The 60,948-nt window shown below is 40.3% G+C and overlaps 7 protein-coding genes across 15 annotated transcripts in view; 2 read left to right on the top strand and 5 right to left on the bottom strand.

Moving 5' to 3' along the window:
• Positions 1–2,719: 2,719 nt before the first annotated feature.
• LOC115752598 lies at positions 2,720–6,197 on the bottom strand. Of its 3 annotated transcripts, none has more exons than XM_030690895.2 (5): positions 6,076–6,197; positions 4,777–5,467; positions 4,123–4,356; positions 3,744–3,835; positions 2,720–3,657 (listed from the first exon to the last, which is right to left on the bottom strand). In XM_030690895.2, the coding sequence occupies exons 2-5, from the start codon at positions 5,422–5,424 to the stop codon at positions 3,030–3,032; spliced, it is 1,602 nt and encodes a 533-aa protein (XP_030546755.1). In that variant the 5' UTR covers positions 5,425–5,467; positions 6,076–6,197; the 3' UTR covers positions 2,720–3,029. The 3 variants fall into 3 exon arrangements, with proteins under 3 accessions (XP_030546755.1, XP_030546898.1, XP_030546979.1); XM_030691038.2 differs by having other exon boundaries at positions 6,022–6,116; XM_030691119.2 differs by lacking the exon at positions 6,076–6,197 and adding an exon at positions 5,872–6,000.
• A 1,083-nt stretch (positions 6,198–7,280) lies between these two features.
• Positions 7,281–17,723, bottom strand: LOC115752113. Of its 2 annotated transcripts, none has more exons than XM_030690199.2 (11): positions 17,321–17,723; positions 16,684–16,818; positions 16,420–16,602; positions 16,217–16,316; positions 16,092–16,122; positions 15,248–15,287; positions 13,668–13,820; positions 10,124–12,296; positions 8,628–9,972; positions 8,087–8,170; positions 7,281–7,768 (listed from the first exon to the last, which is right to left on the bottom strand). In XM_030690199.2, the coding sequence occupies exons 2-11, from the start codon at positions 16,740–16,742 to the stop codon at positions 7,704–7,706; spliced, it is 4,233 nt and encodes a 1,410-aa protein (XP_030546059.1). In that variant the 5' UTR covers positions 16,743–16,818; positions 17,321–17,723; the 3' UTR covers positions 7,281–7,703. The 2 variants fall into 2 exon arrangements, with proteins under 2 accessions (XP_030546059.1, XP_030546135.1); XM_030690275.2 differs by having other exon boundaries at positions 17,386–17,723.
• A 9,119-nt stretch (positions 17,724–26,842) lies between these two features.
• Positions 26,843–28,818, bottom strand: LOC115737982 (allene oxide cyclase, chloroplastic-like). Its single transcript, XM_030670451.2, has 3 exons — positions 28,352–28,818; positions 27,970–28,091; positions 26,843–27,459 (listed from the first exon to the last, which is right to left on the bottom strand). The coding sequence occupies exons 1-3, from the start codon at positions 28,590–28,592 to the stop codon at positions 27,058–27,060; spliced, it is 765 nt and encodes a 254-aa protein (XP_030526311.1). The 5' UTR covers positions 28,593–28,818; the 3' UTR covers positions 26,843–27,057.
• Positions 28,819–36,207: 7,389 nt separating this feature from the next.
• On the top strand, positions 36,208–40,176 carry LOC115737527. Of its 3 annotated transcripts, none has more exons than XM_048274985.1 (5): positions 36,208–36,548; positions 36,765–36,809; positions 36,919–37,224; positions 37,340–37,518; positions 38,798–38,821. In XM_048274985.1, the coding sequence occupies exons 1-5, from the start codon at positions 36,311–36,313 to the stop codon at positions 38,804–38,806; spliced, it is 777 nt and encodes a 258-aa protein (XP_048130942.1). In that variant the 5' UTR covers positions 36,208–36,310; the 3' UTR covers positions 38,807–38,821. The 3 variants fall into 3 exon arrangements, with proteins under 3 accessions (XP_048130942.1, XP_030525750.1, XP_030525590.1); XM_030669890.2 differs by lacking the exon at positions 38,798–38,821 and adding an exon at positions 39,717–40,176 and having other exon boundaries at positions 36,212–36,548; positions 37,340–37,526; XM_030669730.2 differs by lacking the exon at positions 38,798–38,821 and adding an exon at positions 39,708–40,174 and having other exon boundaries at positions 36,212–36,548.
• Positions 40,177–42,167: 1,991 nt separating this feature from the next.
• Positions 42,168–45,473, top strand: LOC115737821 (thylakoid membrane protein slr0575). 2 transcript variants are annotated; one of them, XM_048273562.1, is made up of 9 exons: positions 42,168–42,572; positions 42,646–42,692; positions 42,814–42,916; positions 43,502–43,588; positions 44,140–44,223; positions 44,410–44,463; positions 44,640–44,720; positions 44,953–44,998; positions 45,076–45,473. In XM_048273562.1, the coding sequence occupies exons 1-9, from the start codon at positions 42,282–42,284 to the stop codon at positions 45,186–45,188; spliced, it is 906 nt and encodes a 301-aa protein (XP_048129519.1). In that variant the 5' UTR covers positions 42,168–42,281; the 3' UTR covers positions 45,189–45,473. The 2 variants fall into 2 exon arrangements, with proteins under 2 accessions (XP_048129519.1, XP_030526075.1); XM_030670215.2 differs by having other exon boundaries at positions 42,171–42,572; positions 45,121–45,473.
• Positions 45,474–51,507: 6,034 nt separating this feature from the next.
• LOC115737696 (14-3-3-like protein GF14 psi) lies at positions 51,508–54,442 on the bottom strand. 3 transcript variants are annotated; one of them, XM_030670017.2, is made up of 5 exons: positions 53,786–53,934; positions 52,865–53,378; positions 52,617–52,739; positions 52,070–52,186; positions 51,508–51,762 (listed from the first exon to the last, which is right to left on the bottom strand). In XM_030670017.2, the coding sequence occupies exons 1-5, from the start codon at positions 53,917–53,919 to the stop codon at positions 51,700–51,702; spliced, it is 951 nt and encodes a 316-aa protein (XP_030525877.1). In that variant the 5' UTR covers positions 53,920–53,934; the 3' UTR covers positions 51,508–51,699. The 3 variants fall into 3 exon arrangements, with proteins under 3 accessions (XP_030525877.1, XP_048129518.1, XP_048129517.1); XM_048273561.1 differs by lacking the exon at positions 53,786–53,934 and adding an exon at positions 54,283–54,442 and having other exon boundaries at positions 51,732–51,991; positions 52,034–52,186; XM_048273560.1 differs by having other exon boundaries at positions 51,732–51,991; positions 52,034–52,186.
• A 1,697-nt stretch (positions 54,443–56,139) lies between these two features.
• The window catches only part of LOC115737449 (T-complex protein 1 subunit zeta 1), a 7,489-nt gene continuing 2,680 nt past the window's right edge, over positions 56,140–60,948 (bottom strand). The window contains exons 7-15 of the mRNA XM_030669605.2: positions 60,212–60,318; positions 59,331–59,445; positions 59,116–59,202; positions 57,952–58,156; positions 57,721–57,815; positions 57,185–57,253; positions 56,924–57,031; positions 56,710–56,828; positions 56,140–56,402 (exon numbers count right to left, since the gene is read on the bottom strand). Of these exons, the coding sequence (XP_030525465.1) occupies positions 56,327–56,402; positions 56,710–56,828; positions 56,924–57,031; positions 57,185–57,253; positions 57,721–57,815; positions 57,952–58,156; positions 59,116–59,202; positions 59,331–59,445; positions 60,212–60,318 (981 nt within the window). The 3' untranslated portion in view covers positions 56,140–56,326. The remainder of the gene's footprint in view (positions 56,403–56,709; positions 56,829–56,923; positions 57,032–57,184; positions 57,254–57,720; positions 57,816–57,951; positions 58,157–59,115; positions 59,203–59,330; positions 59,446–60,211; positions 60,319–60,948) is intronic.

Here is a 60,948-nt window from a genome sequence, read left to right as displayed (position 1 = left end):
GATCGCCGAGCATGGCGGCCAACTGGAGGAAGAAGAAAATAAAATAAAATAATAAATAAAATAATACTAAAATACTAAAATATTATTAAAAATTGATCGAGTCAACACCGGTCGTGTCATATAAGCAATTTTTGGTCAAAATTGATCGAGAGGGCTAAATTGGTACAATTGCAATAGGTTTAGGATTTTTTAAATAATTTTTCCACTCTTAAGTCGACTACTATTTACCCGATTGTTTCTTGATTACCACTTTATTGTTACTTCATAAGTATTGATAATTTGCATAGTTGAAAATAAAGTGGATGCATTGGTGTACCCACGAATTGTATCCTACCCGCTCGAAGTGGGGTTTTTTTCCAAAATAATTTTTTTAAACTAAATATTTACAAAATTATTTTTTAAAAATAAGTATTTACTGATTTGGGTCTCGCTCGGCGGGTGGATTGTCGAGCGAGGCCCGCTCGGCGGTGGGGCTGCCGAGCAAGGTGGAAATCCGGCCCGATTCCTTTTTTTTTTTTGTATTTTTTTAATTATTGATACTTAGAATATTTATTTTATTTATAATTTTTTTCTTGTGAAGCTTATATTTATAACATTATTAACAATAATTAATATAAATATTTATTAAGATATATAATTAATAAATAATGTTGTGATATAATGTAATATAGCCGCGGGAATATGTTGGAAACCGCAGTAATAGATAGATGGGAAACCGCAGCAAAAGAGTTAAAAACCGCATGGAAAGATTAAAAACAGCAACGAAAGAGTGGAAACGAGTAAAGAAATGGCAAAACTTTGGAAGAGCATATCTCATCGCTCGGGCGTCCGTTTGAGACGAATTTTTTTTTTATTTCACGTAATTTTTCGAGACGAATCCATTCCAAACCGCCATAGGCGGTTTGGCCCGACTTTTCCCCCAAAAAACTCCGTTTTCCTTCTCAATTTTGCATTTTCTCCCTCCAGTGCCACTTCTCTATATCGAATGAACCCCCTTTCCCTCTCTCCTCTTTCCATAGCGATGAGATATGCTCTTCCAAAGTTTTGCCCTTTCTTTACTCGTTTCCACTCTTTCGCTACGGTTTTTAATCTTTCCATGCGGTTTTTAACTCTTTTCTTTGCGGTTTCCGAAAATACTAAAAAACTAGGAAAACCCATCTAGATGATCTCGAATCGCAAAAATCCATCGTTCATCACCGCCAACGGCGGTGAATATTGATTAGGACGCCATTTAGCTTCAACCGACCAAATTTGAGCCCGATCCGATGTCGTCGACCCGATCCGCCGGTTCTTGACACATCACCATTTCGCCTTCCGATTGAATTTCTGTCTATCCAATAGATGAATATATCATGAAAATCTCATTTTTTTTTCATTTATCTTACTAATTTTATTTTATGAATATTTTAAATTAATTACATAATTACAACATTATTTATTAATTATAGATCTTAATAAATTTTTACATTAATTATTGCTAATTATGTTATAAAGATAAGCTTCACAAGAAAAAAATTATAAATAAAATAAATATAAACATGTTAAAAAAATACGAAATAAACTAAATATTATAAATATAAATAATTAAAACACTTAAAAAAACGAAATTAAAAAAAAAAAAGAAGAAAATGCCCCGCTCAGCGGCCACTGCCGAAAGCAAGTAGGTCGCTCGGTAGCCCAATTGCCGAGCAGCCCAGGCCGGGCCCACCAGGGTTTGCTCGGCAGTTGGGCTGCCGAGCAAGGCCCAAATCAATAAATACTTATTTTTAAAAAATAATTTTATAAATATTTATTTTAAAAAAATTAAATTGGAAAAAAACCCCTCGAAGTGAGACTCTCAAAACTGTCAGCTCCTCTTTTGCCACTTCATGCTATTGGTCGATTCCGATTTTGGATCCTCGACTCGCCAATATTGGGATTGAACGTGTCAAACTTGCACAAGATCCTTCCTATGTCACCGTGGCGCAAGCCAATCATTGCATGAGAAGTATCATCTCTTAGAAAGAAGAATTACCAATTCGTGAAATTTTATACATAGTGATTGACTTGTGTGGATAGAAACTTGGTGCTTCAAAAGCACCTAAAAGTTTCTCGGTTTCGGGTAGTTCAGCATGCCAATGGCTTTTAGCTTTTTTCCATGGACAACCTGATCAGGGTCATGACCTCATTCCCTAAGCGAAGGCACACAGATCAACCACTCAACCACCCACAAAACTATTTTTGCAGAGTTTTCACTGTGGATTCCATGTCAGCTTATCAGCTCCAAGCTGTAATCACCTGCAGACACCTAATTAACATTGTCAACTAATGGATTTGTACTACATCTATTCACATGCATCCCACATTACCTTAGAGAAACTAAAAGAACACGAAAATCAAAACTTTGTTCTTCCTTTTTCTTCAATGTTGAGCTATAAAGTGTACTTGGTATAGCTGGTTTGCACGCACTTTCTGCTGGTATTTAAAGGTCAAAACTTGGGTGCACAAGAGTATGTCCTTGATCTGCAAAAATGAGAAGGCAAAATGAGGAGAGGGTTATTGCCATGCTGGAGAAGCAGGGCACATGCTGAGATTGATCATATCTTTGAATTGATGATCCGAACATAAAATCACGCATGTGCCCTGGTTCTCCAGCTTGGTTTCTTTTCCTATCTTGACTCCAGCAAAATGATGATAACATTGAGCAAATGGTGGAAATGTATCAGGTGAGTAACATTACTTTTTAGCAAGCCGTTTCATTATAGGATGTTATGAGTTTATAATACCCATGAGAACATGTTCAGCCAAGATTTCGTCTGCTCATATGAGAGAGCAACCAGGAAAATGTCTGCTGGAATATCTGACCCTTCAAACATATACATTCAAGAATTGGAAAATAATTTTACGAACATCAGATGGAGTCAGCAGAATCACCAATAACATTGGTTGGATTCTCGGAGTATCAAGCAATGCCACATTGGATGTCATAACTTATCCATAAACAGAAGCAGGCAAACAAGCTATGAAAACATCATCCAGTTTGCCTGATTTCAACTACGGTCAGATCGGGTCTCTAGAGCTGTCGCAGCTGACTCGACATGTACGAGCAGAGAAGAGTACACCTTCTGCTTTAGTCTATCAACAGTCTCCAATTGAAGTCCGCTGTTTTGAGAATGTAATTTGCCTCTGAATCTATCCAACCATTCGCTTGCTTGCTTCAGCTGTGATAACGTGACAGCGATATGGTTATTGTTCGGCTCAGTCCGTCGTCCCAAAGCATCCTTGCCTTTTTTTTCAGGGGCACTGGCACGAAATCCAGTGTCCAACACTAGTTCCAGGAATTTTAAGAACCAACATTCTGTTTCCTGTAAGAGGGTATGTCTCATCTCTTTAATCTGTCTAGCACCATCCCCTTTAGCCCATTCCAGTTTCTCAGTCACAGTTATCTCAAGATTAGGCTTAGAGGACTTTAATATACCTCTTCCGGGAGTTGTGACTCCACGGTTGTTAGGCTTCTCGATGTTTGTAGTGGGAGAATGAGAAGATAACGGAAGCACCGTATTTCGTAGCAGTGTCGATTGGTTTAATTGGTCGATTAGCTGATAGAGTGTGAAAAACTTGGTAAGCGAACCGTGGGGGTCCTCTGCAGCAGTAGACGAGGAGAGATCCCCAAACATGCTGGGCACACACAAAAAGGGTCTTACGACTTTAATAATGAACATGCAGCAACATACAGAAAGTATTTCCGTAATGACAACAATTACCTGAGGCACTTAATCAAAGTGCCAGCTGCTGATGCCTCTTTTTGAGCTTCTGCTGCTACTAAAGAAGCAACATTCCTCCTTTTAAGTATTCCCTAATGAAATGAGAATGAACTATCAGGAAAAATAATGCAAGTTCGCAGATACTTTGCATTTTACCGTTTTTCAAAAAACTCATAACAAAAGCATGCTTCTGTTGGTAAGTGCTCTACTTGGAATTGGTACTCATGCAGAAGGTGAACAGTTTCTTTTAAGCGCGTCAAAACAGACAAAAGCCACGATGAGTTCAATTGTCAGACATCCCTGGGCTGGATAATTGCATTGGTTAAAATTGCTCAAAACAATAGTGAAATCCAGCATGTGGAGGAGGAAAAAGGAGTACCTTTCCAGATTTCAAAAGGATGGGAGGGAGGGAGGCCCACGTCATTGACTCGGCGGAGTTAATCCTTTCTTTATTGACAGGAGGCAGATTAGCGTGCATGTTCTCCTGCTTGCTTATAGCACGTTTAGGCATGCTCTTCAGAGGTGCAGCAGCATCCCTCATGTTGGGTATAGGAGCATCAGGCTTCAATCCAAGGACTTCAGGACGACTTGTAGGAGGAGTAGATGTACGTGTCTGCAATGCTAGCATCATTAAACAGTTCATTTCCTCAGTTTTCAAAATCATGGCATCAGAAGACAGTTAGAAGGAATAGCGACTCCGATAAAGGACCTATAGCTTCCCCAGGTGGCGGATTCAGTTGTGTGTCACCCGTGCTCTCACGTTTCTGATATAAACTCCTAGAATACTTCCTAGTACACCTATGTGGATACCTAGAATCTGAAGTTTCAGGCCAAATTGGACTAATTCCAAATCCCCTAAACAGGACATACTTATGATGCAAGTTCATCAAGGGCATTCCATTAGTTTTGTGAGAACACACCTTTGTTTACCAGTAGCATATTAAGAGCTCTGAAGATCATGTTGTACCATCACAAATGCCTTCGAAATTGTATAAGACCAATAGATTGGACTCATTAGATTCCATATACAAACCTGGCCTTTAAGCTCTTGCTGTTTGTATCTTGCTGAGCCAGCCCTTTTGCCACATCCACCGTTCTCACTTTCATTTGTCTTCCCTCCATTTGAATCGGATTCACCAACTTTGTGGGACACTAAGACACCCTGCATATACCTTGATGCAACGACCACCTTGTCTTCTTTGATAACAAACTTCTGTTTCAAGCTTTCATCTTTCTCTTTTGCTTCTGTTTGCTCATTCAATTTGGTGCTACTAATGGCTTCACCTTGCGCTGGACTAGGCCCTTTGGATGGCTCTAATATTTGCATCAAGTCTTTGGGATTTCCCACGAAGGGATTCCTCCCAGGAACCGGTCTTACCCCAACCAGGATAGGCACAGGCGTGCCTGCTTCGACTCGATCAACATAAAAGAACTGGCCTAGTTGTAACTTATTGTTCAGAATGAGTTCATTGTCTTCCTTTGATAGCGAGACATACGTGGAGTGAGAGGAATCAGATACTTTCACAAAGAACCCTTGGTTAGGCCACAGTTCTGATCCGCTTAAGGCCGGCACAATGCTGATGACTTGTAGGAGGACAGATCGATATTCTCCACAAACTTTGACCTTGGAGTTTATGCTCTGAAGGAGCTTTAGAAGCACTCCTGGTGTAAGGGATGCCATTTATCTAACTTATCTTTTGTTCCCCAGAAATAGAGTAGATCTCCTGCAGAGGTAGGTTCAGTCAAGATCAGAACAAGTCTAGCTTTGCATAGCTCGCTAGCTAATACACACCAGCACATGCAGACATGCAAATGGGACAGTTTAACAAGCACATTAACCAGCCAGACATTAGCAATCTTTTGGTTTCTGTTAGCAAGAAGACAACCAAAATTTGAGCTTAAAGATGGTTATATTTCTGTAGAAATCATTTGAGGTAATTCATTTAAGAAAGAACTTAGCAAAACTTTATCCAGAGTCCAATAACTGAAAGATTACTGACCATTTGGACTCCGATAACTGCTCAAAAAAACATCACCACAAAGAACGCATGCGCGTGCACACATAATACCCCAAACATATTCGTATGTCAAAACAGGACACCATGCACCGCATTTGACATGGAAATACCATAGGAGCATGAAGCTTATCTATTCCATAATTGACAATGCTAAAAGCAGAGGCATCGAATTTTCAGGAGACCAGCCACATCAGCACAAATCGGCACATACGGAAAGGTTACATAATTTTCTATTCTCCGAAAAAAAATGCAGTAAGTACCAGAATGCTGAACATTGGAAGTGAATATAGCCTAAAAGAGTGCGGACAAAGAACCTGAGTGTAATACAGGAGACAAGTTCAAGAGGAACCCAGAATGTAAGTCCACACAGAGAAGAAGAAACAGAAGAGGTCTCCCTGGTCGTGGTGGCCATTGATGACCCGAGAATCCCTCTAACTTCGCATGCCAGGCACGTAATGCACCAACCACTCTTGGCTTAGAAGCCAAGAGAAAATAATGCTGCTTTAAAAAATAATAATAAAGAAAGGAAAGGGGGAGACACAAAAAAGAAGAAAATTTTATTAGCTCGAAAGGATCTTTATTTTAGCCCCAAATGTCAACTATTCTCCTCTCATTTAAGCTAAGTTTAATGCTACTTACACCCTACATTTGAAAGATAATTTGGTCTGGTTGGTGTTGTGGTCACATATCTCTTTTACGAAAGGTGAGGACATTCCAACTTCCTTTTCTCACAGTCCACCGTCAATAAACGTTGAAATGAAAAGTTAAGGCAATTCTCAAATTGAAAATATGAGTTTGTATTGATACGTCCTTCATTCTACTCATTCTTCTTTTCCATTTTCGCCGGAATCCCTTGAAGTTTAGTTGGCTAAATGGGAAATTATTGAGACGTCTCCTTTTCAAATTCTGATGGTTTAAATATCACTCAAAGTCTAAATCCCTAACTTACAGTTGTAGAAGCCACGCTATTTACTGTGGGCAAAAACATGGGTTCTGCCCTGTAGGAAACATAAAATTTGGTATAACTTTAAATAAAAAGCTGTGATGGTTTTCATATATAATCCGGGAATTGGTCAAATTATTTGACTTTAGCTTTTGACCATCAACCACTCGACTATTGAAGGTTGTCACGTATCACACTAAATAAAACGTAGATATCAAGACCATAATATGACAAAGAACTATATCAATTAGGTACACCATCTAAAGAAGAGAAACTGTAGTGATTGGTTGTCTCCACTAGTCAACCACTGATTATCGAGCGGTTCTGATTAACGTCACTGAACCCATTCCATAGAACTCAACGACCACCTAGTAGTTGGAAAAACTACCCTTTAACCACTTCTTCGCAATCATCTATAAACGTGGATATCATGTCGCGTCGCCTTTTCAAAGTTTGGCAAAACTATGCTAACCAACTCCAAACAGAATCAAATCCGTACTATCAGAGAATCGAGTAGGAGACTGCAAGAAAGAACGAAACCAAATGATGCAGAGCAGAAATGGTAGAAACGAGAAGTCGAAAAAAGAGAAACAATCCTCATCTTTTATAAGCTGTTACTCCGCGGAACCATCTATCTCAGTACAATGTCGACGACTTTGAGAGTCCCATCTGATGTACATCACACAAAGCTACGAATATAAGGGGCAAAAGGAAAGCCCCTGGACTACCAAAATCATGAAGAAGTTGCGCCAAAACACGAACTTGTGTCTGAGACAAATATACAACATATTTCAACATGTGATGTGACTACCTAAACAACTGACTAAATCTCGAGTGTCCTCGCACATTCACAAAGATGTACATGACTCAAATTGTAACGAATACACAGTAGACTATATCATGCCAATATCAAGCATCTGTATCTGAGTCTGACAGCAGCCTCTCCAGCGGACCCCTCGACAATTTCAACCATGCCCTTGGGCTACAAACTACAGATGATCACCTAGGTTTCGTGTCACTTCCCTTGCTCCGGAATGTTGAAAGGGAGAAAAATGATCTGGGGGCTGCAAATTTCCCAACTCATATGTCAACAAACCATGGAAATAAAAGCAGTGGGGCTATTGACGCATGAAAATTGGGGGCACAATTGAGGATACTCATAAATCTGTTGAGAATCAATTTGAGGAGCACTTGAGCTAATCTAATTGTACAAGAGTTAGTCCCCTTAGACAGGACAAAGTGGGATCATCCCACACAACAAGGGGTCAAAACAACTTCGACAGGACAAAGATATCTTAGGACAGGCAAATAGTATACAAAGGTTGTGAATATAATCTTAAGTGAAAGAAAAGGAAAGTCTCGCTGTCAGTGGAAAAAGTCACCTTTCAAAGAGCTTCCTGAGATATGATCGTCCCTCAGTTTAAAGTTTGCAGGAGGAGCTGGTATAGAGCTACGTAAGGCTTCAACTGCAAGAAAAGAGAGATATTCCATCAACTTGAGAACCCGCATGAAGCTTGCTCCCTTTCTGAAGCACTAAAGCAAGTTCTTACATAGATGAAATTTACAACCCACAGCAGTCAGGAATGATAAAACAATCCTGGTAACTTTGCTTTGGGATGACATGATAAGGGGTAAATCAGGATATCAAAACTCTTCCTGGGATAATTACGAGGTCATTTGACAGAAAATCTGATATATTTGGTAAGATAATCAACAAAAGCACAGAACATCATTCACCTCCTCTCCTCACAGATCTATCCATTATGCAAATGAGTGGACAAGTCAATCAAACATTCAGCAGCAACACCAGAGATGCCAAATGGAATACAAATTTGGAAATGACGATTAGACTTCATTACAAGCTAACAGTTTAAGAGCTCTACCATCAGGCGGCAGGTTATGTCACCCTCCATGAAAACTTACCCTGTTCATTTAACTCGCTCTCATTAAAGCTGTCATCAGATGGATGACTCTGGGGAAATCCCATTCTTGACTTCCTCAAATCTTCTGATGACTTATTAGCAGGATCTCTTCCATCTTCAGTATCATCATCTCCCTCTGAGGTCGTGGCAGATATCCAATCCACCAGACTATCAGTCCCCCGATTTTTTCTGCCAAAATTCAACAGCCGTTTGAAGCCTTTCGTCACATCTTTGCGAGACTGAGTATAGGAAGAATTAGCAACAAGAAAGGGTTTCTGCGCACTCCCCCATTTCTTTCTCATCCTCGCAGCATCAACCTCCGCCTGGCCCAGAGAATGGGAGTTCCATGATGCAGGGCTTCCAGGAGAATCCATGGAAGCATCAATATCTGAAGTCTCGTGTGGATAGGAAAACAAATTTTGAACGTGTGAATTCCATGAGACGGGGCTTTCACAGGGTGAATCTTTTAGAGAACCTGTTGGATGGAATTTTGATGGCACAGAGGCAGCAAATTCACTAATAGAAGCAGGGTGCTCAACTTGGGAAATAGATCTCAATGAATCATCATTTTCAGACCCAGATTTCACTGAATCATCCGAGTCCTGGCTCAACCTCGAATTTCCATTGGCAAATTCTTGGACTGCTACAATGTCAAGATCATCATCATCTTCCCCTTTTGGCATGTCTACCAAATCATCAGCCACAAAATCAGAGTCATCAAAATCGTGATCATTCGTCAAGTTTTCAGATGTCATTGGAGCCTTTCTTGCACTGCTAGATCCTACACCAGGACCAACTCCATTACCCTTTCCATGGAAAAACTTTGAATTACTATTCTTTGAGAATTTGTCTTGAACACTATGATCCATCTGTCCTTGATCAAATTCCAGTGAAGCCAAATTAGCCACATCACCATGCGAAGCAGACATGTCCTTAAACTCTACAGGACCAACGGAACTTTTCCTTAAAAACTCAGATTGCTGAGTTTTCTCTTCCTTGACAAGAGGCAAATCCTCGCCATTACTCTTGCTTCGAGCATAGCTTCTCACTTGTGAACGATTTGGAACTTTGCTGATGCCGGAGGAGGGCTTAGTGTTTTCTTTCCTGAAATCAGAGAAGCTGGGGACGGACTGTGCAAGAGGGTTTTCTAACGGTGCCCTCCGTCTCCCGGAAAAAGAGTTGGAAGCTCTGGCTGAAGATCTTGAACCTGGTGCTACTGAATTGCGAGGAGTCGACGAAGACAAGTTACGGTTAGGAAAAGGCTTCTTCATCTGGTTGCTTCTAGAAACACCATCATCTGGATATGCCTCAAGTTCCTCCTCTTCGCTTTGAACAAGATCAGTTTGCTGACATCAGAAATAAAACTTCACTGAAGTTAGTTCCTCAAAATTTATTTACTGCCAAATTTCTTGGTTTCAAGTTCAATATAGCAGAATCCGTAATACCTTACCTACCAATAATTTTAGGGGGTTTTCAAAAACTCATTCACATAAGTACCTGCTCCTTCACATTTGACAGCATATTGAATGATCTCTGCTTCTCAGTACGTTGACGAGTATTGGAGAGTGATTGACGTCTCTCTGCTGAACCAGAAAACTTAGCCTTCATTTCAGCTCTACTTCGCTCAAGGCTATCATGCATGGCTTTCAGTTTTGCTTCCTTCTCTGCCCTCTTAGATCCCCACTCTTCCCTCAACTTTGCATCTCTTTTCTGCATGTACTTTTCATAGAACTTTCCTCTAGAATCATCAGAGAAACTAAGGTCAGAAAAATTCCTCTTGAGAGTATCGGCATCCTGATTACCCAACATCTTCATAGACGGAGGAGTATGGAAGTCCGTCACATTATCTGAATTCCCACTTAAGTCAATCGCTAAGTTCTTCTCAGGCAGTTTAACAGGAGCTACCCCTTGGACTGCCGATTTCTTATGCTGCAACGCCACTGGTTCTATCTGGGAATCAGCAGGTTTACTCCTTCGAGCGGAACTGGACTGATCCATGGGAAGGCGAAGCTTGTGTTCTGCATAGAACTTTTCCAACTCATTAGCCTTCATCTTAAGCTCGTCATTGAGTTCCTGGTTTCCCTTAGATTGCCGTACCCTCTGAACTTGCTCCGTTGGGTTTGATGAAGGCATAGCCGACGTCTCTTGACCCTCAAGAGCCTTTGAACTGGGGAAAGGTAATTTACTATTCACATATGAGGAGTCGCCCGCATCCTTCTTTCCCTGAGTCCTCTTAATTTGTTCAGAAACAGCTGTAACTGGCTTTTGAAACTTCCGTTTTGGGATATGAGATTCTTCCGCCATGGTTTGCAGCTTCACAGGTGACACCAAGTCCGTAGCTGCTTCTTCATATTCCCCAGTAAGGGATCTCCACTTTGGTTGTGTTACTAATTGATCCCCACTGATTCCTTTTTCTTGCGTTTCTCTAGCTTTAAGTCCTATACTGCCTTCAATTTGCCCAGAAAAAGATCGAGAATGTCCATGGAAACCCCTAGGACGGGATTTAACCTGTGGTGGATCTTTCATGGCAGGATCATCAATACCATTCCCACTTCTACTTTTGGATGTCACATCCCCAACCCTGCTTAGGGAACCTCCAGTTTTAGTCTTGGGAGCAGCCAGATTTTTCATCCCAGCTCCTTCCTTTTTATATGCAGAGCCCATCAGTTGCACCTCAGCATCCACCAATTCTATGTTTCTACCACCTTCACCTCCTGATAAGGAGTTATCCTTTTCTTCTGCACCCTCCTGACTGATTACCCCTATCTGCTGTACCCTACCAGTAAAGGGCCTAGTTTGGATCACTGAACTTGCTAGATCCTTCCAACTGGTGCGTCCACCATCTGTCTCATCTTCTTTCCCTGATAAGCATACATGGCTCTGCAGTTCAGTATGCTCTTTCTGTCCAGTATCTCCAAATTTACCCAAGTCACTCTTACTATCACTTTGAAAAGAACCAGTGCTATCAGCCAAAACCTTTTGGTCTATATCCTCAGACAAAACAGGAAAAACAGTATGTTTTTCCTGAGAAATGGAAGTTGAGGAGGGCGTACACAAAGGGCTTTCGCCATTGTTCTCTCTCTTGTCAGCACTCAAGTCAATACTCATATCACTTGCGCCACTCCATCTCCTCAACACAGCCTTCTCAACTGCTGCAGGTGCCAACGAAACATCAGAGGAGAGCCTTCTCAGCTCGATAGACTTGCTCACAGAAGGTTTACTACCACTGCTGCTGTTAGAATTCTCCTTCTGTTTGCTTTCAAAGAGATTTATGCGGTCCTGAACACTGAGCCGCCTACCTGGTTGACTTATCTGGATTGTTGGTGATTCTTCATCTTTTTTCTCTCTCGCTTCCGCGTCCTTCTCATTGGAATTATCATTTCGCACAGGAAATGTAGTGAAGGACTTGGTTTGTTGACTAGTGGAGGCTTTTGATTGGTCTGACTGCTTTCCCACAGTTTGGACAGCACATGGCTCTTGGTCACTCGAGTGTCTGTTTGAATGCACTAACAGGGGCCGAGAGGGTGCAGTTTGATCTTCTGTGGGATCATCAAGGGACATGTCAGATTCACATGAAGATCTAATTCCTCTCTCAGCAGCGCCTGACTTCCACAAGGGGAGCAGGTCTGGTCTTCTTTGGCACAGTGACAGGAATTTGGAGCAAGCTTCACTACACAAGTCAAACATAGTTCATATTCAAAACACTTGAAAGGAATCAGAACTATGAACATACTAGTAGAAGTATGCTGTCTAACAAATTATAACAGAAAAGTCACTAAGTGGAAAAAAGAGTGAAGTTAAGGGCTGTTCTTGTAAAAGTAAACATTCAATCACTTTACAAGACCTTCCATAGAATGTGGTACGCCAACTTACTAAAACTATTATAACCCCCACGTTATATCAGCGATCACAACTGGGTATCTGCTTGTGATTCTAAACTAGGATGATGGTAGTTCTTTCTGCCCTGGACTTCTGTTCATATAAAAAATCAAGCAAGTATAAACTTTGGAGACAATAGGACAAATTAGAGAATTTGTATCGGTTAACCAAATTGAGTAACATGCAATCTGCAGGAAGTGGATGAACATGACAGTGAGAAAAGCGTCCATTGACCCAGCAGACACCAGCATCAGAGGACAGTACAGCCATCCAAGGCCTCTATCCTCACTTGGAGAAAGGTTTTCCGAAGGACAATGGAACACATCGGAGTCTCAAAATTTCTGCCTTGGCAAAGATGAAAGGTGCTTTCTTTCCTAAGAAATAAATAAACAAATACAGCTGAAGAGATGAACTCTTGACCCCATCAAGCGGGAATTCCCACTCCATCAAACAGATAATCCTTCTAGTGGAATTTTCGATATCAGAAACCCTTGACGTAATGGGAGCCACACATAACTTGCAGTCGTTACATGATACTTCAGCTTAATATTGTTTATGCATTTGCAGATAGAATCTGTGAGGCCACTGAATGTGAATCAATTGTGTAGGGGCAAGAGTATAAACACCTCATTTTGGGACGATAGCTCTCCGCTAAAGTTCTAAACCCAGAAATTAAAAACTGGATTTCTTCCAGCAAATGCTTCTCATCATTAGCAGAAGTATACAAATCCTCAAGCTTGCAAAATTGTCATTAATAAATAAAGCAGAGCCTTTGACACCCACATAAAGCTTCAGTGCACTTTCAGTAGAAATTAGACATGGAAAAAGGAGAAAAAGATCGTCAAAGGAAACATAAAAGTCGCGAGCTGTTCAAAAGCTAAGAAAAGAAACAGCCATATCTATACCAAAAATTAAGGGGCCAGAAAGCGACCATAGTATTCTCAACTAAATGTTTAGATCCTTCAAAATTGGCTTCTACAAGAAGCATTTCAAATGGAGAAACTTCACACATGATAACACTATTGAAAAATACAACATTAGAAACCCACGAGCAAGTTAAAAGGGGTCTGACTGTGGAGCATCACGGGTCCTGAGTCTCGAAACTGGCCTAAATCAACAAAAGTAGGCCAGAAGGATCAATCAAATAGAAGTAGTTTCTTACTTCAGTCGATTAGCTCCGAAGCAATCTGCAAAGAGTTGGAGGTCAGAGACACTATCAGGTTTAAAACCAGCGGCAGAAGCTTGAGTACATGCAGTGGTTAAGTCCTGCCTAACTGCAGCAAGCCGTACGTCAATAGCCCTTAGAAGCTCCTTCCTGAATAATTAGAGAAATTAGAAAAAGGAAATGGAAATATTATGAGGTTTGAAAAAAGTGCAACTAGCTTTCTCATGCGACGAAAACATGCATGCACATGACAGAATAGTGTGTGCACGGCTGAGTGGACAGATGGACAGATACATGTGTTCAATAGTAGCTCTATACCTTAGCAAGAGACTTTATGGGATTTCAGAGTGATAACAGCAAAATAAAGACCATAGGCTAAGATGATCACCACCATCCATGCTTGGTGTGACTAATCAATCTCTTCTAAGGAGAACTCTCGGTATAACAAATGAACCAGAACTGCATCACAAAATGCGAACCTATTCTTGTTTCCGTGTTCCTTGGAGACCAATCACTTGTAGCAAACATGTTAAAGCTCATGGCGTGTAAAACCAAGTCAGTGGGTAAACTTAAACCATTTCACAAAAAGAAGGAACAGATAATTATGCCTGAAAAGTCTGGAAGAGGAATTTTTCCATAAATACCCCCTTTTCTTTTATGGCTGACATCGACAGCAGATTACAGTGGGGCTTACAATGAGTAACATTCTTACTATGAATCCACTCCTACTTTGGTAGAATTAAAATCACTTTTGATAACTAATTAAATCACCACTTCCAACAAAAATGATATACAAACAGATATTCAAAAATTATTCATTGAGGTGTGTCATCTGTATTTGTAAAATTCTCAATGAGCAAACTTTCGAGAATCATTGGTAACACTTGTGGAAAATGGCAATTGATTTGAATGAGTTTTTCAACTATGACATAAGCACGCGTAACTTTTCCCCCGCAACACCTCCAAAACAAAAGCTACTATAGATCCAGCCTGGCCGCCATGGACAGAAAGAATATAAAATATACCGATGGAAATTTCAATTGAGCAACAAAACTAGATAGTGAGCGACGTGTTTATTATCTATATTAATGTAGTCTCTCTCCACCTAATAATTTAAGCTTTGGGGCTGAAATGTTAACAGAATTGATTTTTCTGTCGTAAATTAATAAAAAAGATTAACTTTAACACCCCTTAACACATACAAATCAAATCAAATCAAACCATATAAAGAATGCACATGGAGTTGAAGAATGGCGATTAAGATAAATAAAGAAAGAACCACAAACAAAATGAAACATTAAGTGGGGTATGAAGAACTGAAACTTCGTTTTGAAACTATGCTAAAATTTCCAGCCCAATGATGCAAGCTACTATATGGAGGGATATGACACAAATACAAGATCGTTATAAACCCCTAAGCAAACGACATGAGAAACTTCAACAAGTTCAATACAGACCAACTGTGCAGGCAAAGCTACACCAATTTTTGCTACAGATTCAGTGAGATTTTCTGAAGATGTACAGAAAAATAACTTCAGTCAGATGGCTTTTTGATAAAATGAGGAGAAGATAATTACTTTGTTGCATCAGCTGCTGCGATTCCTGCTTCATCGCCACCTGGAAGAAAGAATGTATCGTAATTTAAGTTCAAATATAAAGCAGTTGTTTTCCCATCAGATCCTAGTTTTATCAGTTGTAGAATTGAGAATCCAATTCGCTTCAAGCATTCTCAAATTGATGAGACCCCAAGTTCCTAAAACCCTTCTACGATGTGCATCTTGACAACGCCTGCATCATTTATCTGTATTACAAGATGAATGATGGAGATTGTATCCCATATTCATTGTTTTCAAAGATGAATCATTTGGCGTTCTGTGAATTATTTGTTGCACAATCTCTGCTATCATGTGTTGATAGGCAAAGTTCACTTCCCTTTTGATGGGGGATATCAACGCTACCTATATTTGAAAACAACGGAGATATTTGATGAGATTGACACAGGAAAGATTGTATTTTTGGTTCATAATATTTCGCACAAGTTTCATGAAGCGTCCCAGTACCCTTGCTCAGCACAATATTCCCATTTCCTGATCCAAACTCTTCTGTCCTTATATTACACTACATGATGCGATTCAAAAACACATTATAGAGTTCAGGGACATCCGAATGCACAAACTGGAGGGAGAATCACAATTTGCTGCATTTACATGAATGCATATATCACACCAGTCAATTACATGAACATTCTCCAAAGAAAGCTGGATCTATATAAGTATCCAAGGATGGTGCCCAGAGATTCACAAAAAGGGAAATATAGACACATATACACAGAGAGAAACTAATCTATTTCAGTATTTGTGATCAGAAATTCAAAAGTACTAAGAATAATCAAGCCACGCCTGATTAGTTTGGACGACATACCTGAGGCATCAGAATTTTGATCCCCAGACCCCTGATATAGTAAGTTTTGGAAGTCAGCTAGATTAATAATATTGGCTTTCCAATTTAATCATGAGAACTCTACACCAAGATGACAGGTAGATTACCATCGAATAGATTCTTCGAGCTGCTTCCAATTGAGACATTTCTGCATCAAATGTATTCACCAGTTCCAAAACCTCGGGAGTACTAACAAAGCGAACAAACCTGAAACCAGACAGTGCACACGGAATTAAAGACACCAACTTTATCAAAGTGTACAGCACGACAGACGTCCTTGGAGGCTGATAAACACGGAGATGGGCATTACCGCTCAAGAGTTCCCTTTGTGAACCATGTTTGCCCACTATTATGCTTTCTTGTTTCAAGTTTTATTGACTGCGCCGCCCGGGCAAATTGCTCTTCAGCAACCTTTAGATGGGCTACAAACGGCTTTACTAAACCTGATGCCAGCTTCTCAGAATTCCCATTGCTAGAAGCAATCAATTCACACCTACCAAAAAAGGAAATATTTGAATAACAAGAGTATAAAAACACCACCAACTGAAAAATAGATTAAGTAATACCATCTCACCGTGAACGCTTTGGCGATAGCTGGAAGACGGCATAATCAAGAGGCATTTCCGATTTCATTGTCCCAGGCTTTTATCTGCTCAATTTATCCTCTACCTTTTCATTTAGCAGGACACGCATCCCCACCCATAGATCCCTGTAGCCGTCAGCATAATCAGAAAAACAAAAAAGCACCTCAACGGCACAATGTAGCATAGTCGAAGATGATACAGAACACAGAATAGATTAATCAAATCAGGCAACTGTAATCGGATAGAAAATATACGATGCGGCAGACAAACAAATGCTTCACTAAGTCCACTGTCCACCTGTACGAATAGAAACGCAATTGCTAAAGTTGGCCAACAAAAAACGGTTCTTGACGCAGCAGATCTCCATCAAAATCTATCGACAAGCAAAATGCAGCAAAATTTCAGCCCGCAGACCTAAATAGACACCCACAGCATGCCACCCGACATAGCAAAAAATCCAGATCTGATTCCACGAGAACCAAAACGAATGCAACATAAATTCGTCAACAGGACGCAGACAGCAACCAATGACACGTACGAATAAGCAGAACCAGAACCCAGGACGCGAAATGCAAGCTCCGAAACCCCCTCCGCGAGCTGGGAAAATGAATCAGAGCTGAAACCCGCCTGAACCGACAATCGAGTGAGATCTTCCGATTGGTCAATCGCTAAAATTTGTGCATCGGACTCACCTGTTCGGGCACTGCTCTCTGTATCTAATCTCTCAAGACGAATCGCCTTTCGTTGGGGTGATTTTTGAACTCTGTGAGTAGCAGTAATCTTTTTTTTAATGAACTAACCTAACAGTGACTGCATTATTTGCTTTACTCATTCTCAAATGTACCTCCCTCTCGCTTTCCCTCTCCCTCTCCCTCTCCCTCTCTACACCTTGAAGATACAGTAGAGAGAGAAAGTAGTGGTGGAAAGAGAGAGAAACCGAAAAAACCCAAGTGTTCTTTTTGCGCTTCAGACAGACAGACGCTCTGTTTTGTGCGAATTCGGGACTCTCTCCTCTCTCTCTCTGCCAAAAATTTGAAAGATAATAAGGACTGTGGTCAGATTCCGAAATGACCAACATGCCCCCAACATGCCCCGAATTCGGGACTCTCTCCTCTCTCGCTCTGTTTTGACAAAGAAATGAGAGTCTCTGAGTGTGTATTCAAAATTTGAATCCCTCTTGATTTCCTCTAGCATGATTTTTTCCTATTCACTTAAAACAAAAGTTTCTCAAACATCGGGAAAAATCAAAAATCTCCGTACATCCGATCTCATGTTCAAAACATGCATGTCTCCGACTAATCATTCAAAGCGCATGTTGCAGTCGCATCCGCTTGACATTCAACATAGTCTATAATCACATTTAGGATAACTCGAAAAAAAAAAACATACATTAACGATTGAATAATCGTATCCGGACCATATAAAGAGTTCAATCACGACGTTAGTAAGGTTTTTTAGGAGCCGATTCGTGGTTTAAGGTCGTCAATCGATGAAGGAATTAATTTATTTTGCTAAATGGGGATACTGTGCATAAAGTTAGAAAATGGAAGTAGTTCTGTTTTTTTTTTTTTTTTCAGAAAGATGTTATTTTTCTTTTCACTCGATAACCATTCTACTTTCATGTCCGGCATCGTCGTTTTCATTCTCAAATCCTATCAAATTCCTCATTGAAAAAAGAATATCTGCTCAATGAATATCATTAATTGCATCCCTTCAATTAATGAAACCGATTTACCTAAATTCTCCAACTCTTTAAATTCTTCAACTCCTTGACCCCACGAATTGCATCAAGAAATCACAGATCCAAAAGAAACAAAAATTAGATCAAGAAAACAACGTGCATTTGGCCCAATTTTAGCCCACTTTAATGGGCGCTACCAAACGACGATTCATCTTTGAGGAGCCAAAAAAAAAAAAAAAACCAATTTTGATTGAACCCTATAAACCCAACTTGCATGCACCGTTGAAGGAGGTGGGACCCATCCGATGTAATGGTGAATGCGATCCGTGCTTGCGTAATTCGGTTGCATCCGATACTCGTTTTTAATTCGGGATTCAATTGCAATACGAAACACTGGTTATCTCCATCGACAACAGCTATCACATCAAGAACGACCTAATTTGCTAAACACTGGTTATCTCCATCGACAACAGCTATCACATCAGTAACGACCTAATTTGCTAAATTTGCAGCGGACAACGTTCCCAATTTCACCATCTAGGAAACAAACCCACTTTTCCCCCCTCTCAAGGACGTCGCCGTCGCCATCAACCTTCTTACCGCATTACCGCAAACGCAATCACGGTCACCACCACACAAGGGCTTTCCCCTTCCCTCCCCGCCCTTCTTCCAATGGACCACCATCGTTTATGCCGAGGGGCAATTTCGTCCATCCGGTGGCGGGATCAAGGGGAATAGTCAACTATTCCCCCTCCTTTGCCGTAAGCAATCAATCAAAAGCTTTTAACGGTTTTCTTTGGAATTGAAAGCGAGGTGGAGGAGGAGGAGGAGGAGGAGTCGTGAAGGTAAAGCAGCGAAGTCGTGGGCATTGGTCGGGTCTTCTTTCCTCTTATAGTACTAAGAAAGATTTCTTCTTCTTGGTATTTTTTTGTTGGCTAATTATTTCGACAGAGATTATTTAATTAGCTGTGTTCCTTTGGTGCGTGCGCTTTTACCATAATACCCCCCCTGCCAACTCCAGTATAATTGTTAGTTTTCCGGGTGAATCGTCAACAATCTCAACCCGCACAGCAATCTACCTTGCTATCTCTTATTATTGAATCTGATTGTGCCAATGTAGTAGGAGATCTCACCTTCATGGCTTCTCTTCCGGCGAATCGACGAAATCCTCAATCGGAGCAGAGGCCGTCGCCGACCTCATGGCAAAGAACTCCCATCCTTTTAGAATGTCTTCATATTCTGAACCGAGTTGGGCTCGCAGCTTCATTCAACCACTGTTCTAGAGACGCAAACCGAGTAACCCATTGGATATGTCAAGCCTATAGACAAGAATACTTGCCCAAGAATCGGACCTCCTCTCCTCCTTTTACGCTTCGGGTTTTACTTTCTTCGGAGGCCCATCTATCTTGTATTTTTCGCTCTCCATGATCAGTAAAATATAAGTGAAAGTTCAAGGACCCAAAAAAAAAAAAAAATTGGCCTTGTGGATTTACATAACTTTCTTTTTTGTCGCACCGCAAAAATAATTCAGAAGATTGGAGTCTTCCCTCCTTGCCATTCAATTTGGCAGATAATAAAAATTGCTATCGCTCTAAATAAGGGTAAACTTTTAGGTCTTCCCTCTTTGAATTGTGATCACCGAAATTTAGAAATTTTGACAATGACGACAATAAACTTTTAACTTTATAGCAATGCATTTGGTTAGCGTAGTTGGTTGGAGATTTACATATTTGCAACTTGGGAACTAGAAGTTACGCGTTCAAATTCCACTAACCGCATGCAAGGTCCTCTATGTTAAGGCATCCCGCATAGGCCAAAAGTTTAGACTTAATTCAATCACAAGTCTTGGAAGGCATTTAATGAGCCTCTAGAAAATCGAACATTCACAGCACATCTCTATTATCGAAAATAAAAAAAGTTTGCTTTAATTTATACGAATTATTCAATACATTCAAACTTTTTTTTTCGATTGACGTGCTTTGAGCGTAAATGGACTTATATTTATTGAACTAAACATGTGGGCTAATGCCATTGTCAATCGGACATCACGTCAACATTTCATTAGTAAGCTGGTCGATTTTAGATTGGAGAGCAAGATAAATTGTCGACAAGACAAATCAAAGTGCAATTCTTTGAGAAATTAAAATCGAAATTCGGCGACCTGATTGAACAATATCAATCCTAAACAACATACAAGAAACTAAATATAAAATTTATTGAAAGAGGATCTTCTTATGGCATCGAATTTTCCATCTAGAAATCAAACCCGACAACATTGTTCGACATAACTAGTTTGCAACCCACTTTAGCAACGAGGCTCGAATACATATCGCCACGTGTCACTCCCACGAGCTTTTGGATTTTCCGTTTGTAAAATCGGCGCGGGAGATTTCCCGACCATCGCTTTCATCAGAACGTGCCTATTTTGTGGATGAAAGAAAAGCCTTTTTCCCTTTTTTTTTTTTTTTTGGGTGGCCGAAATATGATGACATTTTTGGTCCGGCTTGAGTTGACAATCCCTTTGTTTTCCGGAAACATCAAAATTCCTCCGCAGCCAATGATATCTCGACAGCTGTCCCCAGCTCATCACGCTCGAGTCCTACTAAACCTTTTCCCGACCAAAATGCTTCTGCGTATCTTTGATTTCTCCATTTAATTTCGCTTCGCGCACGGTGCTATTAAGTTCCTAATTTGTACAATTTGCGTGATTTAGCCCCTTCGTCGCTAACCATTAACTTTATCGATTGTTCATTATGACATGCTATAGTTACGATTTTCAATAGAGAACGATTCGAAAGAGTACTTATCAATCTTTTCCCTATTTTTACATAAGGTCGCTCGATTTCGAGTTACATCATCACTCACGTCGTGTTTAGCAATCGGCCATTCTACCGCATCTTGAATCAAGCAACTTAACACAATGAAATAATTCGAAAAAATTGCTACAAGAAAGGGCAAAGTGGAAGGACTACGAATGGAACTTAATTTAGACAAAAAGAAAGGAAGGAGTGCAGCAGGCCTTTTTCCTAACATGTCAAATTGTCGATTATAGCTCTATATCCGGTTAAATTAAGGTTGTATGGGTGTGAAACGAATTCAAGGGCATCCGTAGTAACTGAGGGAACACAAGGCGCGATCTCTTGTCTATTCGTCGTACCCTACATTTTGGAATCATTGCATCACCAACAAAGATAAATAGCAATGCGCGTGGACCGCATATTGGCTTCTTCGCTCGTATGTCACAAAAAACGTGAGACTAATAGGAAAAGAGTAAAGGGTATAGAATCCAATGCCTTGTGATCCATTCGTCTTCTCGTATAACATACGAAAGCTTTGCTATGTGAACACAATTTATTTAAAACGGCCATCATGAATTCCGTTATGTTCATCTCCCTACGAACTCACTCTCTATATCGACATGTTCCATGAGTTCGGTTTCACTTGTCCAAACCTAAAGCTCATCGACTTTTCTTGGACAAAAGGGATGGCTTTGGTTTCATGGTAACATGTCCATCATTTTCATCTTCGAGATTTATCATTGCCCAAAGGCCCATGTGGGGTGATTTACCTCTTTGTCATCACATGGGATGTCATCCCACCCTGCTGGGATCGGGTAAGATTTTGCACCCAAGGAAGGTCCCCGCCCTCCATTCCTTTCCACTCTTTCACGAAAAGAGACAATTATGGTTTCGGGTCATGATTGTTTTGATTAGCGATCCATTGGACGAGAACGGGTTTCGGAAATGGGGACCCGGCTTTTATGTAAAGGCGATTTCGAGGTTAAATGGACCCGACCCGAAGGTCATATTTATCTGTTATATGAAGGTGGCGATGGTAAGCTAAAAAGAAAAAAAAAAAATTGGAGGTTGTGTGAATGTGATCCACATGAAAGTGGGGTCAAAATGGCACCAAAGTCCTACCCGCACAAGGCAGCTTGCACCCGATGTTGGTGGGTTGACGGGCCCATTAGTCATCGACTTTCTCTCCCTAAAGCTTTTTTTTTTCTCCCTCTTCCCACCACCTCGACAACAACTCAACTCGGATTTCAAAAATTAGGGTTTGGAGTCACCGGCCACTTCAGCAGTCGGTGGTCCTATTTTTTTTTTTAAATTTTTTTGGTTAATTTTCTGGCTATTAAAGTCAGCACTGCAATCAATTTTGACCTTGAGCATGAAGGGGCACATGATTTTCAAATGCTTCCCATGACGAGTTCATTTCACTTGCCACGCGTCTCCAGCTATTGATCCATGGCATGCTTGTGCAAAAAAGTTTTTTGTTTTTTTGGTGGTGGGTGTTGGTGCTTTTTTTTTTTTTTTTTAATCCAAAAAAGATAGGAACATGTGACGAGAGAGAAGAGGATTTGAATTGGGTTAAGCGAGTCTTCTCCACCTTCCGAGCCCGCCACCATGACTATAAAGCCCATCCCATTAAATTTGGACTTGAGCAGATCAAAGGAAGTTCAATTCCAACAGCAGACAACAGCAAAGATCATGTCCGAAGAGCTTGTTGATCCCGCGGAGCTCTGCGGGTCGTTTTCCAATTCCGGCGCTCACCCTTTGTGGCCGGGACAGATGACTTCCAGAGTTCGGCACATCAGGTAAAGCTATGGAGTCGATGCGACGGCGCGGCCGAGGATAATGGGGAATTGGAGAGACACTAGGTAGAATGATACCACAGGGTAATCCGCTAGACACACCCCCAAATGCCCTGTGACTTTAATGCCGATTCTTACATACTGTGGCACAAAACCATAAAAAAGAATTATCCAAATCCTCAGATCAGCTATTTGAACTATAACTGTTCCCAACAAATATATGATATGTCGAGGCTTGGCTGATTTGAAAGGGCCTCCCCAAAAATATGAAAACATATTGTCCTTAAAGAGTGTCGGAGAGAAGAAGACTAGTGATTTGATCATACCATATGATGAAATACATGGTTTATTTATCAGATGTATCTTTTAGCAAGCAAGAAGAAAACATCTCGGGTTGAAATCACTGGACACGGTCGCTTGTCTATTATATGTTAGGCAATAGCTTAGAATTTGTTTAGTACTTTACTGTATTTTTATCAGCTGAACTCGCGATATTTTTCATTAATTTAAAATTTTTTCATTGTTGAGCTAGGTTCGCTCCCATGTGGAGGAAGACTAATGAAATGTAAGCCTAAAGTTTTGGGACATAATATATATGGAGAAATTAATGGAAGGGCTATATTTGGCCTAAATGAATGGGTTTCTCCCCCGTTAAGTGGTAGTAGCAAAGAATAATCCGCGAGAGGCATACGGAGAAATTAATGGAAGGGCTATGTTTGGCCAAATTTGTAATGTAAGTACGTTTAAAGTATGACATATATACAGAGAGAGATTTGCTTATTATTGCACGACTTTCTTAGATTGTAGTGAACTCGAAAGTCGAAATTATCCCGTGTGAGCCGCTCCCGTGGATTGCATGATTCTCTCGTTGAGATTTGGACAGAATCTTAGAATGATACCGAAAACTAAAACAACCAAACATAAAAGCAAATCTCGGGATAAGTACACCATGAGTGCCATAACTTATGTAGGGCGTTCACTTGAGCGCCATAATTTTCAAAGCGTTCACTTAAATGCCATAACTTTCAAAAATCGCTCACTTGAGTGCCACGTCGGAACAAAATCGTCAACTTGAGTGCTACAGCAATTTTTTCGGCATGCCACGTCAACTTTCCGGCGAACCATGTTAATTTTCCGGAGTGCCACATCGGTTTTCAGATCGTTACGTCGGCTTTTCCGGTGTCCACGTTAACATGACACTCAAGTGAACGATTTTTGAAAGTTATAACACTTAAGTGAACGTTTTGAAAGTTATGGCACTCACGTGAACGCCGTACAAAACTTATGACACTTCTAATATATTTTTCCCAGCAATGTTCTACGTATTCAAGTGGAAGCCGCCAAAGAGCGACTCACACAGGCCAATTTCAAGTTCACTGCATGTTACTTAGTAATAAATCACCATGCCCAGCAACACAACGCCAGTAAGGATTACTACAAATATGAGAAGGGTGGGCATCCCTGTTCCGGGTAGATGGGACCCGTGTTTTTTACCCAGCTGCTCCCTAGGAGATTCTTCTCCAACTACAAGGACCGCCCACAGAGTCGTCGCCGGGGCAGAGCGGAAGAACCTCTGGATGTCGTTTCTGGCGGCTAGTGGCGGCGAAGCTGGAGAGGAAGAGCAAGCGTGCGACAGCGGAGGAAAGGCAGAGGATTTGACCCTGCAACTAGAGAAAAAATTTATTACCTTTAAAGACTGCACAAACATAGAATTTGGCTGCACAAGAATCGAGTTGTTCTGTCCGAGCCTCATTCTCACAAAATCATATTCTCCCAATATTAGAGTCATAGACACCGCGAAAATTTCAAATATGATCACATCCCGGCTTTTCACTAGGTAAATACTTGGGGTGTAAAAACCAAACAATTTACCCGAATCGACCCAAATTTAGGGTCCACGGTCGAGTTGGGATCGATCCGATGTAACTAAAGGAATTGCACGTGACTTGCACGTGCGTTGCATGATTCTCTGTTTGAGATTTGGAGAGAATCTTAGAATTGAAACAAATTGCATCGGAAGGCACAAATGGGTCACATAATATTCGAAATACTTACCAAATGGAAAGCCGATGATGATAAGCTGACAGCTCGACTTGGGCTTAGATGGGCCTGGGCCTGCATTAGGATTCAAAGATTCCTACATAACTAATACAAGCAATTCCCCAATCAAGTACCTGGTTGACTTTATGAGCGGAGAAAATAGTAGGTGCGCCTCGAGTGCCACGTCATCTCTGAGACAGTCCATACAAAATTTGACACGTGTAAGTGGCCCACTTTTCAGAATTTTTTTTTAAACGCATTGTGGTCCGTTACTTTCTCCCCATTTCTCCGTTAGGGAGGGCCCACTTTTCAGAAAATTTAAATGCTCCCTTATCTTTTCCGTTCTCTCTCTCTCTCTCTCTTCCTTTACTCTCTCCCTCCTCACGCTCTTTCTTCTTCCTCCTTCAACCCCTCACCATTTTTGCTTCCTCTAAACCGAGTTTTGTTAACTCAATCTTTGCTTCCAGTTCTGAGTTCGAGTTCACAGATACGCTCTCTGCATCCGACCTTGTTTGAATCCAGGCATTATGAAGCATCCCAAAACACAAGCAGAGAATGAAATCGAAGAACTTAAAACTGATTCTATTCACCAAAAATAGATCCCATCGTACGATGAACAAAAAATCTCACAAATTCACTTTTTTGAAACAGAAAACCCAGAATAAGTTACAACTGCATCACCAACTATACATAAAGACCCTTCTAAAACCATGCCCATGGTGGTCACTGTCTTCCGCGGAGCGTGCTCCATGTAGGTCACGGCATCGTGGATCACGTTTTCGAGGAAGTTCTTCAGTAACCCGCGCCTCCCTGTAGATCAGCGGGCCGATTCGCTTCACTTTCCCATGACTGGCCAGCAGCTGGATTGCCTGTTGCGTAATGCCCTAAATGTTGTTGCGCAAAACTTTCTGGTGCCTCTTTGCGACGCCATCTTTCCTCCCTTTCCACAGCCTGACATTTTCTTGGCCTCGAAGCTGAGAGGATTCGAAGAAGAAGAAGAAGAAGAAGAAGAGAAGGGGGACTTTGATTTGAACTGTTTGAGGTTCATGATGGTGAATGGTGTACGGCGGAAAGAGGACACAGTAACGGAGCAGAGTGCGTTTAAAAAATTCTGAAAAGTGGGGCCATCTGTACACGTGTCAAATTTTGTATGGAATATCCAGAGATGACGTGGCACTCGAGACGTACCTAATATTTTCTCCAAACTGACCGGTTTTTTTTTTTTGGTCATCGAAACTGACCGGTTGAGATCGACATTTCTTTCCATCATTCTCTCACCAAACCTTTTTTATTTCAGCTTCACATTCATCTCCATGTCAAGTCAATCACTCAATCGGTCTTAAAACATGGCGATGTAGTGAATCATTATGTTCTGGCCGAACCACCACGTAGACACTCCCTTCGAACCCAAATTCTATTCAGTGGGGCTGGATTTGATTGTGATAGAGAAAAATTGAAAAGGACTAGGCCGCTCAAATGGTGCCAAATTCCATCAAACGAAAGTGATTTTTTCTTCGTGCGCTCGTTACTGGTGATATTCGAATTCAATAATTAGTCATTGTGTGAGCTTTGATGCTACAATAGATCCATCTTTAAAGATTAGATCAGTATTTACGAGCAATAACAAGTTGATTCATTTTTTAAATTTACTTATTCTAACTACTGTATGGAAATCGCATTTTTATTTTAAAATTATGAGTTCTTTTTTTCATATGAAATGAGGACCTTTGTTCCGGAAAAAAAACAAGTGATTTTCTCTTGCCAAAGAATGAGCTGGATCGTGACATTGATCAACATGATAAATCGATTGCACAAGCATTGAAAGATCTGAATCAATCGCACAAATTAAAGGATATTCCATTTTAGCAGCACAGAAACTTTATGCTCCACTCTGGCCTCATCAGCAAAGAGAGCCCCCACATAAAAGCAACACCGCAAGTCGTCAACACTAACAAAAGGAGGAGCACCACACCCATGGGGCATAACAAGGCAACCCGTTATTACTAAACTAAGAGCTCTAAATTTCGATTTCACGATCGTACCCCGCAATCAATCAGTGAAATTAGCAATCGTGGCGTGCGGCTCGCAGGCCTTGGCGGTGGGGCTGGGCTCGACGCTGGGGCTGGGCTCGACCGGCTTCCCCAGGAGCTCTGCAGGCAAGTCCTTGATGCCCTTGAGGTAGAAGGTGTAGAAGAGCTTGTAAGGGAAGATGAGCTGCTGGAGCTTGACCTGCCCGGTCGCCCCCTCGAAGATGCCGGACCCGCCGGTCACGGCCAGGAACGTGTCCTCGTAGGTCAGGTAAGGGCCCTGGACCGCGATGTGGCCATAGTCCCCGAAGTAGAAGCTGAAGATGGCCTCGTAGCGGTCGCCTTTCTTCTCCGGCTTGTTCTGGATTAGGATGCATATGCCCGCGGTTATGCCCACTCTCTTTTGCAGGTCCCCACTGTACAACTGCATTGCGAATTTATGGAAGAGAAAAATTAATTAACTGATGTTGTGTTGCAGTATAGAATTTAGTCCTCGGACTAAAACCTGACAGTTCCATTCTTATAAATTGTCGATTGAAAAAAAGTTTTAATTTTTATCTTACTAATGTTACAGTATTTCAATCCTGTGTATTATTCATCAAATACAGACGCTAGTCTCTTTCCCAACATATAAATTGTGACCCTACATGTTAACGGTGAAGAAGATACCGATCTTCACAATAAGCTTCAGGGCACAAATCAACGTTACTCTATTATTGCCCAGTAAGAGAGATTGTTGACCAGTAAGATCCCGACAGAATCAAGCGCAAGAAGTTCAGAATAAGTAGTTCATGCCCAGTAAAAAGGCCAAGTATTGACCCCCCCAACGAAAAAGGTTTGCAAATGTCGCGTTGAGTGAGTAACATGATCCAGGAAGACGAAAGATGCGTCGAATAATGCAGAGATGAAACGAAGTGGGGAGCAAGGAGCTGACTTTGTTGCTGAAAGGGATGAGATCGCCGAGCGAATTGACGGGCTTCTGGCTCAATTTGAGGATAGCCGGGCTTCCTCGATCTCTCTCGTTGATCTCGTACACGTTCAGTTCTTGCACTTTCCCTATACAGACCCATACAAGAAGTTCTTCATCAGTAATCTCGAGAAAGTTAAGGTTATGGGTTCCAATCGATTCGCACCGATAGGAAAAAAGAAGGCATCGGGACCCGGATCTTTCATGAGGTCACTGCGTTCTCGTCGTTTCTCGAAAAGAGATTGACTTGATCCAGCAAAATGAGTTCAGACAGAGACCCTTCTTTTTCTCTGGGAGGTTTTGCCCGAAAAAAAAAAAAAAAACCGAAAAAGTGGGTAAGGAACTTTACCAGGGGTCGAGTCACCAGCAGGATAGGCCTGGCTCTTGCAAGAGAAGGATCTTCTGGGCAAGGCAGAGAAGCTCTGGCTCAAGCTCGAGGGAGACGTCGCGGCGAGCTTAGGCAGAAACGGGGCCGAGAGGCTGAAGGGCACGAGCGTCTTGGGAGGCGAACCGCTTGCAGATCCGGAGCTCCTGGCAAGCTTCGCGGAGGAGGAAGAGATGGTTCTGAGAGCAGAGCTGGAACAAGCCATCGTCGTTTTGACAGAGAAACTAGCAAGATTGGTGGGTTTTTGGTTCTGGGGTCAGACAAGCAGTAGAGGATGGAAGGGAAAGCTGAGTGTTATTATATGGATGGATGGATGGATGGAGAGATTATTAGGTGCATCTAAAAGTGAATTCGACCATGTGAATGGAGTGGGAATTCACATAAGTGGACGGTGGTGGAATCTGGGAGGAGGAGGAGGAGGAAAGAGTGGACCGTTGAATGATGACTGGGTTGATTCCTTGGAATAGTCAATGCCCCTCTCGATTGCAAAACTAATTCGATTTATGGGGCACTCCTAGAACCACATCAAGTGTGTGCATCCGAGCTTGAATAAATTACGTATTTTAGACGATTCGACCCAATTACAATTTTTCGATCAATTGGCCGATGATAGCAGGGGCAGATTTAGGTCGGGGGCAGCGTTCGAAAAGCATGAAAATGGATTGTTGGACATTTGAGCTAGTTGGTTGTTGAGTTCTAGATTTGGTTGTTAGTATTCTTCAAAGAATATCTTGGTTTATGGTGGGTGTCGGAAGTAGAATGAAAACGAATCGGTGAAGCATGACTCATGATAGGCGCACGAAGAAGTTTGAAGATCAAAAAAGCTACATTTATTAATGGAAGGGAGTTACCGAAGCACATATAATGCCAACATAGTCATCGAAGATTTCTCAATGGATTGTACTTTGTGGATTTGCTTGTTACTTCATTTTAACTGCTACGTTTCTTCAGCTATAAATAAGACTTGTGAAACATTGCAAGCAAGCCACAAAAGCATTGTGAGTTTCGGAAATAGAGAGTTATAGCACGAGCATTTGCATTTTATTAAAAGGTTCTTCATCTAGTCATTATTCATGCATTCGTTTCAAACTTTTGAAGTTATCATTATTCTCTTGGTTCCAACGGGGAGGGGGGCATGGCAGCAAAACAAATAATTTTTTTTTTTTGAAGTCCCAAAGTTGAAAAATCTATAATTAGAAAATTATAGTAAAAAAAAATCCAATTAAGACCTTTTTTTTTTTTTAAAAATTGTTGAAAGAAGGGACTGCCCATTTGCACTTATAAGCTACTTTCGTCTCGATAATCATATTTAGATTTTTGAACACAAATTAATCATTGCAGCTTCAAAAGTTATAAAACGGGACATGGCTATTATAATTTTTTTTCTTTTGAAAGCTTTTTCAACCGAAGACTCGATTGACCCGATAATATAACAATCTGATGCCACGACAAACACATAGCCAACCCAAAGTCCACTACCAAGCCAGCCAACCCCAAGTCATGGACACATCGTGCTTCATATTTTTAAAGATACCGTCACGTTCTACACATTGCGCCACTTGGGTAAGAAATATCAACCTTTTTCTAGGGTTTGAGAGTGGTGGGACACTCGATCTATTAAGGACTTGTCTAGGTATACTTTTACTTTATGACTCTTGATCAGGAGAGCATAGTAAGTGTCAGAATTTATATACGATACTCACTTTAGTACTAAAATTTTTTAAAAGCTCACTTAAGTATCAAATCGAAGAAATAAATCCATTTGCATGACATCGAAGAGAGATTCCAGCCAAAAAAATAAACGTGGCATTTATAATTAAAATTTTTTAGTGACATGTCATTTATAATTTAAAAAAATCCATGTGAATTTTTTTAAAAAAAAAATCCACCTCAATTTTTTTAAAAAAAATCAATCCAAGTTGCAAATATTTTTACAAATTCAGTCCAAATAGACTTTCAAACTTAAAAATAAGCTAAAAAAAATTAAATTAAGCTAAAAAAAACCTTAAAAAAAGGTTTGGCTTGCAGCGGCGAGGGCCCCGCCATTGCCGATAATAGCCGACAAGGGTGGGGGATGGCCGATGGGGGTCATTGGCTCTCGTCCATATCTAGCCAAGGGCCGCTGCTGGCAAGCCTCGACACTAGCTCCAAATGACAAAGTGGGTGAAAGAGAAGATTGAATGAGAGCATGGTTTAGGCATTTCATTGAACACTTAGTGTGGGAGCAGAACCAATGGGGAGTTGAAAAGTGCGCGCGAGAAGCAAAGCGAAGATGGGAAGAAGCGAAGAGGAGATGGGGGATGGCCGGCAAGGGTCGCTAAGCCCCAGTCATCCCACACCCTCGCCGCCGCAACGCACTTCTTTTCCTTTCTTTTTTAGTTTTTTAGCCTTTATTTTTTTTTTTTTATTATTAGCTTTTTTTTATTGCTGATCGGGATTCTTCGGCGGGCCATATAGGATAAGGTCATTAATAAAAAAAAATTATCATGTAAGATTTTCGGCAAAGCTCATTGGAGTTGGAACTCAAATAACAATTTTTTTAAAAAAATTGACACTTAATTAATTTAAAAAATTGACACTAAAGTGAACGCTATATACTTTGGCACTTTTAGTATCCTTCTGCCATTACTTTTGCTTTATCCAAATCGTGCAATGAATGCATTTCGATTTTGTTCTTAACTCACAGCACTTGAAAATTTTCGCATTGTACAAATTTCAACACATAAAATTGCATATAATTCTCCTTATAAAGTTATAAAATTAGGAGAAATTTTCAAATTTTGATGCGGTGATTACGTGTGGATAAACATTTCGTACAACTTAGCAAACTATAAAAAAAATTACTTTTGCCAAAGTACAAACAAATATGCTCTAAAAGAAATGGCAAAGCTGATGGTTATACTTAAATGCAAAAATTTCAAATAAGGTCTTGAAGTGCCATCGTTTTCTCAAATAAGGATATCGAGTGAACATTCTTTCAAATAAGAGCCCCGAAAGCTGCTATATAGTCTAAAAAAGGGGCATGGTCTCAATGGCATTTCTGTCATTTACTTTTCTTTTTATTTTTCTTTGTCATTGTTCTTCTTCTTCCTCTTTTCCTAGTTACTGTTCATCTCTCGTTGCCACTGCCTTCACCCTCCACCAAGCCCTGAGTCTCCCCAAAAACCTACATTTTCCCAGCAACCAAACAACTTCGAGAAATTCGACCAAAAAAAAAAAAACACCTTTGAAAAAAAGGAGGAAGAAAACAACCAAACTTACCGAGATGGAACCCTTCGACCCCTGCGAGCTTTAAAAACCCAGAAGATGATTCTCCACCAAACGATTCTAGAGGCCTTCGAGATCTCGGTTACACTGGAATGCTGCAGCAAAGCATGTAGGGACGATTGCTAGAAATTTTTAGTTAGATAATTGTATTTTGCACGACGATCCCTCAACACCGAAAACCAAAGGCTCTCAAATCTGTAACTTGTTTGAATTTCATATGTTTGCTCATCTGGAAGAAGATGAACAGTGACAAGGTCAGACAAAAGTATTGAACGATCCCTTTTATCTGGAAGAAGATGTCCGACAGAGGAGGAGGTCTGAGGTGAGCCTGCGTTTGTGTGGTGGGGTTGCTTCCACTGGACAAGACCCACATGTGAATTCTCGGTCAAAAATATGAAATTTGGAGAAGATGAACTCATAGCTTCTCTAGCAAAATTTGGAAGAAGATGAACTCGCCCAGATTTGAGAGAGGGTAGCAGCACTCTCTCGGTTTTCCTCGCCTCTGGTCAGCGAGGTCATCGGCCATCACCGATGCCCCACCGGCGGCGGAGTGGCGGCCACATGTGGTAGAGGTTGCCTGTGTTATTATTTTTTAATATATTGACTACTTTAATTTTTGAAAAATAGAAAAAAGGAAAAAAAAAAAAAAAAAAAGTCATAAAGACGAAAATGTCCCTAAGACTAGGCTCTCGTTTGAAACTACATGACTACTTGGGGCCTTATTTGAAACAGTCATGGCCACTTTATGCTTTTATTTAAAATAAGATGCACTTAATATTTTTATTTAAGAAAATGATGCACTTCGAGCCCTTATTAGAATTTTTTCCTACTTAGATTGCTTTCGTCATGATCTCGTCATCGTCGTTATGAAAATCTTCTAATGCAAGGGAAATTTGAAATAGAAGACAAGGCTCCAATTTTTCGTAAAAATAAATAATTTTAATTTTCCTTTTTCCTAAAAACAAACGTTTGAAACAGTAAGTTAATTGAGAAAATTTTCATCGGTTACAATGATTTATTTCTAAATGTTTTCCGGACGAGAAAAATCTGTCTATTAATTTTTGTGAACTTGTGAGTGATACAAACAATCATTTTTAGAAAAATATTTTTGCAATCACTTATTTTTCGTGAAATAAGTGGAGCCTAAATATGTTTTTTAGTAGCAGATTGATACACGAAAACCATCATGCATCTTGGAAGTGTTTTCTTGATACATCTGTAGCTCGAATTTTGTTTTGGGTACCAAACGAATCAACTTTCCTTTTCCATCTCTTTTCATTATCGATGAATTATTTGTGAATATCATTTGAACAAACGCAAGAATACCTTTTTCGTTCCCCACTACGAGAGTCATTGCAATGATCAACCACTACGACGATACACAAGACTAGCATTTGCGGTGATTGTCATGGTGGTTAGGGGTGAGCGATTTCAAGATCGGTTGAAATTCTACACGGAATTTGGAACCTACCTATCGGAACTGGTTTCTCAATTTTGGGAACCTAAAACCTGTCCCGCATATTTTGAAACCTATCATGTCACAAGTTTTAGGATCGGCTCTAGGGCCTATTTAGGTTCCATCTTGATACTTGATTGAAATATTGCGGTGAATCATCATATTAATGACCATAACTCATATTTACATAGAAGAAGAATTTGAAATATAAATAAAATAAAAGTCTCGGTCATAAGTATCACTAGAAGTAAAAGCTCAGGCTAGTGAAACCAAAATCGTCGGAGCCAATTTTTCAACTTTTAGAACCTGGAACCATGCTCGCCCATAGCGGAGGGCGTCTCTCTCAACGATCGAGATCCGGACAACTCGATATCGCTTCCGCGACTTTGTGTGGTGGCTCCTGCCCGCGATTACTCTCCTCGACCCTTTTTGCTTTCGTGGCCCATTTTCAGTGTCGTCGAGGCAATCAACCACAGTGACGATTAGATCATGCCCCCGTGGCAGTGGTCCTTGGATTTGACCATCCCGGGCCTAGCCTGGTGAGGCTTGGCCGACAAATGAGTCTCAACATCAAGGCCCGTCTGTACACAACTTCTTCCAAAACGGGTCGAGTCTAGTCGAGCCCGACTTTGAGATCATGGGCGGGGTCGGTTGAGCCCCGACTTAGAAATTGCAAATTCTAAGCAAATTTCCACGGCTGATGCTCGCGTGCATTTAAAAAAAAAAATCACAGCGTGCGCTGTATTGCTTTTCTCCACGCAATTAACCATTTGGATGTTAAAATATAGGATGAGCATGGCTGGGTGGGTAGGTTCGAATCCAGGATCATAAAACAGATCCTGTTATAATATGTTCCAAATTTTTGAAACCTATTTTGGAACATACTCTGTTTTTTCGATCCGGTTTTAAGATCTACCCGAGAACATATTTTTCTTCTTTTTTTTATTTCATTTTTTTCAACAAAATAATATGAGTAGCAATGAAACGATTTAAAGTAAAAGATGAATAATAAAATTCACTAACCACCAAAAGCAACAATCCTCTAATATGAGCAATAGAAATTACAATCTACCAAAAATAGAATAAGCGAGGCAAGCGAGACTAGGGTTTTTTTTTTAACAATTGCTAAAAATCAATTCCAAAACCGATCCGGTTCTTAGGTACTTGGAGCCGAGAATCAATCCGGTTACTAGGTACTTGGAGCGGAGAACCGGTCCGGTTCCAACCGTTTCCCAAGATTTATAATCGATTTTCGGATCGGTTTGAATGGGAACAGGTTCCCGAACCTGTTTTTTTGGGTAATTTCGATGTGAATTCCGAATAAACCTGATCTGGTTGCACACCCCTAATCAAAATAATTTTTAAATATGCTTAGTAATTACTTTTGTTTAATTTTAATAATACGACCTGTAAATTTCACCATCCCGCGAAAGAAAATTATTTAGGAAATTCACGCGCATATAAAACAAAATCGTACATAGGACTCGGGACCACCAAAGATCAAGAGGTGTTATTAGGGGTAGGCATGACATCAGAAGGGATCATCTCCTTGAAATTGAACGAGTTTAAATTGGAAAAGGGGAAATAAAAACTCTTACAAAATCAAATGAAGTGAAGGCGGGGCCCACCGCAGCATCACCCCCCAGCGCCATAATCATTGTCAACGAAACAACAAGGCGTACAGATCAGACAAAACTGACGGCCCTGATGAGCTTTACTTATTGGGAGTGGGACCCCTTGATTCTTCCTCGGTGGTACAATCTAGAAATGTCAGAAGAGAAGAGGAGAGGAAACGACGACAGCCTCCTCCTCATCATCATCAATTCACGTACGCAGGAACACCGAGAAGAGACGAGACGATGGAGTGTTGTTGTAATGAAATCCCGCTGCCATGCATGCCATCCACCACTCCTTTTCCTCTTCGTCCAGCCCATCCTGACAACAACCCTTCCTTCTCCCTCTCTTGCATGTGTCTATTCTTACTCTATCGTCTCCAGTTTCACCAAGTTGGAGGCGAATGTTCCAGCTAAAACCGAACCATAGTCAACAGTCATTCCATTCCAACTTCACGCCCATCTTCTGCGTGCTTCTTCCGTAGAAATCGAACAACAAAGCAACAACAGATGCAGAGGCTTTTTTACACTAGGAAATGGGGCAATGAGACACTGAATTTAACGTTTCTACGGTTCCCTAACCGGCGCCATTTGTCCAGTGAAGTCCCATCGTTGTTCACGATCTAATTATACTAATATGGCCATCGTTCTGAGAGTATAAACAATCGAATTACTTCAAAACTCTAGAAATTCATATTTAACAACCTTTAAATGATGTAGGAGAGAGCAGTGGAAACATATTCTTACGTGTGCATATCTTTGATTACCATTGCTCAAAGTTAGAGACTTTTTGGGGGGGGTTGTTGCTGGAGAGGATGCCAGTGCATCTCACATTTGAGCTAGCCACCGTCCCATGTCATCGCTGGAACATGACCCCTTTGACGGCACGGTCACCGCTTGTCCATGGTGAGGGTTGCTTGATCCTTACAATGCGGCACCGGGATAGTGGCTCATCGGATTCTGTATATTTGGCAATTATAACTAGCTATCGTCGTTCTCGACATATCCCTCTTCTTGCCTTATTCTACGTTTTCCATTTGTGCCACATAAGTGGACTTCTTCATGACTTAATGGTATATTAGTTGGAAAACTTAGGCCGCAGTGCATTATTTGCAAGCAAATAACTGATTGATTGGATGAAAAGCTCAATTTCATCATTTCAAAATTTTCAAATGACGTACTTGGGGCGGCTCAAATCTTCCAAGAAATATTCTCACCTTATATTCTCCCTCATATTCAAAAAAGTGTCAATAAATCTATTTACCAATTCAAACGATATGAAGTGGCTCCATTTCGAAATTTTACCCAACAAAGTAAGCCAAAGAGAGAATCCACCACGAGTTTGTCTATATCCTTCCCTACACCAAAAAGTACTACTCAAAAACTGCTCCACAATCATTCAGCAGCAAAATCTGACCCCCCTTAAAAAAAAAAAAAACAATCATTCAGCAAAAAGTGGCGCCCACTGAAAAATAAACTAATTTTATTTGAAAGATTCAAACCTCCATATCCGAACTGAAACAAAGCAGAAAACCCAGAACTTGGAAAGTTGAGAAATTTGAGAGAGAGAGAGAGAGAGAGCTGACCATGGAAAACCAATCTCCAAACTATATTCCCAGGCGAAGAGACCACCATCAGGAACCATCCTCGGACTTCAACTTGAACGATTGGGATTTGAAAGCCAGCAGGATCAGCAGACACAACACCAGCTCCCGAAGGTTCTCCGCTTCCAACATCAGGAGCTTCCGAGAGGACAACCGCTCTTTCCGTTCCAACTTCACCACCTCCAGCACTGCTTCTTCCCCTGGCTACCCTTGTTTTAGAGGTTTCCAATTCTTACTCTCTCTCTCTCTCTCTCTCTAGAATCCAAGCTCGTGACCATCCTTGTCTGAACTCGATTCGCACAGTCCTCGCTTGAGTTGCGCGCGCATCGCGTGCATTAAAATACCATAAGTCGGGCATCGAGAGCTCATGGCCTTTTGGTTTGTCATCCAGTTTTCCTGATTTTTTTTTTTCCTGTTTTGAACCTCATTATGCGCAGATGAGATTGATCCTTCAACATACTCCTTCACCACTGCTCTCAAAGGTAACCAAAAAAACACATTACGGTCTTCCTTATCCTAACGAAGCTGGTTTTTCCGTTCTTTTGTCTTACGTTCGGAAAGTTCACGAATCGTACTGTGTGTGAAACGCAGCATTGCAGGCGAGGTCAGGGTATCTGTGGGAGTGCTTGTCGCCAGAAGGATTCGCTCTGAATTCAAAGTGGAGCGATGCAGAGAAGTACATCAGCAACCCGCTCTCCGGGCAGGTGCCAATGGAGTGCCTGTCTTCAAAAACTCTCAGTGCCAGATCTTTCCGCAACATGATGACCAGCCGGATCACCATGTCTGCACCTCTCATCTACTCTGCTTCTTCACATCATTCGTATTTCTCTGTACAAACCAGTAACAAGCTTGCCTCTCCCAACCCACAAGAAAATGTGCTCCAAATCCCAATTCAAGGTTCATTTCAACTACCCTTTTGTATTTTCAATCCGTGTCCAATCTAAATAAGTTCGGTTGTTCTAATCAAGAGCTATTTAGGTCTTCTGTTACTTGGATTATTTTTTTTTTCCAGAAAAGAAAGTGGTGAGAGCGACTAGGGATATTGGAATTCAGAGCACGCTGACCGATCTGACGTCGAGCAGCCCAAGCCTGGCTTCGACACCGTCGATTGGAGAGAGGATGCCGAAACGGTGCAGTGCCGATAGCGAGGAGTCGCCACATTCAAATTCGAAAATGAAGTCCGAGGAAGAGGTACGAATGTTTTGTGTTAAGGTACAGTTTCACGTCGCCTGACTTCCAGGTTTATAATATGCCTTATATCTTATATTCATATAATTTCAGTCCGCCCATTAGTCTAAATGTTGAAAATGACATAATAATCAGGTTTTGAGAGGATATAATCAGATCCCAACCACTGTTGCAGTCTTTTAGTCTTGATAATGACAGATTAACAGTCAAGTCACGTAAGCATTCTCTTCAAATTCAATATCCCATCTCCTCTCATCTTTAGGAATATCTTCGCCTAAGTACGATAATTTGTCCTTTTGCTTTTTCGAGCACCATTTATCCTCAACGAACAGAACGACAACTACAACCGAGCATCCCATGAAATGTTCCCGCCCAACATCGAGAGTGATAGAAATTGGTCCCTCCTGCTCCGAGCACAACGTGGCCCCACGATCCCTTATACCCGATCACGAGCCTGCCTCTTTCCCTTTTGTTCGCTTTCCCCTTGCTCATCCAGAGTTAATCTTGCTCCACCAATAGAGCCAAACTCGTCTTTAACCCTTTTCCAGATCCGGGCTTCAATCTTTTGCAATTTGAATTTGCCGTACAATCGTTCGTTCCGTGCTTGATTTTGATCCTACTGTTTGGTTCTTCTCAACATCGAGATGCTGCAATAATGATGAATTTCAAAAGTAATTCTTTTCTCCAAGGACTTCTTTGTAGGCTTGCATCGATTATCATCATTTTATAGGTCTTTCTTTTTGGGGTTTCTTCATCGACTCTCTCAATGAAATAGCAACACCCACTACTTTGGTCGGCACATGCTTTTTTAGGGTGGAAACGTACATCTTCTTCTTCGGCGAATGAATAGTTCGTCCTGCGATTCCCGATTTGGTCTCATCTGTGCGCTGCACTTTCCTTTGCTACGTGAAACCGCACCATTTCCAAAAGATGGGCGCTAAGATATTTTTAGGGTTTATAACCTTTTTGATGCAAGTGTACGGTAAAGTTCACGCATATAGTACTGAAAAAATTATCCAAAAAAGTCTTACATATATTGCATTTTTGTCAATTTAGTCCTAAATATTTTAATTGTGCCAATTGAGTCCATCCGGCCGATTTTGATCAGAAATCGTTGATGTGATTGTCGGCGTCGGCCGCGCCATTTGATCAAAATTGAGCAGATGATTCAATTGGCAAAACCCGAATATATATAGGACTCAATTGTTACTATTAAAAGATTAATAACTGAATTGACAAAACTACAATAGGTTTATAACTTTTTGAACAATTTTCCTTGTAGCACTCATGATATATAACGTGAGATGAAATCTGTAGCATACGATCACCACGTGTGGTGTCGGTATCCAGGATCATGGCATTGCGAGAGGATCCGACATTTCGACGATGAAGACACTTGACATGTACGTTTGACCATGTGGTACAACAAATCGAGCACGTTAGATCGATAACTTAATTTCACATAGATGTGACAAGAGAACAAAACCTACCAAACCAATGTTGGACTTTGTCCATATGCATAGTTTAGGATTAAATAGACAGCGTCCATCTTCCACCACGCTTATGTAATTATAAATTTTGAAATATATTAAAAATATTATTAGGAATTGTTAGCACTGGCTGCGCCACATAGGACAATCGGCGTTCACGTCGGCGATTTTCGATAATTGGCAAAACATGAAAAGGTATAGGATTCGATTATTACAATTAAAAGATTAATGATTGAATTGGCAAAAGCAAAATAGATTTATAACTTTTTGAACATTCTTCCTTATAGCACGCATGATATATAACGTGAGATGAAATCCGTAGCATACGATCATTTTCCATGAGTGGTGTCGGTATCCAGGGTCATGGCATTGCGATAGGATTCGACATTTCGACGATGAAGACACTTGACATGTACGTTTGACCATGTGGACTATAATTACATAAGCGTAGTAGAAGATGGACACTGTCTACTCAATCCTAAACTCTGCGTATGGACGAAGTCCAACTTCGGTTTGGCAGGTGTGGTTCTCTTGTTACATCTCTCTGAAATTAAGTTATCTATCTAGCACTCGATTTGTTGTACCACCCCTCCAAGCTAGAGTAATAATCAGGTCGATAGAAGTTAGTTTCTCGATCGAAATCTAAAGTTTTTCTGAGTTCAAGCACTTCTTCGAATCATAACTGGCGACCAACATACGTGGGTTCCGCAGGCTGGGGCGAAAGAAGAAACGGGAGACGAAGAAGAAGAGGAAGGCAGCACGTCGACGAGAGACAGCGAGGAGGGAGAGAAGGAAGATGGGCAAAGGAGTTGCAGGTGCAGGCAAGTCGGGTGCCTCTCATGGATGAGCAAGAGGAAGCAGAGGGAGAACCACAGGAGGCGACCCGCCCGGAAGATCAAGGCGTTGCTGTCGCAGATCGGAGCGTGCTAAAGACGGAGATGGATTGCACTTGTTGTTGGGGAGTGAAAAGTTTGTGAATTGTTGTTGTCACGAAGGGATGGCATGGCAGCTTTTTTTTCTTGGAGATCACATGCTCGTTTCGATTCTCTCCTTATCCTGGCTCGAAATTTGCTGTTGTAGGGTCGACCTCTGTGGACCTCAGAAAGAACTGAGAAGGCATATGGCAGGAGCCGAATGGAAGAAGGCAAATAATTTTGTGGAAAACTAGGTGTCTATGTAATGTCAATATAATAATTTACTTTCGTGAGCTGTCTTGGCTTTCATTTATGATCTGATCATTTGCAAATATCTCTCTCGCCATTCTAAAACATCGCTCGTTTAGGATTTCAGCTTCGAATTGCTGAAAACTCTTATTAATATGGATAATTCAAATGTTCTGTGTAAATCCCCTCAAAAAAAAAAAAAAAAAAAAAAAAACAAGCAGAATTTTTTTGCCTTTACAATTTACCAATGATTCTATTCAGTTGCCATTTCTTTATTTGCTTTGCTTACCAACTTGTTAATTTGGAAGCATTGTCGACTTTAATTCAATTAAGCCGCCAAATTTTGTAATCCTAACTCCGTTTGTTTAGCATAAGATGAATAATTTGAAAAAATATTTTTTTTTCTAAAAATGATCGCTGAAATTATTAGTCGATGAATTTTTTTTTTCAGTATTAGCAACAATATATGTCTAAACGTTTTCATAAACAATAAAACAATGAAAGAAAATTATAAAAACTATCCACGTCAATGTCGGTCGTATCGTGTCACATAGATAGGCACGACCGGTGTCCACGTCTGTAAATTCTAGTTAAAATTAGCCGAAAGGGTTGCATTGACAAATGTTCATAAGGTTTAGACTCAATTGTCAAAATTAAAAGGCTTAGAACTAAATTAACATACGTATAATAGGTTTATGAAAATTTTTTTTTTGGTAATTTTTCTGAAACAACAGTCCTTTTAGTGACATCTTTTTGGTGCTTACCAATGCTTATTGAAACTTATCCACATCGAGAAAACCCAAAATATATGAGCACGAGACAATACAATTTCCCAATGGAATAGATTAGTTTGAATTATATCGGTGAGCTTGTTTCGTGAATTTGCTTTTAATAGGGTTTTCGATAGAACTTGGGCCAGGGATCCATGTTCCATCTCGAAGGAAATGCTTAAGGTGAGACTTATCATTCCATATTATTGAGAATGCCAACTTCACCGACGTCAGTAGGGTCGTCGAATCCATCGAACGTCAACTAGTTCCGAGTTGACTAATAAAAGCCCAATTAATGATATCTGACTTGGAGTCAAAGGAAGGGTTGTGTCGGTGAATGTGTTGCCAGGCCTATTGCCGACTACTCGAGCTGCCGCGGGATCTCGAGCCGTTGTTGCCGAATTTGTGCATGAGCTGCCGTCCATGGCCAATTACTTGAGTCACCGTTGAGACACCACTGAGGATGAAGGTACCATGATGAGCAAGGTCACTGCCATGGACGAGCTGTAGAAAAAAAGAATTCTAGAAGGAATCAATTGTGGTTTCTCTATTCCTTTTATTCGTTTATAAGTCTATAAGCACGCTTATATACAGAGAAGAGAACTAACCCTAATTGACCTATAAATCGGGAGATATACATAGAAACATGGGATATACATAGAAATAGTATAAAATAAGAAGAACTCTTCCTATTTTGAATCTAATAGACAGCCCACGCTAACACGAGCGATCGTCCATGATTGACCATTACTGTCCGAGCCTGACGGCCGACCACTTCCGTCTAGATACCATTGTTGTCTGAATATGGCGACCGACCACCTCCGTCTAGATACCATTACTGTCTGAATATGGCGACCGACCACCTCCGTCTAGATCCGGCCTAAAACTAAACTCAGACAATAGTTTTGAATTCCACATCAAATTCTTTTCATTGTAACTCTAGATATGTATCGAATTTTAAATGGATGTTAATGGGAAAATGCGTGTCACATAAGCTGCTGATGGGGCGCATTGAAACCACGGATTATATTTTTTAACAAACGTAAGTTAGGGTTGGGTTGCTAATGGGCCTAGTGGCCCATTGAGCCCGATAGGATGGTCCATCAGGGTAAGTCCAAACGGCTACATTAGGCCCCGTTGGTTTTGGATGGTGCGGCCCGTGTAATTGCTAAAGAGAAAAAGAGTGATCAAATGGATGCATCCTATGGTGACACGTAAGCGCTAACTTTTTGGCGGTTGAGAGCGAGCCGTGATTTTCATTGTGCCAATCTTCAACTGTAACCGTCTCTCTTCTCCTTCTTCCCTTGTTCTTCGCTCACACCTCTCACGTACGTACTAAGAAGATGCCTGTGACTGCTGCACTACCTGCTTCGGCGAGAGCAGGAGCTTCCGTCGCCTGCGCTCACGACCGCCGGTTGGGCATCTGTAGCCGCCATCACGCTCCCTCTCTCCTCCACCCTCGCCAATCCTCTGCTCGAGCCATCAGCGCTCGATCACGGCCGCCGATTTCAGTCGGCGACAAGCAACTCGCTATTGCTCGCAAGCTCGCATTCGTCGTGAGAGCAGCCGATTCCACTCAGCCTGCGACCGCTGGCAAGGCGATTATCCCTGACGATGAGTTCTCTCTAGCCAAGGTCGTTTCCTTTGGGGCTTCGATTTTTTGACTAATTTTCCAGCCAGATATGATTTGAGCCTCGTGAATTGCAGGTTTCATTCGGTGTTATTGGGTTGGGAGTTGGAGTTTCGCTCCTGTCGTGAGTCCCTATCTTATGTGCTTTGCGTTTGTTTAACTAGGATTTTGACTAAGTGGCTGAGTCATAAGTGCACGTTTGGTTCCTTTCTTGAATAATTGGCGTTTTTGTGCTAACTATGCAGTTATGGATTTGGTGCATATTTCAATATCCTCCCTGGTTCTGAATGGTCTGCCTTGATGCTGACGTATGGTTTCCCTCTGACAATTATTGGTATGGCTTTGAAGGTGAGCTCATCTTCCTCGTGTAACCTAATGGTATAGATACCGAGCATTCAGTAAATCCTGCCTTTCAAGTGATATGGCATTGGCGGCACGTGGTGATGATATTTGATTGGTGGCTTGAACTCCGGGGGTCGAAACCTGTTTCACCCGTGAAAGCTTGTTGTGTCGCTTGGTGAATGACTCTTATTTGTGCGTCCCAATATGAGTAGCATCTCTCCACGATATCAGGAGTAGCTTCTGTAGCCGGAATCGAATTTAACTGCATCTAGGATCTGAGACAGCTTCAATACCTGTGGAACTACAAACAATGTTCTTGTCTGGAAAATGTAATGCCAATAAGCTTTTGCACCTTCTCTTGGTTTATTGTGCCCTTGCCTTTTAAAATCAATTGGAACATCCATGTGAAAAGTACATGTAATGTGAAATTTGCAGCTGCAGTAAGCTTGTTAGTCATGCTGCAAATCAGAATTAGGGTTGAAACCACAAGTTGCATCTGACTCTGGGATTTGAAATTTTTCCTGTGTTGCTAGATATGGCAATTTAAAGAAGGTACTATATGGGATACTCATCTTTTCTTGTTAAATGTAGTATGCTGAGCTCAAACCGGTACCATGCTTGACATATTCAGATGCTCAAATATTGAGGGAGAACTGTGCCACCCCAATCTTAAAGCAGGTATTATTGTCAAATAAACTTGGCTTTACCTTGTTTTGCAAGTAAGGGTTCTTTAAGTTCCTTTGTTCAGTCTGCAAATGTATAAGCTTTAAATGCTTCCAAGCATTACAAATCCCTTTGGACCACTCTGTGGTCATAAATAAATTTGAGTATTTCTTTCCTTGGAAGCTGTTGGGAAGGAAGTAAGCTAACATGGAGTAATGTCCTTCAAGTAGAGTCAAAGGACATAATCTTGATCATAAATTTGACTGGGGTATCCGAGGCATGGAATATCCAATTCCATTTTGTTATCTACTTTCATTTTGATTTAATGCATTTGCATGCTTTCTTCTTAACTTCAGAGAAGGTCAATACGCAGTTTTCTCATGGAAAAGGATAAATTTTTTTTTATCTAGTTTGGTTTAATTAGTGCAGTAACAGTTCGAGTTTCTCACAACTTGGCCGTAACATATGCTCCAAAGTTTAGTTTCTCTTATCCACATATAAACGGGTATGCATGTGTGTTTGTATTACATTAACTGTCCCCGGATGACTGATTAAAATATCATCAGGTTAGAAGTGATGTCATTAGATATCGATATGGAGACGAGCAGCATTTGGATGAGGCATTGAAACGAATCTTCCAGTATGGCCAGGTATGGTTCTGACAATATTGGCTTATTCTTATGTTGACTGGTAAGGCCAAGAAAGTCTCATGTAATATCGAATGTACGCTGGCATCTAGTGAGGAGTTACTATGTTGTGTGCTTACTGCTTATGCAATGTACCATCTTTCTGAATAAATCGACTAATATCAGCATTTTATGTTGTGTGTTCTCTAGGGTGGTGGAATCCCACGAAGGAGTGCACCCATACTACAGATGATCCGCGAAGAAGTATATTTCTCTCACTACCCATTGATATCAAACAGAAGACATTTCTGAATGCATCTACTTATATTAGCATTGTTTAGCACACTATCACAGTGGATACGTATTGGCTATGCCCCTTAGATTCTATTTGGTGGTTCTCTATTTGTTTTCTCTTCTGAGGATTGAAGGGATCTCCTTAGGTAACTGACGAAGGAAAATACTGCTTGGTTTTGGTATTCGAGGCAAAAGCATTGCAGCTATCTGATTTTGAGCAAAGACAGGTAAGGGTAGTCGAGATATTGAATTGTTCTCCGGTATTATGTTATTCTTGGCTTGTCCTGTATGAGGAGTTGTAGAGAATGCTGGATATTCAATTATTTGGCTTCATGGAACATGAAAAGCTCACACATACTCTCTTCCTGGCTTCATGTTCATTTTTTTTCATTCAAAAAGTTGGTCGTGCTACTATTTATCGTCCATCATGGATTGAGTATCTTTTTTTCCTTCTTGCAGGCAAAGTTTGCTTCATTTTTTGGACCTGGCATTTCAGCTGAAGTAGGTGAGTTGCATGTTTATGTCAGTGATGTTATACCGGCATAAATGTTAGAATAAGTAACGATTTCACATTGGCCTAAGAGAACAAGCATGTGGTTGGTGATGATGGTGAACCTTCAATTGCAGCGAAGGGAGAGCAGGATCTCTATGAAGTGAGACTCATCTCCAACACAACCCCGAATGCATCGTCTTGACGGAGGAAGCAAGCTAACACATTCTTGTTCTCTCTCCTGGTACTTCGGCGTAATGCCACAGAAAAGCTACTGAGAGAGATTCTCTGCAGTGTTTTTTCTTTGCTGATGGCACTGTAAATGGATGAGAGGATGTGCGACAAAAAAGGTATATATTATGTGACCGATATACAAAATGTACGGTTTCACGTTCCATTTTGCCGATACTTCCACACCGTTGTACTTATTGTCAACAGGCCCACTATCTAGGAACAGTAAAAATTGAGGTTTTCCAGCTTCCTCCAGAAATCGGCAGTTCCGTGCAACACTTATTCGACACAACTTCAGTAGGCACCAAGCCTCCTTGAGCTGTCTTTAGCACAAACCCACAACAAACCTCTGTTCGAAATGCAAGAAAGTATATTCACATGGTCATTCTTGGGTTTATACCCGCTGTTGTGATGTACATCTTCCCCCTTTTCTGTTAGGGGTAGGATGCAAATCTCTGGAGCCGCTGAAGCATAAATTAGGTTCATCAATCGAAATTGAAGTGTATCGATTCGAAATTGAAGTGTATCGGTGATAAGGCCGACATCACAACCTCGGAAGCATGAGAGGATAGTTTCAAAATTCACAATTGAAGCAACTTAGGCTTGATCATCATTACGAAAGACTCGTGGATGAGATGACGATCCAGTAATTTCTTGTCACTCAAGCACACCTGAATCACTTTTGAGTTTTGCATCCATTTACTTCTCTGTCAATTTGTGTTCATTTTCTTTCCCACACCTAACTCCAAGTGGTGGAAAGAGTTGTTGGCTAGAGGCTTTAACCACTGCCATTTGGGTCCAGCTATGACCAATTGGCCAGTAGGAAGATTCAAGCAAGGGAGCCAGGTTTCCCCAATAATCAGACGTGTTTTTTCTTTTGTTGACTGTTCAACCTGTTCGGAAAAAAAAAAAAAAAAAACTGTTCAAACCTGATAAGATTGACGACCCTGTGTGAAGACGGCTTTACCAAAACAAAGAACCCAAGGACCAAGAACAAGAAGAAGAAGTAAAAGAAGAGGAATGACCAAAAGTGCTTAGATGGAAGATATACATTATTATTATTATTTTTGGTAGTCATGGGTATCGCGCACATGATAACGGAAAGGTAACAATTAGAACAAAATTTACTTTCGGGTTTATTATATGACAGCTGAAAGTTCGAGGGGCAAACGTGCAGTTCGAGGAGGGCTTTTGCGCAACTTTACTTTTAATTAAGTAGAGACTATAATTTTCTGACCAAAAAATAAAAGTAGAAGACTATAATTTAAATTGAGATTTTTAATCTAACTGCTCTCTGTATTACTCTCATCTTCAACTATCCAATTATTTTTCGAGCATCAAGAACCATTTATTTCAGGGTTTAGGGGTTCTTTTTGAGCATTTGGTGATGTAGGGATCATTTAGGTTGATTATTATGGGGCTATTTTCACGATAGGGGTACTTTGAGGCTTAGTCAGCTTCTCGTTGAGGCAATTGATCTTTCTTTCTTTTGGGCCATTGACAACTCAACTCTGGACAAAACTACATTTATAAAGCCCGTTTGACAGGCTTCAGAGAAATTGACCTTGAATTCGTCAATGACTTCTCTGGCAAGATGTCCCTTTAGCTCAAAGTCGTATCAAAGTGACTCCTTTAATAGTTCAAAGTATCATATTAAGGCTGAAGTGTTTCCCTTGTTTGTGCTTAACGTTTTTCGATTCTACTTTCAAATTAAAAAAACCTGAAATTAAAGATGGGCAATCCTGACCCAAATCCTATTTTACGAAAACTTCATCATGGTCGGACTCTATTATGCGTTTCTGACATTCTTTATTTTAATTTTAAAGTAGGAGTGCTCTTTTAATTCGGACATCAGAAATATTACCATATATAACACGAAATTTCTCCCTTGGGGTTGGTTCAAGAGCATGGCTTCAGGCAATACCATGTCGACCTCTGCGAAATAATGTGAACCAAAAGTGTAAGCTCTCACTATGTCAGTGTGCTCGATCCCTTCATGGCTGTTCCAAATGAGATACCTTAAACTTCGCAATAATTCAGGTAGAGATGTTCTTCCATTAAATGACCTTGAATTCTCAATCGCCGATCTGGCCCACGAGCTTGTGGTACATATTGCTATCCGCAGAGTACATAATAATTTGGCCGAGAAAAGCTGTGCCCTAATAAAAAAAAACTGTGGATAGGATGGAAGGAGCAGTAAATTCATAAAACTGAAAAAAACACACTACGGAAAAACTAAGTTGGACTGCTCAAGATGGGGAAAATTATTTAAAAAGTCTTAAACCTATTGCACTTTACTAATTCAATTCTAAACCTTTGAATTTTGCCGATTAAGTTTTAAACCTTTTCACATTTTGTCAATTTTAACTGGAAATCGCTAATGTGGATAGCGGTCGTCTTACGTGATATTAATGGTGTGTGAACAATTTTTAATAATATTTTAATAAAAATTTCAAAATTTTTATTTATTTTTCTTTTCTTTTCTTCTATTTTCCTTCTTTTTCCTTTTTTTCTTTCTTCCCCTCGCCGATTGCGGCAACCCGTCACCTACCGCCACCACTGCTGCTCGCCGCTAACCATCGCCGCCGCCATAGCCGGAGTAAAATATAAATAATCATTTTTTATTTTTAAAAATTAAATAATATTTTTTAATAAAAAGAGTAATTTTTAAAGAAATTTAAAAAATTAAAATTGAAATAGAAAATTTTCGACCGCTGACAATAATTTTTCATAGAAGATTTTATGTTAATAATGTTCCAGTAGTAGAAATTTTCAACCGTTACCAAACGAATGTTTGTTCCCGAAGCAAAAATTATCTTGTTATCAAATGCTTTTCTTTGATCGAAAATTAAATTTTGGAGTAAAAGTAGAAAAATCAATTTATGCTTAGAAACAGAAGTAGAAAAATCAACTTCTAGTTAGAAGTTGATTTTTAAAGCTGAAGTGTTGCCATGCGCGCTTGCATGGCAACGTCTTCTTACAAAACCTTTTAATTCAAGCGTGCCTTTGCTGAAGCCGCTGGATTATGCTTCTAGTATAGTTATAAAGTCTTGTTAGTTTTTAATTCTATCTTAATAGATGACGCTTCAATGGTTTGGGATGAAAGTGTCTCTGGCCAAGGCACATAAAATTGTACGTAAAATGTACATGCAATATTTCATTTGTTCTTTTACGTTTGGAGTTCTTTTATTTCAAGTGTATCCGAAACCATTTAGAAAAGTTCCCAGAGATGAAAATTAAAATGAAACTAATTTCATCTATGATCCGCTTAATTTTGTTTCCAAATTTGCAAAGGATACCAATTCACCTTAATTTATTTGAATTTCATGGCCTACACTACGAGTGCTCTTGTAGCTTAATTTAATCTGATTTGATTTTCTCTTCCTTATCATTTTCAGATCATTTTTTTTATACGACGATTGGTGGGGCTAAATTTACGTAGGCAACAAAAGGTATACATTAAGAAGGGGGAATTTGAGAAATCGCCTGCACAACCTTAAGAATTTGCATGGCCATGTGGTGTCTTGTTTGGAACGAAGAAATTGAACAAGAAAATATCTACGTACATGTTTTCTTAACTGTTTTTGTCTGGCTTTAAGGCCTTGTACATTGTATTTCTATGAGGTTAAATAAAGTTTGTAATTCCATCGCTCTCTCATGGCATTAGCCTTGGGTTGAACTTAAATTGTACTGGAGACAAGGGAACTTCATATTAGACCCACATAAGAGCATGAGCTTACACAAATAATAGGATCGGAGAGTGACTTATACACACGGAAAATTCGTTACAAGAACGGGTAAAAATTTTAGTTCTACACTAGCTCGAAAAAATATGCATAACTTTCTCAATACAGGCCGGAATGGTTTGATTCCGAAGCCACAAATACAAAGACTCTTGGATCTATTTTTTTATGTTTTGAGTTTTCTCAGATGATAACTTTTGGAAGGTCGTAATTGGAGTGAAAGGGGACAGACTTGAATGGATAGAATGAGGAAAAGATATGAACTTTAATGGTTGCTCTTCTAGACCTCCAAGAAAGTCAAAAGGGTATCAATTCTTCTAGATTGATGGTTACAACTCTTCAAGAATGTAGACTTTATGAAAAGTTCTGACTATTCAAGGATGGGGCGAAAAGTCTTTTAGGGTTCTCAAAGGAGTACGATGAAGGTTCAAGAGAATTGCATTAGGTAAGTTTGATTAATCAAATTCGTTTGCTTTTTACAAAAACTTGATGGCCTTTTAAAGAAAATAAAAGAAGAGTAAAAGACTAAATTCAGATCTAGAAACTAGAAATCATTAAAGCACAAAGAAACTAGAAGTGCTTAGAAATTAAGAACTATCAAAGAACTATCAAAGAACATTAATGTTTTTTGCGGTCCCAAAGTGTCTCATTGTAGGCTTCCAATGCATGGGCGATGACAAAATCTTGATGACGAAGTTTATTGATGAGACTTTTGGACTTGTCGATGTCAGGCTTCTCGCTGTTGAGCTTGAATACGAGGACTTGAAGAATGAGATTCTTGGACTTTTCGATGAGACTGGTCAAGCATGAATGCGGACTGATCTTCTTGGCCAAACGTACTGGTCTTGAATACATGGTGCATCATTCCCCTCTTCTTTAGAGGAATTCGTCCCTGAGGGCATCCCTTGCCTGACGCTGAGGGAAAAAAGAAAGGAGAAAAGAAAAATTAAAGACATAAAAAAACAAAATTAAAATTAAAATATTCTTAAAAATTATCAATTTCAGCGACAGCGGTGCCACGTATCATGGCCGACATCAACGTCGGTGATTTCCCGCCAATAATACTAAATTGGCAAAAAGTGATAAGGTTTATGACTGAATTGATAAATTTAAAATGTTTTAGACTGAATTGGCAAAGGTAGAGAAGGTTTTTAGCTTTTTTGACAAGTTGTGCTACATTGCTGAACAAAGCTGATTATCATGGTGAACGCTTTGACACTACGGCTCCGTTTGTTTCACGGAAAATATTTTTCCGGAAAACATTTTCCCCAATTTCTGATGTTTGTGGGGCAAAAAATGAGCGGTTAACGGAAAATATTTTCCGGTCAATAAAAAAACCTTCCAAAATTAAGAAAAATGATTTCCTCATTTTAAGAAGAGGAAAGCATTTTTCACACTTTTCATTCCTCCTCTCTTTCAACTATTTTTTCTTTTTAATTATTTTCTTTCTTTCTTTTCTTTTTTATTTATTTTTTCAAAATTCGAAAATTTTATTTTTTATTTTTCGGATGAAATTTATTTTTTAATTACTTTCTTTTTTTTTTTTTCCTTTTCTCGTCTTTTTTTTAAAATTTTTTTTAGTATTCCTTCTTCGTTGGTCGCCGGCCACAGCCGCAAGCTCGCAGCGGTGGCCGGCCGGGTGGGGCCTGGTGTCGCCAGCCTTGAGCGAAACAAATTATTAAATGAAGTGCATGGAGGAAAATTAAATCCAATTTCCTATCCCAAACAACAGAAAATATTTTCCCGAACTTTTTCATATTTCAACTAAACACTGAAAAATATAGTCATTTTCTTGGAAATTGACTTTCAGGAAAATATTTTCCGGAAACGACTCATTTTCCGCTGAAAATATTTTCATCGATTTCCTGCCAATAACACTGAATTGGAAAAAGTGATAAGGTTTATGACTGAATTCACAAACTTAAAATGTTTTGAACTGAATTGGCAAAGATGGAAAATGTATTTGGCTTTTTTGACAATATTCCCTGTAACAATCTGTGCTACATTGCTGAACAAAGCTGATTATTATGGTGAACGCTTTGACACTACATCCCAACAAAATGGCCTCGGGATTGTAGCATCGAAGTTGAACTGAACTTTTACAATTTCAGATTTATGCAATTCAAAGTTTTCTTGCTTTAATTTGACTGCTCCTGTACTGGCTAAGAGCTGAGACTTTCCATTGATGTGCTGCAGCTGAGACGGACAACCCTCCCTTTGATTCTTGTGGCGTTGCTCACTGTTGCCAAATCATCAGTGGATTCGGCCCTTTACTGCATGTTGAGCCGTCTCGGGCGATCTCCACAACCAAGCCACAAGCTTCATATATTCTTACTTCTAATCTTTTCTTCGGAACTGTCTAGGGGAATGGTAAAAGACTTGCATATGACTTTAGAAGTAACAAGTCGATGAGAAAGGCATTTTATTTTAATTTTTCTTTCAATTTCATTTACCATTTTGATGTGATGGGAATGCATTATTAATGCATTGGCCCCGTCCAACTTAACATAGGCAGCACGAAAGGCAAACAACTTGAGATAGTAATACTCATTAGAACACTCTAAAAACTCAAACTATATATCGTTTAATAGGTAAACCAACCCGATTCTTATCAAGGAACACTAGAGAAACACCTTATAGCACTCCAGTTCATAAATAATCTCACTATGACAAGACACATGGCATCTACGACGGTGCAAAACATCATTAAAGTACTGACAATCATCCTATTAACTGAGCAAATCATTGTTGCCCCTCTCCAGACTCCGGTTTTGAAGCTTCCTTGATGTCATCCCCAGCTTCATCCTGACATCACAAACACATTGAATCAGACCATCAACACCTAATGAGTGCAAAAATATTAATCTATCTAGGAAAATTTGGTGGTATTACAATATAAACCTCACGTACGAAATCAAGTAGGTGAAATAGTGTTGCAGTTTAGTCCCTTCATTACTAAGACTCGTTGATTTATGAAAGCCATGGAAGATATTGACAAGTGCATGCTGGTATCAACAACGTATATGAACCCTCCCACAAACACATAAGTGCATGCTGGTATCAACAACGTATATGAACCCTCCCACAAACACATGATCAGAGAGAGAGAGACCGTGAGATCAGAAGTCCATAGTGTCAAGTTGTCTCGAAGAAGTTGCATGATCAATGTACTGTCCTTGTATGATTCCTCACCCAACGTATCCAACTCAGAGATGGCCTCATCAAATGCCTACAAGAAACAAGTGGATGATAGTCAGGAAATGAAATTACCAAGAGATGAAACAGAAAGCAAATTAAGCAATAGATCCACGTAAAATGGAAAACTAAAATACAGATATAACTCCAATTTCATTCACAGTACAATAGTCTTGGACAAGGTTAAAATAGGAATTCCAAACTCTCAATTACATCGGAGCAGCTGCTTAGTTGGCATCCCATTTTTTATTTACAAATGAATATCCCCAAAGGTGGCGTATAGGCACATTAGAAAGTCCACAATTGAAAAAAAAAATATCCGTTCTCTTCAAGGTCAAATGTAGAGGAAAATGCTTTAAGCTAAACTGTGTAGCCCATTGCCCGTTGCCTCAGGTAAAATTGATGTACAGTACTAAGTCTGCAGCTTTGCATGCAATAGTAGGCATTTATTAGTATAAGCACACCTGCTTTGCAAGAGCACAAGCCCGATCAGGCGAGTTAAGGATTTCATAGTAGAACACAGAGAAGTTCAGCGCAAGTCCCAGCCTAATTGGGTGAGTAGAAGCCAGTTCAGCCAAAGCAATATCCTAATCAACAAGAGATACAAGAGTCAGATTATAAGGCATTAATTAAGAAGAAAAGTATAAAGGCAGAGGTTTAAGGAAATCAAATGAGCCTTCTTCACAGCAAATGAATTGAATTGGGAACACACCTGAGCAGATTTGTAGGCCAATAAGGTGCTCTCGGCAGCTTCCTTCCTTTCAGTACCAGTCTTAAACTCTGCCAGATACCTGTGGTAATCACCTTTCATCTTAAGGTAAAAAACCTTGGACTCAGCAGACGAGGCTGAAGGAACGAGATGCGACTCAAGAAGGCTGAGAATGCCCTCACAGATCTTGCTGAGCTCAGACTCAATCTTTCCCCTGTAATCCTTAATGATCGCGACATGATCGGTGTTACCCCTACTCTCTTCCTTCTGCTCAATGGAAGAAATAATCCTCCACGATGCCCTCCTGGCCCCAATCACATTCTTGTACGCCACAGACAAAAGGTTACGTTCCTCGACAGTCAGCTCCTCGACGTCCACGGTCTTGGCAACTTTCTCCATGAAATCCACCATTTCCTCGTACCGCTCAGCCTGTTCGGCTAACTTGGCCATGTATACATATTCCTCCCGTGAAGAATCAGAGGGCGACATCTTTGCTGTATTGTTATGAAGCCTGACTCTGCAACACAAGGCCCATTAGTCTGAATCATCAGAACAAAACTCTGCAAAATCAGAAACTGTGAGCAAATCATTTCTCGCTACAACAACGAATTATTTTGGTTGTTTCACTCAAGGAATGGGAGCAATGTCCTACCAGCCCAAAACTGACCCCCCCCTCCCCAAAAAAAGAAAAAAAATTCATATCATAGCACAACTTTTATGCCAAATCATCGTTGCAGATTATATCAATGGAGCTTGTGCCATATCAGATCTAACAAACTTCAGCATCGCTACATCGTCAACGGCATCAACTAGGAAACACATATGATGAGCTAGGGTTAGGGCAAAAAGGAATGTGAATCAGGTTCACTAGCATTCAGCCACACACACACAATGAGATGATAACAACTCCATCAATCACAATACCTGGACAACAAGAGAGAATACCCACAGCCTACTCCATCTTTAGTCGAATCATGCTCGTTTCCTCGGTTACATAAAACAATCGAACTGAAAATCACCACTGCTAAAGCATGGTGCTGCCCTTTCCATGATTCCATTCATCTTTAACGAATTTTCACGAGCAAAAAACAAAAAAATTAACGCATTTCAACAAGCATTTTCACTTCCCGACGGATTAAAGTCCCAACAGATCTAATCATGCACACATAAGATCAGAATCAGATCATACCAAACAGTTACGGACAAAGAACCACGAGCCGAAATTCAGATCTCAACACGGAAATCACTGAACACACAGCGCTCTAAAATATAAATCTCGATCTGAATAAACAACGAAATCTGAATCGCAGGACAAAGGATACTTACGCGGAATCGAAGATCACAACAACAACAACAACAACAAAAAAAGGCCTGAAGAGGGCAAAAATCGAAATGGAGAGAGAAGAGGAGCGAGGGTTTACCTTGACCGGGGATGGCGAAAAAGCAAAGAATCGTGAGAAATGGGAGAGAAAAGCACGACGAAGTGAGCGACAGTGTTGTGCGGGAGTTTGTGGGAAGGACACGAGACGTGAGTGCGTAAGGAGGAATTTATACGGAGGAGAATCGGCGGCCTTTGAATGAGGTGGCCAAAGACGCGTATTGCTGGGAGCGACGTGAAAAAAAAAGCGCTTCTCCGAACGTGGAGTATCTTTGTTACGAAAAAGGACCCACAGAAACACAGAGCATTTTCAATTTGGCCATGCAATTTGTGGGATATTTAGAATTGCACTCTAGCCGTCGAAGGGAGGTGTTTCGCCTCTTGATCTTTCAAAGACGCTACAAGCAACTTGGTCTTTTCTTAGCACGTCACATTCGTCCGATAATGATATTGCGAGTCCAACTAGATCGGCCGTCCTGTTCGATCCGATCCGATCAAATTTCATAACTAGGCAATCTTAATTTTTTTATTTTGGTCGAACGCAATCTGAGTTGGAAGTAGGAGAATTGTAGGGAATTATTCCGTCATGGCCCCCAAGAGTCTCATGCTTTTTGAGACTCAAAATTTCATTGATTTCGTGACTCGACCCGCCCTTTTATTACACTTTGCATTATGAATACACTTTTGCGAACTGCCAACCGTAACAATGTCATTTCTAAACTTTTCAAAATGGCGATGCTCAGCCACTCTCTATTCTCTTTCATTTCAAGTTCAATTTTGGCCACTGGGATGTAACTTGAAGTTTAGGGTCCAAATGTGAACGACCGCAAAGTACGATGGGTAAAAGAGCAATTACTGGAAATCGAATAATCCATAGAGATGAGACTGAGACGGCCACATTGGGCTTGCCAAAAAGAAAGAAGAACACGCTGACATTGACCATCGGCATGGACCCCATCATGATTGTTCCTTTGTGAAGGCAAACTTGAGGCCTTGATCTCTCTATTTTTCTCCGTCGATAATAACTTTTTCCAGGCTCCTTGATGCGTTTCACGTCCAAGTCAAATTCGAGGCCACTTTGTCAAAAACCGCAACCCCGAAGTACTCTGTAAAATTCAAACTCGTACCGCAAACTTTTTTTTTCGCTGAAAGTGACTCTAAAATCCTTGAATAATAGAGGCGGTAAAATCTCCATCGGCACACCCACTATGAAACCGTAAGTTTTGCAAATTGAGACGCCCAGTTATCGAAAAGGAAAGTTGAGGATGATACTTCTCATGCGAGATGGTGGCCTTGGTACCACATCTTTCATTGGCTCTGACAGGAGAGAGCATTCCGTCGATCATTTTGCACCTATTTGAACGTGGCAGCTGCTATTCAGGCTAAAGCTACACAGTTGAAACTTTTGTATTATAGTAAATAGCTTGTTTCCGCATACAATTCCGCTAACCAAACTTCATGGGATGAAAAGAATGTTACACTGAATGAGGATTTGCGGAGCATCGTAAGAACCCCGAACATCCCATTCTCATGGGAATAGTAAGGATAGACATGTCCTGGCCCCTAGCCCCCAGTTATAAGACGATTTTCCCACGCAACACGCGTATACTCTCTTGGTTTAAAGGGCATTTTCTGTAAACTTAGAAGGATAATATGAATAAAGGAGGTCAGCACTGGGGATAAGCTTCAACAGTTAGGTCGACCACAGTAATGCAGATCAAAACCCGTATTGAATAACTACGGTCTCCCAATCCGTACGTCCAGCAAAAATAAAACACCATAAAACTAATTGCTGCAGAAGAAATTAATTCAGACACCAAAATAAGGCATTACAAGAACAAAACGAGGTTTCAACCCAAAAAAAAAAAAAAAAACAAAACGCAGAAAAGGGCACACCCCAGAAGGCAAAACTCATATAACATGCGAATCAAATAGCTCTAGTACGGGTGCCAACCACCGCTTGTTGGCTCCATTCCAGGAACTTAATCTCATCTGGGGCCTCCTTTACTTCAGACCTAAGGACTCCACACAGTAAATTTCTCGAGCCTCAGAAAGTATTCACCAAAAAACACAGTTATGAAAACCCCCTAAGAAGGTTTCCGCATGTTACGGCCAGCGCGGATCACTTCATCCACCAATAGTAACTGGGATGCAATGACAGGCCTGAAAAGACAATTTCACATGTAATTAGCATAAAAGGAAAATCATTGAGCGACCACTTCCCCACAGTAAAACCACAGCATATATGAACACACATGATAAATTAATTTTCGCTTGCATTTCTTGTCGTTGTTACATTAAAGTCGGGTGTGGAACCAAGACAATCCCAGAGCTAGTTTCTTCACATGAAGGTTGCTAGTTACTCAAAATTCTATTTGGTTGTTCATTCAACTGATTCAATACTAGAAAACACATTTCCATGGGAAAGATGTTAAGCAAAATACTTTTATTAGGATAAATGTCAATGTACCCTGAGTTTACAATCTGGCGCTTCACAGAGTAATTGTCGAAGATACCCTCCATCTGGGGATCAATAGGTTCCCCTGTGTGCTGATTTAGGCCAACGATATTCCCCCTGTCATGCTCGCCCTAAAGAACCACCAAAGAAGAACACAAAGCTAACTATTCAGATCATTCCATATTCCCTATGCTGTGAACTAAAATTTCCACAGCAAGCAGCATACCGTCAGAGAAATGATCACATCCTGAGTATCAAGCCCAGAATTCTCGGCAAGGGTCTTCGGCACCACCAGCAGGGCATTAGCAAACGCTTCAACACCAAGCTGGGCACGCTGTTAAAATTCATAAGCAGCAAATACTTATAGAAACAGATGACAACAAACTTCAAACTGAACTAGACAGTGATGTGGCTTTCTTGTTTTTCCATTCCACAGGCACAAATATTAACAGAGTCTATGTGAATTTGGATGGCAACAATTATATACCCCTTGGACAGTTTTCTTCACTTCATTCATCAAGAATTGTCTGGCTGCCACTTCAAAAGCTCCAGCCCCCTGAACCCAAAATATTTAAATCAGCAATCCATGTTGTCAAATAAACCCTTATAGACAAAGGTAGCTCCAGAATGAGCTCAATCAGGATAAAAGTAAGCAGCTTTAGAAAATAGACTTCGAGTCTTCCCATCGGAATTACTCGACAATTGGATGTCATGTATCTTTATTGAGAATGCACAATTATAAAATAAAACAGATCTGTTACATGGCTATAGAACTAGAAGCAACCAATAGATCCCACAAATTTCACACTTGAGATGCTCTCCAACACTTCACAATGCACAACCCGGTATTGTCAAACACCTTGATTAATCGGAATTACTCCAACAAAAGTGCCATTTCCTCTTCTTCTACATTTATCTTTCCTTTCGAAGAATGAAAACGTCATCCATCAAACAGAAAAGGATGATGTTCCTCCTTGATAACTAGACCCTTGCCAGACGGGGCAATTTGGAAAAGGCACTTACCAGTACCACAGCCTCATCTTCAATAGTATTTTTGACAGCTCTCAGACCATCGCGAACAGCATCCTTAATTTGAGCAATTGTGTGGTCATTAGGTCCTGGAATATGAACAAATAGATGAGTATTCATAGATATTCTTAAAACCCCCAATGCACAAATCAGACAAACAATAAGAGGCGAGACACAAAACAAATAGTCTGAAAGAGTCCAAAGTTTATAAGCTTTGTCTAGTACCTTTTATCAAAATTGTGCAAGAATGTGGATTCTTCACATTTTCCACAAATGTGTACTTCTCTTCTCCAAGGATATGCTCATAGACAAGTCCAGCCCAACCAAGGCAATCAGGAGTAATATCATCAACAGAGTTGACGGCCTCACCACCACAAGCTAAGACCAAGCGTTCCATATTTCTCCTCTTCGCTCTCCGAAGAGCAACAATCTACACAACTACAAATTGTCAAAATGGTGGGACATAGTACAAAAGAACAATCAACCAGATCTGACAGAGCATCTCGATTGAAACTCAACAATATCAACGTTGAAGAGTAGCAAGTACAATAATTCAGAATGGTTTAGGGTGATTCTCATTTAAAATGAATGCTGCGTCAATGCAGCAAAATAATCACTTTATTACACTTCCTTTTCCCAAACTAACCCAACAATTAGAAAACCATTCCCGAAGATACTGCTCTCTGAGACGAAATCTCTACCCTAGCCATTTCGCACCGCACAAAATTGGAAAACTGGACAATGCCTAATCTCAAAGAAAATGTTGCTAAACATGCACTTATTGAGGAGGTGTAAAAACAATTTGCTAACATGCACATAAGGTAACTGGAGATACGAAGGACAGAACAATATTACAAAAAGTACCACTTGCCAAACAAGATAGAAGTAGCAAGTTGTCACGTCTTTTCAACAGCAACGACTGCGGAACATGGCCAAGACAGGTGTTTGCAACAATTTTGTGCAAGCTATTCTTTTTTACGAACTCGAAATTTGAGCATATGCCCATTTTGGTCTGTTAGTTGCCCCCGTCTTGCATAAGTTACCCAAGAAATTACTCAAATCACTAGATAATCACATCCGAACATAATTGCAAACTAACCAAGTAAGATGGGAACACCATGACAAAGTTCCCCACTATCAAAACCCAAACTGTAAAGGAACATAAAACCAAACAGAACACAGCAAAAAAAGGCAGGATGTCAGTTTGGCATCTTATTAACTGAACTACCATGTTTCATTTTTCCAAGTATGTTAATCATTTATAGAATAGAGTGGATAGAAGCTTAAAGCCATACAATTCAAAAAATTGATCAAAAGAAAGCGCAATACTGTTGACCAAGATCATTGATACGTCAGAGGAGAAAAACTACAGATTCGTCCTAGACCTACCCCTGCTCTTGCAAGAAGATCGAGCGATGGTGGGTCTATCCCCTTTTGATTGATGACAACAAAATTATTGTCATTGCCTGAGCAAACCTGAAAAGGGTCAGAAATAGGAACATTGATATAAGACTGGACAAATGCCGAAGTATATGACACTTGTTTACACTAAATGAAGTATGTGCCAATTAGATTGTCATAAAGGCAGGTTATTCAATCTCAACCTTGTTCTTAAGTTCAATAATCTTTTGAACTCTCTCATCAACTTGACGCCTTTCCGCAGCAACCATTGCCTCTCTCTGCTCAGCATTTGAGTAGAAAAAACCTGCATTTATTTCACTGAAAGAATATATGATTAGTCTACTATCCCCCAAAAAGACCCTACAAGATGCTATTTTATGCTCCAAAGAGACTGCAGAGCAACCCGCTCCTTGGGAATCACTATATCACAATTTCAGAAGTAGATTTAGCAAAAATTTGGAAAACAAATCTTAGACTACGCGTTTTCAGCACTCTATTTTCAGGTAAAAGCTTAGCCAAAATCTTTTTACAATAAACAAGTCACTGCACGGCATATCTACTTCTTTAATCAAAATATTTACAACTATTGCTTTTTACCAACCAAAACACCTAGACAACTACATGCGAGAACTGAAAACCACAAACAAAAGGCAAAAAATACAGTTCTTCATGCTTTCAGATCACATAAATTAACAGAATAATACAGCAAACAAATAACCAACACACCCAATGCATTCAGTGTAGGAATGTAATCTACAAGGGGATCAACAACGTCAAATACTCTCAACAATAATATAGCAATGACCATCTTCCACATAGAGACAGACCTATTTCAAAAAATGTAGAAAACAGGAAGAAAGCAAATATACGAGACATACTTCATGTTTTTAGTAGCTCTCATTCATGCCATGACATTGCCACCAATCTGTTTATAAGCACACATATAGTCCAGCAAACAACCGTACAAAATCATTTAGACAGTTAAAAAATCACGTTTGGCATGTGAAAGTGGAGGCAAAGGGGAAACATGCATTTTAGAGCACCAATAAATCATGCTTATCTCTACAGAACAACAGATCTGTACCTTTTCTCATACTCCAAGGAGACATTGCATGTCAAGATATAACAGTTCTCTGCTCGTCTCTTCATATCAGGATGTCTCGAACCATGATCAAGGACAAGACCCTCAACCTGGATGACAAGGATCAGTATAGTCAGCACACATTTTATTGCGATAAGACAAAAATGGCATTGGCAAAGCTGCAGGTACTGGACCAATTCTCTTTCTTTTTGTGGCTTTCTCTAAGGAATGTAAAAGACACTATACCCGAAAAGGAAACATCATAATATTTTTCTTCACCAAGGTAATGCAACTTCCTCTCAAATTCGTACCTAAGAGAAATGCTTAGTAAATTGGAAGCGACAGAGATCACTATGAGGACAACAAAGGGACCTATTTCATTCTAGATAATCTTTATATTGAGTTGCTTCTAATGAATGAAGAAATAAAGGAGTCAATATTTGCCGTTCACTACCTACATGAGGGGTTCCTATCTCTTTCGTGATCATGGGCTCAACACAACACACACAATCATATAGTCCAGACTTCAAACTCCATGCATCAAAAGAAATAAAATAATCAAGCTGTAGTACAGTTAGAGAAAGGCAAAGGGAAAATATTCTCAACGTCTTTGTAATCATATCATTTCTCCATTGTACAATCTAGAGGACAGCTCCCAGTCATTTTTCTCTTTAGCGCTATTAATTCAAAATGCTTTGTGCTTGGACTGTTTTCCAGGAGTACCTATTTTCCAACTTTCT

Source organism: Rhodamnia argentea, chromosome 2 (assembly GCF_020921035.1).
Source record: "Rhodamnia argentea isolate NSW1041297 chromosome 2, ASM2092103v1, whole genome shotgun sequence".
Lineage (NCBI taxonomy): Eukaryota > Viridiplantae > Streptophyta > Magnoliopsida > Myrtales > Myrtaceae > Rhodamnia > Rhodamnia argentea.
Note: the sequence above shows the minus strand (reverse complement) of the source record. Positions and strands in the feature narration are given on the sequence as shown.

Coding starts and splice junctions, on each gene's coding strand:
- LOC115752598 (XM_030690895.2), bottom strand. CDS start 5,424: ATGGCATCCCTTACACCAGGAGTGCTTCTAAAGCTCCTTCAGAGCATA. Junction 4,357..4,776: donor AGCAAGAGCTTAAAGGCCAG/GTTTGTATATGG, acceptor CTAGCATTGCAG/ACACGTACATCTACTCCTCC. Junction 3,658..3,743: donor ACTTTGATTAAGTGCCTCAG/GTAATTGTTGTC, acceptor GTGTGTGCCCAG/CATGTTTGGGGATCTCTCCT.
- LOC115752113 (XM_030690199.2), bottom strand. CDS start 16,742: ATGAAATCGGAAATGCCTCTTGATTATGCCGTCTTCCAGCTATCGCCA. Junction 15,288..16,091: donor TCAAAATTCTGATGCCTCAG/GTATGTCGTCCA, acceptor TCTTTCTTCCAG/GTGGCGATGAAGCAGGAATC. Junction 12,297..13,667: donor TTCGGAGCTAATCGACTGAA/GTAAGAAACTAC, acceptor TGACTTGTGTAG/TGAAGCTTGCTCCAAATTCC.
- LOC115737982 (XM_030670451.2), bottom strand. CDS start 28,592: ATGGCTTGTTCCAGCTCTGCTCTCAGAACCATCTCTTCCTCCTCCGCG. Junction 28,092..28,351: donor TGCTGGTGACTCGACCCCTG/GTAAAGTTCCTT, acceptor GGGTCTGTATAG/GGAAAGTGCAAGAACTGAAC. Junction 27,460..27,969: donor TCATCCCTTTCAGCAACAAA/GTCAGCTCCTTG, acceptor TTCGCAATGCAG/TTGTACAGTGGGGACCTGCA.
- LOC115737527 (XM_030669730.2), top strand. CDS start 36,311: ATGGAAAACCAATCTCCAAACTATATTCCCAGGCGAAGAGACCACCAT. Junction 36,549..36,764: donor TGGCTACCCTTGTTTTAGAG/GTTTCCAATTCT, acceptor CATTATGCGCAG/ATGAGATTGATCCTTCAACA. Junction 36,810..36,918: donor CTTCACCACTGCTCTCAAAG/GTAACCAAAAAA, acceptor TGTGAAACGCAG/CATTGCAGGCGAGGTCAGGG.
- LOC115737821 (XM_048273562.1), top strand. CDS start 42,282: ATGCCTGTGACTGCTGCACTACCTGCTTCGGCGAGAGCAGGAGCTTCC. Junction 44,721..44,952: donor CTGATTTTGAGCAAAGACAG/GTAAGGGTAGTC, acceptor TCCTTCTTGCAG/GCAAAGTTTGCTTCATTTTT. Junction 44,999..45,075: donor TGGCATTTCAGCTGAAGTAG/GTGAGTTGCATG, acceptor CATTGGCCTAAG/AGAACAAGCATGTGGTTGGT.
- LOC115737696 (XM_048273560.1), bottom strand. CDS start 53,919: ATGGAATCATGGAAAGGGCAGCACCATGCTTTAGCAGTGGTGATTTTC. Junction 52,740..52,864: donor TGGCCTACAAATCTGCTCAG/GTGTGTTCCCAA, acceptor CTTGTTGATTAG/GATATTGCTTTGGCTGAACT. Junction 51,992..52,033: donor TCATGTGTTTGTGGGAGGGT/TCATATACGTTG, acceptor TATGTGTTTGTG/GGAGGGTTCATATACGTTGT.